At 50.4% G+C, this 68,412-nt stretch overlaps 4 protein-coding genes and 1 pseudogene across 16 annotated transcripts; 3 read left to right on the top strand and 2 right to left on the bottom strand.

Moving 5' to 3' along the window:
- Nucleotides 1–18,147: 18,147 nt before the first annotated feature.
- Nucleotides 18,148–18,242, top strand: LOC131837456 (U6 spliceosomal RNA; annotated as a pseudogene).
- Nucleotides 18,243–18,778: 536 nt separating this feature from the next.
- On the top strand, nt 18,779–21,888 carry SDR39U1 (short chain dehydrogenase/reductase family 39U member 1). 6 transcript variants are annotated; one of them, XM_059181801.1, is made up of 6 exons: nt 18,779–18,903; nt 19,216–19,322; nt 19,420–19,502; nt 19,876–19,997; nt 20,749–20,892; nt 21,144–21,888. In XM_059181801.1, the coding sequence occupies exons 1-6, from the start codon at nt 18,888–18,890 to the stop codon at nt 21,554–21,556; spliced, it is 885 nt and encodes a 294-aa protein (XP_059037784.1). In that variant the 5' UTR covers nt 18,779–18,887; the 3' UTR covers nt 21,557–21,888. The 6 variants fall into 6 exon arrangements, with proteins under 6 accessions (XP_059037784.1, XP_059037780.1, XP_059037783.1 ...); XM_059181797.1 differs by having other exon boundaries at nt 20,659–20,892; XM_059181800.1 differs by having other exon boundaries at nt 18,807–18,893; nt 20,659–20,892.
- Nucleotides 21,889–23,253: 1,365 nt separating this feature from the next.
- KHNYN (KH and NYN domain containing) lies at nt 23,254–39,262 on the bottom strand. Of its 5 annotated transcripts, none has more exons than XM_059181791.1 (8): nt 38,911–39,122; nt 30,733–30,953; nt 28,773–29,908; nt 28,507–28,637; nt 28,325–28,421; nt 25,444–25,551; nt 25,135–25,236; nt 23,254–24,605 (listed from the first exon to the last, which is right to left on the bottom strand). In XM_059181791.1, exons 1-8 carry the CDS (start codon nt 39,017–39,019, stop codon nt 24,356–24,358), a joined length of 2,154 nt encoding a protein of 717 aa, XP_059037774.1. In that variant the 5' UTR covers nt 39,020–39,122; the 3' UTR covers nt 23,254–24,355. The 5 variants fall into 5 exon arrangements, with proteins under 5 accessions (XP_059037774.1, XP_059037775.1, XP_059037776.1 ...); XM_059181792.1 differs by lacking the exon at nt 38,911–39,122 and adding an exon at nt 31,589–31,650; XM_059181793.1 differs by lacking the exon at nt 38,911–39,122 and adding an exon at nt 31,327–31,415.
- Nucleotides 32,285–35,621, top strand: CBLN3 (cerebellin 3 precursor). Of its 2 annotated transcripts, XM_059181803.1 has the most exons (3): nt 32,504–33,039; nt 33,339–33,458; nt 33,803–35,621. In XM_059181803.1, exons 1-3 carry the CDS (start codon nt 32,740–32,742, stop codon nt 33,998–34,000), a joined length of 618 nt encoding a protein of 205 aa, XP_059037786.1. In that variant the 5' UTR covers nt 32,504–32,739; the 3' UTR covers nt 34,001–35,621. The 2 variants fall into 2 exon arrangements, with proteins under 2 accessions (XP_059037787.1, XP_059037786.1); XM_059181804.1 differs by lacking the exon at nt 33,339–33,458 and having other exon boundaries at nt 32,285–33,039.
- Nucleotides 39,263–46,610: 7,348 nt separating the features above from the next.
- NYNRIN (NYN domain and retroviral integrase containing) lies at nt 46,611–67,398 on the bottom strand. Of its 3 annotated transcripts, none has more exons than XM_059181787.1 (8): nt 66,562–67,398; nt 56,136–56,803; nt 54,485–56,014; nt 53,477–53,607; nt 53,289–53,385; nt 51,460–51,561; nt 51,132–51,233; nt 46,611–49,821 (listed from the first exon to the last, which is right to left on the bottom strand). In XM_059181787.1, exons 1-8 carry the CDS (start codon nt 66,757–66,759, stop codon nt 46,974–46,976), a joined length of 5,676 nt encoding a protein of 1,891 aa, XP_059037770.1. In that variant the 5' UTR covers nt 66,760–67,398; the 3' UTR covers nt 46,611–46,973. The 3 variants fall into 3 exon arrangements, with proteins under 3 accessions (XP_059037770.1, XP_059037772.1, XP_059037773.1); XM_059181789.1 differs by having other exon boundaries at nt 56,136–56,320; nt 66,562–67,394; XM_059181790.1 differs by having other exon boundaries at nt 56,136–56,317; nt 66,562–67,394.
- Nucleotides 67,399–68,412: the final 1,014 nt, after the last annotated feature.

The following is a 68,412-nucleotide window of genomic DNA, read 5'->3' as shown; positions in this document are numbered from 1 at the left end:
TCCAATCCTGAGGTAAAAACATCAGCTCTAACTCCACTCTAATGAAGCATGGTCCACCCCTTCCTCAAGCAGCACAGTTCCCATTAAAGTTACAGCTGCTCTAACCTCTGTCTTTATCTTTACTCTCCGGACCGGTCAGGTGATCCATGGTCGAGAGAGCTCTGCTCTTTTCATTTTGGATTTTTTTTTTTTTAAGATTATTTGTTTATTTATTTATTTGACACAGACAGAGAGGGAGGGAGAGAGCAAGCACAAGCAGGGGGAGCGGCAGCCAAGTGAGAAGCAGGCTCCCCTGCTGATCGAGGAGCTCAATGCAGGGCTCGATAGCAAGACCCTGGGATCATGACCTGAGTGGAAGGCAGCCTCTTAACTTACTGAGCCACCCAGGCCCCCCGAGAGCTCTGCTGTGTTAGATTCATCCTCCTTTTAGCCATTCAATCTGGAATAATAAAAGCATGCTTCAGCTTCTCACCACCTCACCCCCCTCACTCGAGAATTCCCCAAACAGGTGCCAAACAGTACTAGCAGGCCAATGAAAAAATAACTGGTATTCATCTGGCAATGTTCGGTCTTCTAAAGCAATTGCAAGAGTCTGCTGTATCATAAAATCAGCAAACATGTTATTGTCCATGACTGTGATTCTGAGGATCTCATGAGCATATGGCTTCCTCCTGTAGACATTGTGTAAGCTTCCACTTGAAGATTATTCCTGTCTTCCTCATATACCGGACCACCTCTCTCTCAGCTACCTACCCACCTCCTCCTTCTTCTCTGGAATTACATACCATAGATCATCTTCCCATGAAGTCCCTGCTCATCAGACAAACCTTCTCAAGTTCTTCATACTCCACTAAGAGTTGTAAATCTCGTGTTTAGTAATCCATGACCCAGCAACAAAATAGGAGGACCATTCTGTCCCCTGACTTGGCCTGGCCTTCCTGCCTGTATCTGTTTACTCTACTGTGGGCCATGGGGGAAACGAACCCAGGAAAAGCCCCTGATGGCTGTTTCACAGCGCAGAGCCAGAACACTGACCATAGTCTGCAGACCGTGGCCCTTCCTCTGAGAGGGAGGAGATGGAATTTCTGGGCTAGTGAAGCCTCTGGTGGCGTAAGACAAGCTGCTATTCATGCTGAACATTTTTCCCTTCAGTCTGACAAAAGGTTGATTTCTGTGGGTGTGTCTCTCTCTCTGCCTCTCTCTTAGACACACTCTCTCTCACATACACATACACACAAACACAGGCATACACATTCCAGCACTTGCAGAGCCCATAGGAGGGTAATCCTTAGCTCATTTCATTTCTTACTCGCTACTCTGGAAAGCAGACTCAGAGAGATCTCAGGGGTCCTTGGTATTCATGGCAAGTCCAGACCAAGAACAGAAGAAGATGGGGCTGATGCTGGAGGTGAGAAGGTATCAACTCCTGAGTAAGGCTCCACTGGGAACAGATGTCTGGACAGAGTCTGACTGGAGAGTGTGGCATCTGGAACTCTGCATGGAGAGAAGAGAAGGGAAGGGAAGGGAAGGGATGGGATGTAGGATGGAGCCCCAGGAGAAAAGCTGGCATTTCCACAGAGGGCAAGCCTCTGGGAACACTGCTTTTTTCACCACAAAGTCTGGGGTCAGAAGAGACTATCATTAAAGGGAGGAAGGGGGTTCTGGGATCCTTAATCGGCTGTATCTCCAGTATTAAGATCTCAGTTGGATGGCTGGTTGGTTGGTTCTTATTTTAATAAGAAACTATGTGAAATGATTATGTGAATCACATTTAGTAAGTAACATGCCAGAGCCTGAGAGAAGTTGCAGAAAACTGCCCAAACAAAATGAAGCAGGGGACATTCACACAATTAGAGGTGGCACAGGGGAAGGGCAGAGGTGCCTGTCATGAGCAAACCCCCCCCGAACCCTGTGCCCAAGCTGAGGGGAGCAGCCAGGACACCCCCCCACCTCAGTCTCAGCGTCCTGTTGTGCCCTGTGGTGATGACCTCACCACCCAGAGGAACCACCACGCTCAGCACCTTTTGCTGTTTCAGGAAGCAGCTGTGGGAGAAACGGTCCCATTTCAATGAATGAGATCCTTGTGACTCTACAGACTCAGAAGAGACTCTTGTCTTTCTGAAGGGCAAACCAGCTGCATTTGCGCCAATATCCAGATGCAAACAGAAATTTCTCATGTCTTGTCTGGCTCAGATTTGAATGTTTTAACTTCTCAAGTGTCAGACGGACCATGAGAGCTGAAAACAGCTTAACTTAACTCGTTCAATTGTAAAAGGAGAGGCTAAGAAGAAAGGAGAAGTCAACTCACTCATCCCCAGGACTCAGAAAAAGAAAGACTATGATATTTGAGGGGAGTTTGAGAATACTCAGACAGGACCTACTCCCCATCAGCCTCCAGGAGAGAAGTGGCTGCTGGGAGCTAGCACTGTCCCTATGTATATCCTCTCTCACACATGGCACAAAGCTCTGGAAGGAACTCCTGCCTCACCTCCATGAGGATATCAATAGAACCCCACCCTCCTTGAATCCATCATCTAAAGGAATCTGATTTAGCAGAACCTCCTCTCTCTTTGCCCAGTCCCCAACTCACTATAAGCAGAGACAAAGCCATAAGAGAAAGAAATGGCTGTCAAGAACTAGGTTGTGGGAGGGGCGCCTGGGTGGCTTAGTAGGTTAAAGCCTCTGCCTTCGGCTCAGGTCATGATCCCAGGGTCCTAGGATTGAGCCCCACATAGGGCTCTCTGCTCAGCGGGAAGCGTGCTTCTCTTACTCTCTCTCTTTGCCTGCCTCTCTGCCTACTTGTGATCTCTGGCTGTCAAATAAATAAGTAAAATCTTAAAAAAAAAAAAAAAAAAGAACTAGATTGTGGGGAGGACTCCCTTAATACCTCAGCAACCTGGCTGGGGTTCCACACTGGAAGCCGGTAAACACATGTCTCAGGCATGCCTAGCCAGTCAGAACACTACATACTTGACCACAATGGTTGGTTCAGAGATGGGCACACAAACCAAATCAGTCCAATGAGAGTCAATTCTAGGATTTCTTTTTTCTAAAGACTTTATTTACTTGAGACAGAGACAGAGATAGCGACAGAAAGCACGAAGAGGGAGGAAAGGGAGTAGCAGGCTCCCTGATCATCAGGAGCAGGGGACCTGACATGGGGCTCCATCCCAGGACCAGGGATCATGATCTGAGCTGAGGGCCGATGGTTAACTGACTGAGCTACCCAGGTGCCCCCAATTCTGAGATATTTGCTGGGATTAGAAGCCAAGAAGCCATCCTTGCCGTAAAAGGTATAAATCTTTCTGAAAATAAAGCCAAACTACAATAGAGAAAAGCCTGGAATAGTCTGGAAAGTAGAAGATTCACTTGCAAGAGCAAAGTTTTGTTCAGATCAAATCAGATCTTGGAAGATTGAGCAAAGAATTTGTTTTGTAAATCAAAGAATAGAAAAGAAACAGGATATGACATAAGAGCAATTGCCCATAACACAGCATTTCCTGGGCTTGGGGGTGGAGCTCAAAGACTTTTGGTGAGGTCAAAACTAGATTATAAATGCTGCCTGGCTTCTCTGAGAAGGAACTCAGCTAGGGAGCAGAAGGAGATACCAGACCCAGAGAGGTAGACGACACATCTGAAATCAGCAAGATTGTGCCCCAGTCCCCAAGCAAAGCCAGGAGACTGCAAGCTTCTCAGAGAAGCTCTAATTATACCACAGAGCCTGTAGTGTTTCTAAAATAATTCCACAAATTCTTTGACACCCCTCCTTTCAAATGTTGGAGCCAAATTCCCCTCCGCTTGGACTTGGTCATTCACTTGTAACAAACAGATCATGGTCAAAGCAGCTGTATGGATCCTCCAAGTCTAGGTGGGTCTTTAAAGGCATTGAGGTTTCAATCTTACTCTCTTTAGATCACTAGCTCCAAGGAAGCCAGCTGCCATGTCATAAGGACACTCAAAGGGCCCTACAGAGACATCCACATGGCAAGAAATTGAGGTTTTCTATCAACAACCAATAACAAATGAAGGCCTCCTGCCAAGGGCCAAGTGAGTGAGCCCCCTTGGGAAAAGATCCTCCATGTCCTCCTGACCATTATCTTGGCCATAACCTCATGAGAGACCCTGAGCCAGAACCACTCAGCTAAGCTGCTCCCAGATTTCTATCCCACAGAAGCTGTATGAGATAATAAATATTATTGCTGTTGTTTCAAACCACTAAGTACGTTTTTTAAGATTTTATTTTTTTATGTCATCTCTCCACCCAACGTGGACTCAAACTTACAAGCCTGACATCAAGAGTCGCACACTCTACCAAATGAGCCCGCCAGGCACCCCTCAAACCACCAACTTCTGAGATAATCTGTTAACAGCAGTACAGAACTAACAGTGCTAGCCTACAGCGAGGTGCCTGGGCAGTAATGACTATGGCAGATAACCAAGAGATGAGCCTAAGGGGAGAGTTACCAAGCCCTGTACATTCCATGCTGTTGGCCAGAAGAGAAGCCGAGTGTTCCTCACTCTCCTAGGGGACATTCTGGAACACTGAGATCAAGGTAAGGACCATGGGTATCCTAGGCAGAAGATATGGCACCCAGGAGCATGGGAGTTCATATCCAAACACCATCCCCAGAGGCCTGGCCTAACCAGTCATGTCTCAGCCAATAGCATGCAACATGCAAAGGCCAAATGAGAAGACATTCTTCCACAGAGGATGACAGTGCCTAGACCAGAGATCTACCCCCAGGTGTCCAGCGGGGAGAAGGGAGAAGACAGAGGAGGTACTCTGAAAGACTGAGAATCTACTCACAGGAAACTGAGTGAACTGAGGACTTTTAAACAAGAAATGAGAAAGTTACTTTGGTTGGGTAAGTTCAAGTTTATTCCACTGCCAAAGAGAAGTGTTCATGAACTAGTTGAGTTCAGTTATAAAAAAAAGTTCTGGGACACCTGAGTGGCTCAGTCGATTAAGTGCCTGACTCCAACTCAGGTCATGATCTCAGGGTCCTGGGATCAAGCCCCATGTCAGCCCCAAGTCTGCGGCAGGCTCTGCACTCAACAGGGAGTTGCCTTCTCCTTCTCCCTCTTCCTCTGCTCCTCCCCCTACTATGTTCATGCTTGCAAGTTCTCTCTCTCTCCCTCAAATAAATAACTAAAATATTTCTTTAAATTACATTTTAAGTAATGTAATGTGCACAAGTAATTTGTGCATATCTGAGGACTATACATTTTCAAACCACTACATATTCTTATTTCAGACATCTAAAAATTAGAAAGGAAGGGCGCCTGGGTGGCTCAGTGGGTTAAGCCGCTGCCTTCGGGCTCAGGTCATGATCTCAGGGTCCTGGGATCGAGTTCCGCATCGGGCTCTCTGCTCAGCAGGGGGCCTGCTTCCCTTCCTCTCTCTCTCTGCCTGCCTCTCTGCCTACTTGTGATCTCTCTCTGTCAAATAAATAAATAAAATCTTTTTTAAAAAAATAAAAATAAATAAAAATTAGAAAGGAAAACAAAACGAATGTCCATGTATCCACCACCTCACCTAAGAAGTCAGTCCTCCCACTACTCCTCCCTGACTACTTCCCCACTCACCCCCACAGGTAAATGCTATCCTAAGGTTTTATTCATTTTCACTTCCATGCATTCCTTTTTTACTTTAACTGCAAATCTGTCTCCTCAATAAAAAGTGCATTATTTTGCCTACATATAATCTTAAAATAAATAGTATCATATTATAATTACTTTCCTGCAACTTCCTTTTCACTTTAACATTATAGTCCTAAGATTTACTCATGGTGAAATCTGTAATTCCAGAGTATCTACTTAATTCAATTTCTTTTTTTTTTTTTAAGATTTTTTAAAAAGGTTTTATTTATTTATTTGACAGAGAGAAAGATCACAAGTAGGCAGAGAGGCAGGCAGAGAGAGAAGGATAAGCAGGCTCCCCATTAAGCAGAGAGCCCGACACGGGACTCAGTCCCAGATCCCTGAGATCATGACCCAAGTCGAAGGCAAAGGTTTAACCCACTGAGCCACCCAGGTGCCCAATTTCTTAGTCTGTTTAAATGTACTATGGATACTGATTATTCCTATTACCTTATTTTGAGCTTTCCAATTTTGTCTAAGCTTTCTTTTTTTATTGTTTCTTGATAACTGTTTTGAATTGATTCAGTTATTGTCTCTACTGACTTGGAAGTGCACATTTTATTTTTAATATGTAATAGTACATTTTTCAAATGTATATGTCACAAAGTTTAATATTATTCATCATTGTTATCCTTCCCCAGCAACTCCACTCCAGCTCCATTATTGGTGACTCATATTTTAGTTCTGCTTCAATTTTTACCCACAAATCAAATATTATTGTATTGCTCTATGTAGCCAATATCTGTTTATATTTACCCATCTATTTACCAACTTTCTGAACATTATTCTCTTGCTTCTCACACCTTCCTTCTGAGGTAATTCTTTCTTCCTAACAAAATTTGTAAGTCTGATGATAGCAAATGCTCTTTTTGCCTTGTCTAAAAGTACCCTTGGTTTACCTTCATTCTTGAATGTCAGTTTGTAAACAATTCTAAGATGGAAATTATTTTCTCTTCACATTTGAAGGTTTTATTATATTATTCCACTGGCTTATATTGTTGTAGTGAAGGTGTCTTTTGCCCATTTAACTGTTATTTCTTTATAGATAAATCTTTTATTTCTGCCCTCTTTTAATACCTCTTCTTTGTCTTTGTTTTTATGGTTTTTCTTTTAAGATTTTATTTATTTATTTGACAGAGAGAGTGGGTGGGGGGGGCAGAGAAGCAGGCTTCCCGAAAGAAGGGAGCCCAATGTGGGGCTCGATCCCAGGACCCTGGAATCATGACCTGAGCTAAAGGCAGATGCTTACAACTGAGCCACCCAGGTACCCCTGTTTTTATAATTTAATTGTGGTATGTCTATGTATGAATTTTTTTTATTCCACTTGAGATTCATTTTGCTTATTGAATCTGAGTATTTATATATTTCATTAATTTGGAAAAATAATCAGCTATTATCTCTATGAATATTTTCTATGTTCCCTCCTCTGTCTCCTCTCTTCTGACACTCCCAATAGAAGAGTTTGAATCAAGGTGGGTAGCTCAGTTGGTTAAGCATCTGCCTTAGGCTCAGATCATGATCTTGAGGTCTCAGGGGAGTCCTGGAGGGCTCCTGGGATTGAGCCTTATTATGTTGGGCTCTCTGCTCACCTGTTGGGCTCTCTGCTCCTTCTCCCTCTCCCTCTGCCTGCCACTCCCCTTGTCTGTGCTCCCTCCTTCTCTCTCAGTCAAATAAATAAATAAAATCTTTTTAAAAATATTGAGGGAGACAAACTATAAGTGACTCTTAATCTCACAAAACAAACTGAGGGTTGCTGGGGGGAGGGGGTTTGGGAGAAGGGGGTGGGATTATGGACATTGGGGAGGGTATGTGCTTTGGTGAGTGCTGTGAAGTGTGTAAACCTGGTGATTCACAGACCTGTACCCCTGGGGATAAAAATATATGTTTATAAAAAATAAAAAATTAATTAAAAAAATAAATAAATAAAAATAAATAACAATTCAAAAAAAAATAAAAATATTTCCCTTTTCTAAAAAAAACGAAGAGGAAGAGTTTGAATCTCTCACTTTATCTTCCTGTCTCCTACCCCCCTTTTTATATTTTCTACCTTTTTGTCTATCTGTGCTTCATTCTGGGTAATGTCTTCAAATCTAGTTGGTTATCTCTTAACCAAATCTTAACTAAATCTATTCCCTGCTGTCTAAACTCACTCACCACATTTTAAAATTTCAATCATTTTATTTTTAATTTTTGGAAATTCAATTTGGTTTTTTATCAATTCTGCTGGAATTTTTTTGATAGTATCTTGTCTTAGGATACCTGGATCATAGGTAAACATCTGCCTTTGGCTCAGGACATGATCCCAGGGTCCTGTGATCAAGCCCCCATCAGGGCAGCAGGGAGCCTCTCCCCCTGCCTGACACTCCACCTACTTGTGCCCTCTCTCTCTAATAAATAAATAAAATCTTTAAAAAATAGTATCTTGTCTCTTTCTTGTGTTTTTAATGTCTTCTCTTGAAAAATTTTAGACTTCATGGTTCAAAATTCTGTATCTCATAATTCTAATATCTGAAATCCTTTTTGGTCTAACTCTACTATGTGTTGTTTCAGCTGACCCCTCCTCAGAGTGGCTTGTTTCCTTGCGTGTTTTATTATTTTGGATTGTGTGCTCATGATTGGCAGGATTATATCAGTTAGGACCCTGTGAAAACTAGGGATGATTTATACTACTTCCTATCTGGAACACCTAACTTAAAGTTTTGGCCTAGGGCTTCCCAGGCCAAGCGGGAAACAATTCATTCAAACTCCATATCTATAGGAACACCAGACAATAAACACAACATCTCAGAGAAGACAATTTTGTTTTTACAACCAATTCTAGCAGACAGCCAAGCCTATACAAACAAATTTCCTTATCACATTCTTTGATACTAAGTGGGCTTTTTTAAACATATTTTAAAAGATTTTATTTATTTATTTGACAGACAGAGACCACAAGTAGGCAGAGAGGCAGGCAGAGGTGGGGGGGGGGGGGATGCAGGCCTCGATCCCAGGACCCTAAATGGGCTTTTTAAATTCACTTTTTCCCTCAGGCCATAGCCCACCAAAAGCTTTATGCAGGAGTCCCAGCATCTGGGTCACCCAAGCATCTGGGTTGCTGAGACTTACAAACAACCAGAAGGTAGCCTCAGTTCAAAGACATGTGTTGTTTTTGTTCTCTAAGGATTTCTCTTATTTTCTAGCTACCTTCAACATGCATTTAAATGGAGATATGTGGGGGCACCTGGGTGGCTCAGTGAGTTAAGCCGCTGCCTTCCGCTCAGGTCATGATCTCAGGGTCCTGGGATCGAGACCCGAATCGGGCTCTCTGCTCAGCGGGGAGTCTGCTTCCCTCTCTCTCTCTCTCTGCCTGCCTCTCTGCCTACTTGTGATCTCTCTCTGTCAAATAAATAAATAAAATTTTAAAAAAAAATAAATGGAGATATGTGAAATTTTATCCTGTATATCCAGGAAAATTGCAATGGGTTTTTTTAGAGATATATGCCACCAGAGTGTCCTGCCCACACTTTTTAAATCATTCAGTTTGCAGTGCATGTGGAACAGTTTGGAGAAGAGACGCATGCAGAAGCTGGGAGACCTACAAGAAGCCTACTGCATAAATTTATACAAAAGAGGATGATAACTTAAAGAAGATTGGTTTTAGCAGAGATAAACAGAAATAGATGGATCTGGGAGATATTTAGTAAGTAAAATCAACAAGGTTTCAGACATCCAAAAAGAAATGTCTAGTGTGAAGTTTTAATGGGGGTTAGGAGGTCAGAAGAGAGATTCCAGCTTCATAGGGTATCAGGAAGTCTGAAAAACTGGTAACTAAATTTGTTACCAAAACTCAGACTACTGAGCCAATGTCTGAGACACCAGTTTTGAAGCAAAGAAAGTTTTATTATCAGAAGAACAGCCATTTCCAAAGCCGCCTCGTCCTGATGAGCCTAGGGACTGCTTACACACCCTTGGGGAAGGAGGTGAGTATGTGAGAGGAGGGTGAGGGGTTTCTTGAAACCCTGAATGAGGGAAATCTGGAGGTATACATTTTTCCAGAGAATGAGGGGTCAATCGGGACCTGATACATCAGGTACATCAGATCATTTCAAGACAAATGTTACTGTCCAATCCTTAGTTTTGTACAGTCAGAGGGTAAACAGGGAGTAGGGGTGGAAAAGGCAAATTTATGACTGATAATGTTACGGAACCTGGACTGGATCCTGATGGGAGAACCAAGTGGCACTCAGAGACTTTGGAGGATTGGAGGTTTATTTAACACTGGTGAGCTCAGAGGAGACTGTTCTCCAAAGGTCTGAGCCCTGATCACGAGTAGGGAGGGTAATTTATATCCTTCTACTTCCACATTCTTGGTACTTTTGGTTCACTCAGGAAACAAAGTAGGAAAGAAGCAGCAGGAAGGGCTTTGAGACAGGGACTAGAACTCCCTTGCTAGGGAGTTGGAATACATTTTTTTCCTTATCATTCCCTCCTTTGATGCCCCTTTATTTTTTTAAGATTTTATTTATTTGACAGACAGAGATCACAAGTAGGCAGAGAGGCAGGCAGGTTGGGGGGGTGGGGAGCAGGCTTGCCGCCAAGCAGAGAACCCAATGTGGGGCTCAATCCCAGGACCCTGGGATCATGACCTGAGCCAAAGGCAGAGGCTTAACCCACTGAGCCACCCAGGTGCCCCTTTGATGCCCCTTTAAACACCAAATTTAGAGGTCATCATTATCATCTACTATGGTCCAATACTGCAAGGCTAGTATCCGGGCAGTGGCTCACCTGGTAACAGTGTTTTCTATGAACTTAGCAATCCATCTTAAGGTTCCTAAGGCTGCCCAATAAGCAGTAACAATAACAAGTTTCTGAGAGACAGTCCAATCAGAAGGGGAGGCAGCATCAATTCCGACTCCTGAAGTGAGGAATATTGCACGGACGATAGGGACTAGGGCAAACAGATGCCCATCAGTCGGTGGGGTCTCACTGAAGGTGGAGCCAGAGGGGTCCATAGGATCTGGTTGGGTTCCTACTGGTGTGATTCACCTGACTGGTGAGCCTTCTTTACTCTAAAGTGGTGGGTCCATTGGGTGACACCTGAGACCTTGAGGGCAGTAGGGGTGCTTAGAACAACAGTGTGGGGCCCTGTCCACTGTGGCTTGAGGGGGTCCTTTTTAAAGCTTCTTGGGAGATGCACCTTAGAGTTTCCCCTGGGGCTTGGAGGTGTTGGGACACTTCAAGTCTCCAATCTGATTGAGGTCTCCTCCAAGCCTGCTTATTATGGGAGATGGCCTGCCATAGAGCCTCTGAGATGATATACCTGCGGGAATCTTTTAAATCCAGTTGACTAAAATAAATAAGATCAATGACCTCCAACAGTCATGCTCCATAGAAGTATAATGCTCAGGTCCAGGCATAAGAGTAGATGGGTTTAAAGTCTGACAGGTTTTCAAGTGTAGCCTGGTATTTAATAAGTTGGCCTCCATCATCCATTGGTAGTGGCCTTTGGTTTTTAAGACTCTGGACCAGGGGCGCCTGGGTGGCTCAGTCAGTTAAGCAGCTGCCTTCAGCTCAGGTCATAATCCCAGGGTCCTGGGATCAAGCCCCACATTGGGCTCCTTGCTCAGCGGAGAAAGCCTGCTTCTCCCTTTCCCTCTGCCTGCTGCTCTGCCTACTTGTGCTCTCTCTCTCTCTCTCGAATAAATAAATAAAATCTTAAAAAAAAAAAAAAAGTGGGGTCAGGGGCACCTGGGTGGCTCAGTGGGTTAAAGCCTCTGCCTTCAGCTCAGGTCATGATCTTAGGGTCCTGGGATCAAGCCCCACATCAGGCTCTCTGCTCAGCAGGGAGCCTGCTTCCCCCTCTCTCTCTGCCTGCCTCTCTGCCTACTTGTAATCTCTCTCTGTGTCAAATAAATAAAATCTTAAAAAAAAAAAAAAAAAAGAAAGGAAGGAAGAAAGAGGGGTCAGGGCACCTGGGTGGCTCAGTAAGTTAAAGCCTCTGCCTTCGGCTCACATCAGGGTCCTGGGATCGAGCCCCACATTGGGCTCTCTGCTCGGCCAGGAGCCTGCTTTCCCCTCTCTCTCTGCCTACATGTGATCTCTGTCTGTTGAATAAACGAATAAAATCTTTTAAAGAAAAAAAGAAAAGAAAAGAAAGTGAGGTCATCCATTATCCAAGTCACATAGAACTGGTCAAGGTGATAAGTTATACAATTTCTGGGGAATCAATCCCTTTTTCCAATTACTTAATCATATGCCATGGGGTCATATTATTATTATCCCCACAAAATAAAAACAAGAAGATTGTCTAAATGAGCCATCGTGCAACTTCTCTGAAGTTTACCTCAAGTTGTCTAGCTTAAGTAAACAAAAAACATTTAAAGACAGTCAAATTTAGAATTTACAGCCACAAAGGTGGGTTATTTAAACATAATTTTTCTCTCTAAAATAACCCTCATTTCCAGAGATAGCCAAATCAGGTCTAATTTATTTGAGAAACAAGTCCAGTTTTAACAAACTTGGCCTAATTATTTACATAAGCTCAGCAAGAACAGTGATTGATCATATAGATCTTTTAGAATCTGCTTTGCTGGAACTTTATAAGGCATCTCTAGGTTGAACTTTTTAGTAGCCTCTCCAGGCTAGAAGTCAAGCCAAGTACTTGCCATCAGACATCCCTGCAATACCTGTAAGATTTTGAAAGATTCCTCTTCCTGAGGTCCCCAAAGTATCCTGAGGTTCCTGCACCTGCCAGGAAGTGACATTCTTTACTCACCTGGTGAGGTTGCTGAGAACTCTGTAAGTAAGCTATCAGGTCAAGAGCTCCAAGGTACTTTATGGCTCCAGTTTTCCTAAGTCAACCTTAGCTCCTTAAAGCTGTCTGGTCATATCTGAGTCTATGCAGGTCTTTCTCAAATAGGACATTCCAGTCAAAGCCTTGGTAAAACAACTAGTGTTTCCAATGGTGTCCTGTTACAAGGAGAACAGGTTCTTTTTCCTTTTTTTTTTTTTTTTTTTTTTTTAAGAGAACAGATTCTTACTGAACTTATTATGCAAATGACCAGGACTGCCATGGAAGAAGTTATACTTACTTACTGAGACCTTTTGAGTTTCAGAGGCTTCAGATAGGGAGAAAAGTTGAATGCTTTAATTTGCTTACAAATGATTATTTTATCATGTTTCTGTAAGTCATAGAAATCTTAAGTTTCATTAATCAGGAAGAGTGAGCATTAAGGAACCAGCAAGGTTTTTCAAACAAGGATCACGAAACTATAATTGTCTTTTTAGTACATTTAGTCCCATGTTACTGACCCTTATTCAGTTTGAATGCAGCTTTTACTCAGTTCTGGAAAATCTTACTCATTTGAGTTCTGATCTTAAAGACACTGAATACCTGTATTGTCCTAAAAGTCCTTTATATGAGCCTCCTTAAAGAAGAAACTCATTTTACAAGAGAATTAGAACAATTATAAATGACAAAAACTCAGAACAGACATGGTTATTGATCTGACAGGAGAGTTCACTATGATACGATTGACAAGGAAACTCAGTTATTCTGTGACACATAACACTTCAATATCCAGAACCAGAACATTACATACCAAACAACCAAGCCTAATTAGTCAACAAGACTGTGTTCTGATTTAAATCTTGGGGAAGTTTGTTAAAACCTTAGAGAGTTTTAAAGCACATCCCTAAATAGGATTAGGGGTGTTAAAGACCTTTTAAAGGCAAGACATAGAAACTAGTTTTTCTAGGCAAGCAGAGAGAAAACAACTATTTGCCTTTTCTTATCAAAACGGACCAACAACTGGAGAATATGTTGTCTTTTTGAACAGACAGAAAGCTGACTTACAATCTTATACCAGTGCCTTTAAAATTCATTCATTTCAATCTTAGTCCATCCTGACCACATCTAAAATTCATTTCCAAAGATTTCCTTTCACAAAACTTCTACAACTTTCCTTTGCATTCACATTTTGTCCCAAGCCATTTCTTTCCAAATAATCATCTCATTTAAAACAAAATTACCTTCTTTTTCCTCCAACAAATTCATTCCCATTCCTTATCTTTCTTACATATCTCCTACTTTTCCACATACAGAGTGGTTTCACTTATTTCCATCAGTTTTAGTTACAGTTTAACAGAATTTTTCACTCTTTAGAAACCTTAATCTCCCATGAAGACTAAGGAGTAACCAATCGTGAACTGTTACACCCGAATTCTTCAGATGGCAAATTTGTGACTCAGTTAAGCACAAAACATGCTAGCAACAGATTTAAATATCCTGTTTCTTTTTTTTTATTTCTTTTCAGTGTTCCAGAACTCATTGTTTATGCACCACACCCAGTGTTCCATGCAATACATGCCCTCCCTAATAAATATCCTTAGTTTCTTTGCAGTAAGAACTCAAAAGCACAGACCTATCTATGTCCAGTAATTAGTGACTTAGCACTTTATCCTATTTGGAAAAGACCTAGATGTCCAATGAATTCAATTTCATTTATCATCCAAGCAAAACTTGAAAGTAAAGACTTTGAAAGCTATCTTAACAATTACCCAAGAAAACTTTGAGACAATTATCCATCAGTGTGGTCATCTTTTTGCTAACAAATTGCCACAGAGATAACACGAGGTTATTTGACCTTCAGTAAACCTTGATAGAGTAAAAGTTTCATGTTTCCTGCTGATAACTAAAAGACATGTCCATCTTAATTAAACCAACTGGGCACCTGGATGGCTCAGTCATTAAGCAGCTGCCTTCGGCTCAGGTCATGATCCCAGGGTCCTGGGATTGAGGCCCACTTCAGGCTCCCTGCTTGATGGGAAGCCTGCTTCTCCCTCTCCTGCTCCCCCTTGCTTGTTTTCCCTCTCTCTGTCAAATAAATAAATAAAATCTTTAAAAAATAAAACCAACAGGGGCGCCTGGGTGGCTCAATTGGTTAAGCCGCTGCCTTCAGCTCAGGTCATGATCTCAGGGTCCTGGGATCGAGTCCCGCATCAGGCTCTCTGCTCAACAGGGGGCCTGCTTCTCTCTCTCTCTCTGCCTGCCTTTCCGTCTACTTGTGATCTCTCTCTGTCAAATAAATAAATAAAATCTTTTAAAAAAATAAAAATAAAATAAAACCAACAAACTTAGTTTAAATACTGAATTATGTTCCACCTGGATCCTCCCCATGGTCAGTTTTCACCTGAGACACATGAGGAAATCTGGAGTGGCCGGTGTTAGGTACAACGGGTGCTCTTCTTGCTCCTTTACAGTGAGGGGAGAAGGAGCCATGGTGCCTACGGCACCAAGGATGGTCCAGAAGCCAGTAATACAGGCTGCACCCAAGGTGGTGCAGAAACAGGAGAAAGGGGATGGGGAGGCAGAAGAGACAAATTGCTGCCAGAAGGCAGAGAAAGGGTTCCTAGTTCAGGAGCTCATCAGCTCCAACAGAGGAGCAGACGCCATGTTCTCCCACCAACAAGGCGGTATACGTAGTCCATGTCAGGCCAGAGAAGACAGGGAATTTCCCGGTAACAAATAAAGTTTCAGCAGCTGCTTGGAAATATTCCTTAAAGTCCCTGTCCTGGGAGTGCCTGGGCGGCTCAGTTGTTAAGAAACTGCCTTTGGCTCAGGTCATGGTCCCAGGGTCCTGGGATCCAGCCCCACATCCAGCTCCCTGCTCGGCGAGGGAGCTGTTTCTTCCTCTCCCACTCCCCCTTCTTGTGTCCCCTCTCTGGCTGTGTCTCTCTGTCAAAAAAATAAAGAAAAATCTTTTTTAAAAAAATCCCTATCCTAAAGGACGCCTGGAATCATGACCTGAGTGGTAAGCAGATGCTTAACCAAGTGAGCCACTCAGATGCCCCCCTCCATGCACCCCCACCCCCCATCCTCACAAAACCTAAGTGTGAGAGATCCTGTTATTTTACATCCTGTTTCTGTCTGGATCAAATTTCCTGTACACTTTCAAAGCTGCTAAATCAGATATCTCCCCACACATGCCACTTAGAAAAAGCAGGAGCACTATCTTCTTCCAGTTCAGCTTTAGGCCCTAGGTCAGAGGAGGACTGTAGTCCTGCACTTCTCCCCTCATCCCCTCAGCTCCCCCTCCCACCGACCCCCATGTTTCTTGACGGGCTCCTCCTTATCCAGAGCCCATCCTCATTGCTGCCACTGATGCCCCCTGGGCAGGGCCTCCCTGATAGGCTTTGCTTCCTTACTGCCTTTGTGCTTTTTTACTTGGGTTACAAATATCCTACTTTGGTCCTTCCTATTAGCACAGAACTGGACCCATGGGGGCAGAGTTTGGGCTATCTGAAGCCAAGAATCAATATATGGGAATTGGTCAGTGTGTCCGGGAGTCCTGACCATAATTTTTTAAATGACCTGGACAGTGGGTAGGTCTTTCAGCACCCTCAGAGAGCCAGTTGACCCTCCTTGTGTTGCTAGCTCTAAAGACAAACAAAGGGTGGGTGTCCCTCTAAAGGAGAGACCAGTCACCCAAAGGAGACTCATTCCAATTCACATAATGTGCTTAATTTTCCAGGAGACATTTTTATCCCATTGTGTCCCAAGAATCCCTTCTTAAAATTTTCCAGCATATAGTCTAAGACCATAGGCTTTGAAGAGCTTCCACCCATGAAGAGCAGGGACTCTCTTGTCCACCCTGTGTGTCCCCTCCCTGTGTCGCTGGCTCTAAAGACAAACAAAGGGTGGGTGTCCCTCTAAAGGAGAGACCAGTCAGACGCCCACCTGTCCGCCCTCCCAGAGGAGACCTGGGTGCCTCTTGGCCATAGGGAATCCATATAAAACCCGGACTGGTGCCCCAAAGAGGCTCGCCTTAGAACTTATGAGGTCACCACGGAAGCAGATTTGGGCCCACTCAGACTCTGTAGGCTTCTGGGGACCCGAAGTGTGCCCATGGATGTAGCCACAGAATCAATCCGCCCAACAAGCCAAGTCAAACTACACATTCACTCACGCATTCATACTGAAGTTATTGCAGTTCCTTCCACCCTGGGAGGCCCTACCTGTGAAACCTCTAAGAGGTCTCTGGGAAGTGACACAATCAAGCCCACCTGTCAGGGTGGAAGGGGAAACTGATCACTTCCCAGTGATCACTTTCCCAGTCAGGGAATCAAATGTTATGGAACCTGGACTGGATCCTGACGGAAGAACCAAGCAGCACTTGGAGACTTTGGAGAACCAGGGGTTTATGTAACACCTGCAGGCTCAAAGGAGACTGGTCTCCAAAGGTCTGAGCCCTAAGTATGAGCAGAGAGGGCAATTTATACCCTTCTACTTCCGCATACTTGGTACTTTTGTGCCTGTGGGAAACAGGGTAGGAAAGAAGAACCTGGAAGGGCTTTGAGACAGGGAATGAAATTCCCTTGTTGGCTTGATCAGCCATCTTAGAGTAGTTTTTCGCTTACAGTAAGAGATGCTAAAACACAATAAAGTCAGAAACAAAACAGAAGGTAGAGGTAAGTTAATAAAGCAACTAATACAACTATGGTTCCGCTTAGGTGTCCAGACTCAAATTCACCAACACAGATAATTGGGAAAAAATGCAGAGGGAAAAGAGGAAGGTCTTAGGACCCAGCTTTGAGAGATACCAACATTTTAATACCAGCATCTTAAGAAGCAAGAAACTGAAAAAGACGGGTGAAAGACCCAGAGAGAGTTGTGGCCCTTCACTGAGACCAAGGGGAGGAAGTGTCCAGCAAGTGTTACAAGAAAAATTATTGAAAACCGGGCATTCGGGGCACCTGGGTGGCTCAGTGGGTTTAAAGCCTCTGCCTTCAGCTGGGGTCATGATCTCAGGGTCCTGGGATCAAGCCCCGTGTCGGGCTCTCTGCTTAGTGGGGAGCCTGCTTCCTCCTCTCTCTCTGCCTGCCTCTCTGCCTACTTGTGATGTCAAATAAATAAATAAAATCTTTAAAAAAAAAAAAAAAGAAAGAAAGAAAGAAAACCGGGCATTCACAAACTGTGGAAAGAACCAAGATGCCCTTCAGTGGACGAATGGATAAGGAAGATGTGGTCCATATGGAGTATTATACCTATGGAGTATAATACCTCCATCAGAAAGGATGAATACCCAACTTTTGTAGCAACATGGACAGGACTGGAGGAGATTATGCTGAGTGAAATAAGTCAAGCAGAGAGAGTCAATTATCATATGGTTTCTCTTATTGCTGGAGCATAACAAATAGCATGGAGAACAAGAGGAGATGGAGAGGAGAAGGGAGTTGAGGGAAATTGGAAGGGGAGGTGAACCATGAGAGACTATGGACTCTGAAAAACAATCTGAGGGTTTTGAAGGGGGAGGGGAGGTTGGGGGAACCAGGTGGTGGGTATTAGAGAGGGCACTGATTGCATAGAGCACTGGGTGTGGTGCAAAAACAATAAATACTGTTATGCTGAAAATAAATTTAAAAAAAGAAAAAAGAAAAGAAAACCGGGCATTCGTTTTGGTGACACAGGAAATTGGTGATATTGCCGTGAGAGTTAATGAATGATACAAGCAAAAGACAGAAATGGTGCTCGCTTTGGCGGCACATATACTAAAATTGGAACAATACAGAGATAAGCACGCAAGGATGATGCGCAAATTCGCAAAGCCATTCCATTTAAAAAGAAAAGAAAAAAAAAAAAAAAAGACTGCCGTGAATCAGGAGTAGAAAATGGACACCATCCCTCCGAGAAGGTTGGTTATGCAGACCAAGACAGAGAGAGGGTATTAGCATTGGAAGAAAAGGACTGGAGATGTTATTTTAAGAAGAGGGGAACTTTAGATTATTCAAAAGAAGACAGGAAGGAACCGGAAGAGAGAGAAGAAAAGAGAAGAGGCCGGGTGGAAAGAAATCCATAGTACTGCGAATTCTCTTGCATTACTACTGATCCACCCGGCTGAATGTTTCCGCTTTCGGCCAAGGGGTTTTGAGGGGTTGGTATTTGTTTTGGATTGTTCCCGCACTAAAGCCTTCCCTCCCCGGCCCGCTTCCCTTCTTTCCCCGCCCACTCGGTCTCCACCTACAGCCCCGGTCAGTCCCCGCCACTCCTAGCAAAGAAATATACTGCCGGCCCTATGAATTCTTCCGGGTCGCCAGGCAGGGCCACGCCCAGTCTCAATCTTGCCCGGCCGCCCATTGGAGCGCGCTTCCCGAAAGACGCATGCGCACAGAGGACGTAGTCGCTTCCAAGATTGGGCACCCCCCCCACACCACCACCACCGCCGCGGCCACCAAATCTTGCGCAAGCGCGTTAAGTCCTGGTCGCTATGCGGGTGCTTGTGGGTGAGGGAAGGCGGAAAGGGAGAGTCGGGGGCGGGCTTATGGGAAGGTTGAAACAAAACAGGAGAGGCGAGAGGCGGTTTCTGAGGGAGGGCACTAAACCGTGCACAGGTGATCGTGCAACAGCCTTGGCCTCCTACCCCAGGAAGCCGATTCTCCCCAGTCTCTGTGACCTGTGTCACCTCTGCATCGCGGGGAGGGGACGAGAAGGAGGGGAGAAGTCTGGAATCAGATGGGATGGCAGCAGAGGAGGGAGCCGCATGTGGGGACGGAAGGCAACCCGGAGAGGATAAATTCCTCGTATTTTCTGGTCAGGTGGCGGGACGGGCTTCATTGGGACAGCGCTAACCCAGCTGCTGAAAGCCAGGGGCCACGAAGTGATGTTAGTCTCCCGAAAGCCGGGCCCCGATCGAATCACGTGGGTATGTCCATCCTCTGGAAGCTGTAGGGGAAGGTCTGTTTTGGAGGCGCAGGGCGAGCCCCCACGCCCACCCCTCAGCACTGTGTTTTCCCTGACAGGATGAACTTGATACGTCGGGGCTGCCCCACTGCGATGCCGCTGTCAACCTGGCGGGAGAAAACATCCTCAACCCTCTCCGAAGGTCAGCCAGGCCCTGAAGCTGATATCCATATGAGCAGAGGGAGGACTGTGTGACCCTGATGAGAACCTGCGAGCTGTGGAGAATGGAGATGTCAGATTGAGAACTAAAATCCAATCCCAAACTCCTCATCCCGCCCCACTTCCCTACACACCCACCTGCCCTTCTGCCCTCTCGGAGATTGACTTTGGTCCTCACTGATAACCAAGGATGCCCAAAATATATGCCTTTTCTCTATCCAGGAGAAATGGGCCATTTCTCTAAAGCACAATGTGGGTTTTTGCTAGAAATGGGTCTGGATGAGCCCCAGGGAAAGAGGAAGGGGTATGTGTGTGTATGTATTTAGTGGCTCATTTCCCTTTTGTTTCTCCTGCAGGTGGAATGAAAGCTTCCAAAAAGAGGTTCTCAACAGCCGCTTGGAGACCACCCAGATACTGGCTAGAGCCATCAACAAGGCCCCACAACCCCCCCAGGCCTGGGTCTTAGTTACTGGCGTAGGTATGTCCCAAATCACACACACACACCCCATATTAGCCAGAGGAAGAGAGGCCGCAGAGTGAGGGGCTAGCTCAAGCCCTTCTAGCTCCACATGCCCCAGAGGACTGGTCTTTTCCAAGCACAGGAACTTCCTAGGCCCTCCATCCATGCATATTTCTCTGACCTTTGTGTACTTTCATTGAGAAATGGGGATCCCTAGAGGAAGAGGGGATAGTGGTACTGCTCCTGATGCTGGAAACAGTCCCCCCTACTCCCAAGTCCCTTGCTTGTCACAGTAAAGTTCTTTAGGAACAGAATTCCTGATTCTTGTATTTCACCACTGGGACCGGACAGAACATGTGTCAGCCACTACTCTGTTTTGCTGTATTACAGCCTTTAATCCTTATAGGAACCCTAAAGGTAGGTGTTATGATTCCAATTTTAAAGATGCCAACAGAGAGCTTATATACCTTGTCTGAAGTCACAGGCTTAATGGCTGAGCTAAGAGTAGATCTCAGGTAGCAGATCCCTAAGTCTTTGCTCTTAACCACTACAATCTAGCAGCCCTTCAGCTTTGCCCTGCAACTAAAGATAAGTTACCCCAGCACAGGAATGGGTCAGCCCATGGAGCAGCTCAAAGGGAAAATATCTATGGCTTTGTCTTCCCATGGGAATATCCCAGGGGCCAAGGAGGGTGAGACCAAGAAGAACATTGCCTGGTCCCGAGGCAGGACTGGGGACTCGGGGCAAACCAGTGCTGTTCCACTGGCAGCTTACTACCAGCCCAGCCTGACTGCAGAGTATGATGAGGACAGCCCAGGAGGGGACTTTGACTTTTTCTCCAACCTGGTAACCAAATGGGAAGCTGCAGCCAGGCTTCCTGGAGAGTCTACACGCCAGGTGGTGGTACGCTCCGGTGAGAACCCGGGCCTGGGCATCAGACAGGTTTGGAATGTCTTCCCTGGGCTGGGCACATGGGGGAGTCAGGGGAGCTGAGCTTCCAGAGAGTGAGAGGAGGCTGCCATTTCTGCCCAGTCTGCAGGTGGGAGGACGGGAGGCCCCAGAGAGAGCTAAGGTAGGTGGCATGGGGAAGGGGAGACTGGAAGGAACAACGGAACTGCCTGGAGACCAAGGAGCCTCCTGTCTTGTCCCTCTTGCCTGCTCTAGGGGTTGTGCTGGGCCGTGAGGGTGGTGCCATCCGTCACATGCTGCTGCCCTTCCGCCTGGGCTTGGGGGGCCCCATCGGCCCAGGCCATCAGTTCTTCCCCTGGATTCACATCAGGGACCTGGCAGGGATCCTGGCCCATGCTGTTGAAGCAAGTCACGTGCAAGGAGTCCTGAATGGGGTGGCTCCAGCCTCCGCCACTACAAATGCTGAGTTTGCCAAGGCCTTCGGTGCTGCCCTAGGCCGCCCAGCCTTCATCCCTCTCCCCAGCATGGTGGTGCAAGCGGTCTTTGGACGAGAGCGTGCCATCATGCTGCTGGAGGGCCAGAAGGTGGTCCCACGGCGGACACTGGCCACAGGCTACCAGTACTCTTTCCCAGAGTTAGGGGCTGCATTGAAGGAAGTCGTAGCTTAAGTGGGGAGGCTCCTGGCAGGGCCTGAAGCCTGTCCCTCTACAGAGGCTTCCTGGTTAGAGACTGAATAGGCCCGGGTACTCCAAGACCAGAAACCTTCTGGTTCTTAGGGATTCCTCTCCCCACCTTCCTTGTTCTCTTGCTCTGCCTTACTTAACTGAGAAACTGTCCACTGTCTCAAGGCAGCTCATCAAGTTGGGTCCTTCACCTCTTCAACTCCTTGTAAAAGAATTTCCAAGTTTGGTTTCCCTACATGTTCCATTACTGTCCCTGGTGTCCTTTATGTTGTGTAGGATCCTCTGTGACTGAGGCAATAAAGATAAATTATCTCACAGGCTTCTGTTTGCTTCTTTGGCCTAGATTCTTCTGGAATTTACATCCAAGAAAATGCCAGATGACTCCTCTATGTGGGATTTTGAACCTTATAATGGGCAGTATCTCCCTTCTTGGTCCCTTCATTGCCAAGAGCTGGTAACAAATCTGGGGTATGAGGCTAACAATAAAGGTGGAGACTAGAAAATGAGAAAAATGATGATCTGTTAACAGTGGGTTCTGTGGTCCCTGCATACTTGTCCACATAGTCCCATTAGGGTGCCATCAGAGGAAGAGACAAGGCCACAGTCTAGAACAGCCTTCAGTCTGTCACTGAACAGCAGTGAATTAATAAAGCAATCACATGCTAGTCTTGGGTCATCAAGCTGCAGTAGGACAAAGCCAACATCCCTGTCTATAAGAAAATGAAGACTTGCCTCTCATCTGACTGGGGCCACTTGGAACCAGCGGTTGCCCTAACACCCAGTTTGGGCCATATTAACCAGTCTCCTTTCTACCCAGAGGACTGTGGGCTGTCTTTGAGTCACTGTCACCCCCTAACAAAGTTTCCAACACACCTGCCCCCAGCTCAGGTCAATAGAGGCTAGTGGTACAAAGCAGTAATGGGGAGGAGGGGTGAAGACACTGGGACCCACAGATTCCAGCCATCACCCAGCTCCCCACACTGGAACAAAGAACTGAGGTGGCAGTAGTCAACTCGCTGTGCCTAAGAAGTCACAGCCTGGAAAGGACCACGTCCCGGGACTTGTCAGAGTCCAGACAGCACAGAATCCAGCCCTACTTCTTTATCTGGTCTTGGGCTCTTTAGGAAGTTGACAGGCTCTGTATTACTCCTGAGGGAATGACCCACCTCAAGCGTAGAAGTAACAGAAAAGCATATTTGGGGGCTGCGCCAAAGGAAGGTCTACTGATCAGTGCTGTCCACAGATGAATGTGTGAACTAGGGGTAGTAGTTTCCCTGCACAAGACCTTAAGCAGATAAAGGACAGGAGGGGCACCTGGGTGGCTCAGTCAGTTAAGCCACTGCCTTTGGCTTAGGTCATGATCCCTCGGTCCTGGGATCGAGCCCCATGTTGGGCTCCCTGCTCAGGGGAAGCCTGCTTCTCCCTCTACCTGCTTGTAGTCTCTCTCTATCAAATAAAATCTGGAGGGAGGGGGTGGAGACAAAGGGCAGGATGTAGGAATCAGGATTGAGAGGCAATGTCCTTGTGTGACAGTGGTTGATCTGGTGGCCAGTCAGGCACCTTCCTTCCGACTTGGGACTCTTCAGTTTTCATTTTCCAGATAATTGGTTCATCATGATATAGCCTCTAAAAACCCTCCCATCCCCTTACACACACACACACACACACACACACACACAAAGCAGAAGTGGGGCTCACTTTATGCCACATATGTGTTCTGTAGAGAAAATGCTGGGGTCGGATCACATTAACATTGTCCTTGGAGAGCATGGCTTCATCTGTTTGGTGAACGCTCAACACTTTGGCAAGTGCATCTAACCGGGGACTTTCTGACACATTCGCTCATCTGTAAACACTTGAACGCAACAGGAGAGCTGCCGTTTATAGGAACCCTGAGAGTATTTTGGTAATGCAAAGTCACCCCTAATTAACTGTTTTGTAAATATGGATTCAGGGTGTTGCCCAAAGGGGTTGCAGCCATTATAGGGCATATGGTACCGAGGACCCAGTGTTACAATCTAGGGCCTGGGCCCTGGGGACAGAGGGTCCTCAGCTCTGGGAAAGTGAGGTTTTGGTTAGGCAGCCTGTGCAGCCACAGACAGACACACCTGAGACTTGATGCGGGTACCTTTCCTCTGAGGAGCTTTCCCCTATGTTCTCATTTCTCTTCCCAGCCAGCATTTTTACCCCTGATTTACAGGCAGAAGTAAAGGCCAAGCAGTTCTTTCAAGGTCACAGACAGACATAGCTGAGACCTGAAACCAAGTCTCCCTCTGCCTTCTCCACCAGCTCCCTGCTCCCACAGTGTGAACCAGACCCCGTAACACTAGTCTCCCAAGGGCCCTGCATTCCCTTCGATGCACTGAGGAGCCCAGCCAGGCCTGGGAAGCAACCGGTCTCTCTGGCATCCAGAGCCACAGCCAGGGGGAGGAAAGACTTTACTTCCTTGCCACCTGCTCTTCGTTCCCCACCCCACCCCCCCAAGCCTCCATCCCCAACTGAGTTTGAAGGAGGAGCCAACAGTCCCCATCTCCAGGACCTGCTCTTCCCAGCAGGCCCCCACTCCCTACAGAAACCCTGTGCTATGGCAAGGTTGAGAACTTAAGGCTGAGCAGAACCTCTTGAGAGCTACCTGAGGTCCTGACTCAAGATGAGATCAAGTCCCACCAACTCAGAGTGAGTCTAGGTCAGGGTCTGAGCAGCACAAGGACCCTCACAGAAACAGCTAAGCTGGGCCAGGCTGAAGCTGACTGGGTAGCAGGAACGCAGTCAGGCAAGTGAGGCTCAAAAGTTGAGACTCAGCAGGGCCTCTGAGAGCTGGTTGATGTCCCGGCAGTACGGCTCCCGCTGCAGGATGAAGTCCACCTTGTGATCCTGGCCCCAAAACACCTCGAGCAGCTGGCGCCGCAGCCGCTCCGTCTCCCGGGTCTTCCGGATGCCACTGCCTCTTTCCTCCTCTTTTCTCCCCTGCTGCTGCTGACCAGGTTCTGCAAAGCCCCTGGAAGGATGTTGAACCTTAGAAGACCCCTGTGCCCTGGGAAGAAGCAGAGAGAGCACAAAGAGCCGATGACCATCCTGGAGGGAAGCAAGAGCTCAGTGGGCCTATTTCTGGCTTTGGAGAGGGAACGGGACCTGAAGTTCCCCAAGCTGACCACTGAGCGGCAGCATCAAGCCACTTCTGAAGGGGAGAAGCCCAGTTTCTTTAGAACCAGGAAGGTGAAGCCTGTGGCTATTATGATCTATCTAGTTCTAGTCTGATACATTGATCACTTACTTAATGGCCCAGCAGAGGGTCTGTGGAATAAAACTGGCTATAAGCAAAAGCAACCACATTCCAAATAATCCACCAAAAATACGGATTAGGAGAGGAGAGGAGGGGAGCTCCCCTCCCAGCCAGGAAGGCCTAAGACAGGATTCCCCGAAACACTTAAAAGGCCAAGCCCGTAGCAACGGACCCAGTAGAGAAGTAAGCTGGCCCAGATGAGGTCACACTGCCCCCAAGTCTACAAGGACCCTGCAGAGTGCCAGGGCTGGGGGCCGCCTAGGACAATCTGGGACATTACCTGACTGGCTTCTTTAGGAACTCATCCAGCGTGGGGCCGTTTCGCCCTAACGGGTCATCAGGAACCATGAAGAGGTTTCCCACAAAAGTGAAAGGCAGCAGGCTGGGTGCAGAAAGAGAATGTATGGTCACAGAGGGGCCCTGATGAACCTCCCAGACAGCTGATACCAGCACCCCCAGAAAACTACTAGCCACCTTCCTTCAAGACCATATCAAGCCCCTTCCCAGAGTCTTCACCAGGTGGCAGAGCAGAACTGGTTTACAGAAAGGTCTAGGTACACGCCCTGTTCTCAGGGGAGGGTTCCCTCACCGCTCCCTGATGATTGCCATCCACTTCTCAGACTCCTCCGCCAGGTCCCGGAACTGGTCATTGGAGACAATGACCCCATCAGTCTCTTCAGCCAGCTTCACCATGAACCTGTCCCAAAAATCACAGCAGCCGTTCTGGGATTCTCCAAGGGCCCCAACCCTAAAGAGTAGTATCAGCTCCCATAACCCACTTCTGGGGAGGAGATCTGATCCCCCACCTCACCTTGACCCAGCCACCAGGTGACTGCCAGATTCAGGTGCCATGGTTGGAGAGGAAAGAAAGAGGAGTCCAGCGTGGTGTCCCAAAGCATCCCCTCCACCCAACACTTTGTGCCTCATTATTGAGAAACAGTGAGATCTGGCTCCAGCTCTGTCTTCTTCCACCCTACCTCACCAGTCAGTCAGAAATCCATCATGTTCTCCTCTGAAAAGCCTTCCACTCTGCCCCTTACTTTCCAGTGCTACCACTACCCTTAGCTATTCAGACACTAAAGCTGAGACACTCCATAGCCTCCTGACAAGGGAGTCCCCTGACCCCAACCATTTACCACATTCCAGTCTCTCCTACCTTCCCCTAAACAAATCTCTCCCCTGCTTGCCTTTATCTACAGAGTAAAGTCACATGCCCAGGCCTGGCAGCTAGGGCCTTCTAGAACCCAGCTCGAACCACCCTTACAGCCTTATCTCTCCTGGTATTCCTAATGAACTTTCAACTCTGCCAAAATCAATGATCAGATAACACCCCGTTCTCCAAATATGACCTGTGCTGTCACCAAGTTTCTCAAACTATTGCCTCCATCTGGAGGTGCTTCCCTAACCTCACTGATGAACAGAATCACCAGGAAACTTTTTTAAAAAGAGATGGCTGAGCCCCCAATTTAGTAATTCTGTTTCCACAAGACTAGGATGGGACTCATGAGGCAGTGGATGGGGTTCCTTTTTAACAGGTCTAGAAACCAAAAGATGCAGCCCAGCCCAGCCCGTCCTCAATCAACAAAAAACTGGCAAATCCCTCCCTTCCCAGAAAACACCCACCAGAAGGGGGCACCCTCTCCTCCAGGTTGCCACTGTTTGTGGTTTGGGGCTGGGGTGGGCTCTGAAGGCAAGATCAGGCCTTCCCTAATCCCAGCATCCCCACCTCCTTCTACCAGTGCCTACTGCTAGGTGCTAAATAAGTAGGCAGTATTTGAAAGACAGTGTGGCATACAGGAGACTAGTAGTCAGGATTCAGTGTAACAGATGTCTGGCTCTGAGTTTCTGTCTGGGAAACAAATGAAGGAGATAACAAAGTACATGGTATCAGAGGATATGCAAAAGCCACTTGCAGGTTAAGGGTATTCTACTATGGTGTTACTTCATCTGTTGCTCAGCACCCACCCATTCAGTGGGCCTGGGCCATGCACCACCGTGTCATTCACTGTAACCAGACAAAATTCCAAATTCGCATCGGGCTGTCTGCCTACTGGGACCTACGTAACTGTACAGACACGTGCCTTTAAAATTCATTACAACTGACTTGCTCTTCAGTTTCAATTCTGTGTCAATGCTGCTGTGGAAAGGTTCCATATCTTGGATAATCTGTGAAATCTAGACATAAAACAGAAGAGCATTGGGAGAAAGTGAACTGCCTTTTTATAGAATACCATTTGCTTGTTAGGGAGAAAACATTAAGTATTTGAAAAGACAAAAGATATAATCACTATAGTTTGGAAACTAGTTTTTTCTCTAAAACTGAAAATCCTAGAGAATAAAGCACTTGTAAAATTTTTTATTCGTTAATTAGCTTTTAAAATCTGCCCGTTTCTGGACCGCCTGGGAGGCTCAGTCGGTTAAGCATCCGACTCTTTATTTCGGCTCAGGTCATGATCTCAGGGTCACGGGATGGAGCCCCGCATTAGGCTCTGTGCTCCATATGGAGTCTTCTTGTCCCTCTCCCTCTGCTCCTCCTCTTCACACCGCCTACTCCTTCTCTCCCTATCTCTAAAATATATAAATAAAATCTTTAAAATCTGCCCATTTTCCCACTGTGTGTGTCCCTTGGGGAGGGAACATGCCCTGCATTTTTCATTTAAACAATCTGGCAGCTTAAGGTCTCACTTTTCCTTTGCCACGTAATAGCCCTGGTTGAGAGAGTTAACCTATGTCTGTGGTTCTGTATGACAGAGATGAGACCCACTGCTACACTTGATTGGGTCCGTGAACAGTTAAGGAATATCACTGTACACTTGCCAAGCACCTTGAATGAGGCAAGCATATCCCTTAGCTCCTTTCGATATTCACAAGGAGGGTGACCAAATGAAGAGGACCCTGAGACAAAGAGGTCTGACCCCTAAGAGACTGGTCCACAGGCAGAGTCAATGAACAGTACAACTTGGAGCTCAAATTCAGATCTTCCGATTCTAAGTCCAGTGCTATTTCTGTCAGATGTGTGTTGTATACTCTTAGCAAAGAGTCTCTTGTATCTCTTCATTTGACTTGTGATTTTGAACATGTACCCTGGCACTTCCCGAATGCTGGGAACTTCTCTACCTGTTTGGAAATGTGGGCTTTCAGAAGGTACCTGTCAGTTACTTATGTTACCAGCTTTCCCAGCTTTCCCTGTATTTTCTAGACAGGAAGGCACTACGTAAATCCAAGGCAGCATTCACTTTGAAGAACGAGAAATGAATAAACGGGCAAATGCAGCTGTCCACCATGTGCCTCATTGTGCCTGCAGGGCAGGTCTACTGACCCGTTTAATGGGTGCACGGAGGAACGACTGGCCATCTTCCCGCTACCCGGCTTAGGAGATAGCACAAGGGGTCAGGGGCTTCTGTCTCTCCCTCAGTTCCCCCACTGTGTTCCTGGAATCTCAAGACAGGGGCCAGGAGAGAATCGAGTACCTATCATCATAGGAGGAGATCCTCTTGCCATCCATGACCCGGGAGGGAGTGAGGGAGAGCAGGCTGAGGGAGTACAGCTTTTGCAGGAAGTGGCCCTCTAGAGAAACACAGGCGCACAACGGGGTTATCCTTGGGATGAAGTGGGGCCTATCCCAGGTTATAAAAGACCAGGCCCAACTCACCTCTGACCCTGGCATCCTTACTGAAGCGCCACTGAGGCACAAAGACAGTTATGTCCCGGTGGCCCCGGTCCCAGAAGTACTGCACAGCAATGGCGATGCCCCGGCTGGAGAAGTAGTGCTGGAGGCCGTGCCTGCGGTGGGAAGGGGTCAGCGCTCCGGGGCCCCAGAGGAGGGGCCGCTCAGCACACATCCCCGGCATCAGGAACACCACTCAGACCATGCCCCCAACCCCGCCCCCAGGATCCTCAGGCCCACCAGGTACTCACACCATGGCCACATTGCTGCCATCAATGACAATGTGACGGAGGTCTGGCTGGCCAGGCACATTGGCAAGGCACAGGGTGAAAGGGTCCTGCAGGGCCTCCTGGAAACGCTGCGTGCCGGTCACCAAGTTGCCCCCACGCGTGCCTCGTTTCCATGGAGACCCACGACCTCGCACCACAACCTGCTGCTTGTCTCCCCGATCTCCTCGGTCGCCCCGGTCTCCCCGGTCTCCACAGTGCCACGGGGGCTCGGGTGCAGGGGGAGGGCTGGGCACCCTTGGAGGCGAGGCTTTCCCGTTGTGGAGCCGCTGGAGGAGGGAGGCTCCCCGGGGCTGAGCTGCCCTCTGACAGGGACCCTGTGCAATAGGAGGCTCACCCTGGACACTGACTGACCTTCCCCTGTCCTGAGGCACCCCCTCCTTGCCCAGGGCCTTCCCTGTCAGGAAAGGCCCTAACTGCCCTACCACTCCCCCTCCTGACTGTGATCTGAAGGCCCCTGCTTTCTCCCAGGCCTCTTTCCCAGGCAGCTCCTTCCACCCCACTTCCATCTCCCTGGGACCACCCTGCTTCTCTCCCTCCTTCTCCATAACCTGTCTCTCTCCCCTTGACTCTTGCCACCCCATAGGTCCAGGGTCCAGGGACTCCCTCCCTTCACTCGAGGGAGCTCTGACTCCCTGGTACTGAGCATCCAGTGGGCCTGGGTTCCCCCTGCCGCAGGGGGGCTGTGGCTGGGGCCCCTGATCCCTGGTTGCATCCTGCACCAAACTCAACAGTTCCTCCTGGACAGCCAGGGGCAACCGCAGCAGGGCCTGTGTGTGGGCATCCCTATAGGGCTGCAGCAGGGCAGAGAAGTCTCCTAGCACTCCGGCACACTGCAAGGCTCCAGGCGATCGCCCCGGCTGGAAGTCCCAGCTCAGCCGCTCCACCAGCTCCTCCACTCTGCTCTGAGCCATGACGAAGGCCTCAGTCAGGCCACTGACCATCAGCGAACCAGGGGGCCCTGGCACAAGGTGGGCTGATGTGCTCCAGACCAGGCAATCAAGGAAAAAGCCCTGGGCTCCCAGGAAGATGCAGTGCAGTTTGGGTGGGTAGTGGACTTCATCCTGCAGCTCAGGACTGCAAAGACCCTTCAGGAACTCCTGGGAGAGGAATTTGGGACGGCAGGTGAGGGGGGGGGTGAGGCGATAGAGAAAAAAGAGACTGCTGGAATTCTACATGGTCCAGTAGCTTCTTCAAGCCCATCGCACTCCATTCTGAGCTCCAAGATACCTGGGCAGAGCAACGGAGCTCCATAGATCCTGACAAAGGTGAGGATTAAAGGGATCAAGAATCTACTTCTTTCCTTTTTCAGCTGATAGTCTATGGCTAATATTTCCATTTAGAACTTGGCTCAACTTAAGATACTGTTATAATTAACAAGGCTGTCTCTCTGAATATTTATGCTTGCATGTGCGATAATATTTCTATTGTAATGACTGTCATTGCTAACTTTTGCTGAGCTCATGCTTTATCTCATTCACAATAAGCCAATGAGGTAGACATTGCTATTATTCACATTTCATAAATAAGGAAACAGGAGACTCTGCACAGGGCTGGTAGCTGGTGGAGCTGTACTGCAACCTCTGACCCAAGGAAGCAATGTGGCCTGGCTTCCCCTCCCCCAGTGAATTCCTTGGTGGGGCCTGCTTGCCTGGATTATCTCCAGTCTCCCAAACACCACAACTGATTCCAACACAATCACCTGTCTCTAAGTCGTGGCAGAACCTGGCTCACCGCGGCTCAAACGAAACCGAAACTCCACAGAAATACTATTTGCAAAGTCCCTCCAAGTTTAGAGTCACTGAGGTTGCCAGTAAGACAACCAAGGAGTGAGTGGAGATCCTCCCCAGCAGGCCCTCCACTCCTCTGCTCAGTGTAGGGGAGGGAGTCGTTATTCCCTGAAGGGGCAGACAGGGGTGTTCACCTTGGCTCTGCTGGCGTTCTCCTTGGGGCCCTCCAGCTGCAGCCAGATGTGAGGGTTCTCAGGACAGTCCTTAGGGAGGACACTCATCCCCACGCTGAAGATGCGCTCCACGTAGGGTTGCTGCTCCCGCACCTTGTCCTCGGCCTCCGCAGACACGGCAAAGCGGTCAGGGGACGGAGATCCAGCCCCCCAGGTAGGCATGGCTGCCTGGCCACCCAGCCCTGGAAGGAGGGAAGGCAGCTCTGAGCCTCCTCGCCCGCTCAACCCAAACTGTGGTCTCCCAGCCTACACTAGCGATCAACAGGTCGCACCTAGTTATCGATCTAGTAAACACCCTAGGTCCATCTAGGAAGGGAATGTCACATTATCCGGAATCGGGTCTTCTCTCCGAAGAAAGTTCATGGGCAAACAAGGCTGCCTGTTGGGGATGGGCATCTGGCCTCTGGAAAAGGCTGGCCACGGCCCTAAGCAGGAAGAGTGGGGGGCTCCAGCTCGGTCTGGAGGCCAGAAGTGGATAGATGACAAAACAGTCTCTCTCCTCAGAGTCTCTACAGTCTCCGGGTCCAAACTAGCCTCTTAAAGACGAATCCTCACCGAGGCTTGAACTGGGATGCCCTCCGGAGTCCCTAGTCTGCCATTTCCAAGGTTTCTAGCCCCTCCCACCTCTCCCCCTCCATCCGCCGTCCGCCGTTCCTCTCGGTCGCGCTACGGCCCCACCCGGGGACCGACGCCAGGCCGGGGACCGCCCACGGCCGCCAGTAGCCACCGCCCCCGGCCGTCCCTCCCCCAGGCCGCGCTCTGCACTGGGGCTCCGACTTGGCTCCCCCCGCCCGGGCGCGAGGGAGAGGGCGCCTACCCGCCTCGGCCGCCCGCTTCGGCCTCAGGCCCGCCGGCGCCTCTCGATGCCTGCCCGCCCCAGCTTCAGCGGAGAAGAGCTGGGGGGGCCACGGAGCCGGGGTAGGGGGGCCGAATCTGGGCGGGCCTTCCCGAAGCCCTCACCCAACTGGGACCTGTCTTCTCCACATCTCGAACAGTTTTTTGAGTCACTTCCTGGCCGGGGGTGGAGTCAGCCAGACCCCACCCCGCTCTGGGCTGGCTCCCGGCCTTAGCGCGCGCCTGCCGCCGGGCTCCTCCCTGGCCCGCCCACGGCCCCGCCTTCGGGCCCGCCCACTCGCCCGTAGGTTTCTACCCCTGCTCGGCATCCCAGCCTCACGGATGGGCTAGTCTCTCCCCTGGGTCTGGGTTCCAGCTCGTTCTGAGCAGCTGTTTTTCGGGCGAGAGGAGCCACTTGTTGAGAGCTGGAAGTGAAGAAGGCCTTAAAAGGGACTCATCCTTTACTTTCGGATGAAGATACGGAAGACTAAGGAGAGAAAGAGACTGGCCCACGGTCACAAGATACTGACACCGTTGACTCAAGCACTTTCCACCAAAACAATTGTAGGGAGAAGACAGGGCTCTGGCTTTCGTCCAACAGCCGGAAGGAGCCGCTGAGTGGGCTGTTGACTAGCGGGGGATTTTGAAGAGGGCAGGAACAAGGAGAAAGAGGGGGCTGTGGGGCTGTCTTGGGCACACATGCACTTACACGCACCTACAGGCACTCACATTCTCACATTCTCACATTACGAACATACGAAGTTCTCTGTAGTCCCAGACGCAGCCTTTAGTGCTCTCCAGAGGGGCTGCCCTGGGTTCTGGCTGTAGCCCTCCTGTCTGGCTGTTTCATCGCCCTTCTCCCTCCTCCAGCCCAACTGCTGCTGTCACTTCATGCCCTGCCAAGGAGGAGGGAACTGCAGTGACAGCGGGAGAGAGAGGCTGGTCAGAGTCGTGGGGCACAGAGAGGTATGGAGAGAGGGATGCTGAGACCAGGGGACAGTAAGACCCAGAGAGAGGGCTAAGGAACAGGGTGAGAGGTAGTGAGAGTCCACAGGAAGAGGGAACTGAAAGGAACACGGAACTGAGAGGGGACAGGAGACAAGGAGGACCTGTGGGTCACAGAGCCAGTCAGCCATGCTGGGAGCCAAGCGACACTGGCCACCAGGTCTCCTATCCAGCCCCCCGCTGCCCTTGGTCCTGATGCTTCTGGTCCTAGGGTGCGGGTGGGCCCAAGAGGGGACAGAGCCTGTCCTCCTGGAGGGTGAGTGCCTGGTGGTCTGTGAGCCTGGCCGAGCTGCTGCAGGGGGCCCTGGGGGAGCAGCCCTAGGAGAAGCACCCCCCGGAAGAGTGGCATTTGCCGCAGTCCGAAGCCACCACCATGAGCCAGCAGGAGAGATCAGCAATGGCACCAGTGGGGCCATCTACTTTGACCAGGTAATCCCCCTACCCTTGTCCAGATGACCTGTAAGGACCTGGAATCAACTGCCCAAACCTACTTTGCTCTTAAGGAAAAACCCCCTACTATGTGACGAGGTGCTCCTCAGCCCCACTGCCCATCTCCCTTCCTTACTTTCCTACCTACATACCTCCTTGTCCTTTCTCACCATTTCCTTTGAATTCATGCCTTCCTCCTGTTCTTGTCTACCTGCCACCCCTTCTTTTCCTAACTAACTACCCCTCCCCACAACCCAGTAGTTTCTCTGATCCCCACTAATAGAGTCTGCTTCCCACAGGTCCTGGTAAATGAGGGTGGTGGCTTTGACCGGGCCTCAGGCTCCTTCGTGGCCCCTGTCCGTGGTGTCTATAGCTTCCGATTCCATGTGGTGAAGGTGTACAACCGCCAAACTGTCCAGGTGACCTGTGTGCTAGGGCCCTTTCGTGGCTCAGGAGGGGAGGGGAGGGAAAGGGAATAAGTGGAGTCCAGCTGTGACTCCTAGGTAGACCCTCCATTGACCTGTGCGTGTCGGGGGAGGGGGGGTAGCAGGAGCAAGGAAGCAAAATAGCAGCCAGCAGAGAGTGTAGAGGAGGTAGGGGCCAACACTGGCCACCTCTCAGCCCTCCCACAAGAGCGCACTGAGCTCCAAGTTCCCAAGATTACTGAGTCCCTTGGGGGCTGGAGAAAAGAAGAAGCCCTTGGGAAAGTGGAGGTCTTGGGACAAGGGCTGGGGAGAAATTCTAACTGGGCTCACCTCCCCAGGTAAGCCTGATGCTGAACACATGGCCTGTCATCTCAGCCTTTGCCAACGACCCTGACGTGACTCGAGAGGCAGCCACCAGCTCTGTGTTACTGCCCCTGGACCCGGGGGACCGGGTGTCCCTACGCCTGCGCCGGGGGAACCTTCTGGGTGGCTGGAAATATTCAAGCTTCTCTGGCTTCCTCATTTTCCCACTCTAGAGGTTCAAGCCTTTCAAGGATCGGACTCTAACCCCTGCCTTCTGCCCTCTGCCCTCTGCCCTCTCTTGCCCCAGAAGCAGCTTCTTTGGGGGTAGGAGAAGGACTCCCTCTGTCTGCCTGTATTCTACTTTCTTGCATGGGTTCCTGTGCCTAACGCCCAAGGTGAAGAGTAAAGAGTAGAGCTGCGGTGTCTGAGGATCTGGCCCCTCGGACCTCTCCTCCCACCCCCAGTCTCCCACTGCAGCGCTTTGTACCCACAGGGTTTGCCAGGTAGGGAGACCTGTGCTGCTTTGCAGACTCTGCTCGTCCTGTTCCTCCACCCCCAGCTCTCCACTCAGTGCTATTAGGGACAGGTGGCCCAGGTGAGCCTGACAGGCCCCCACTGCGGCCCAGATGGACCAGCCTCAGTGTACCCTGCAGGCTTCTTCCTATGAGGTGTGCCAGCATCACGGATCTTGGCCAGCACAATCAGAAGCTGAGCCAGCACCATGTGGGCTAGGGCAGGAGGCTTAGCCACCAGCAGAAGTGTGGGGAGGACCATAGCGTGGCCTGGAACCTATGGCTGGTGGGGCAGGAAGGGCATGTGCCCAGCCTGAAAAGGATATATGTGTTTCATTTACATGGGGGCAGCCAGCAGGCAGTGAACCTGGGTATCCATCTGGGCCAGGTCCCGGATGGACTCTGGCCCTCCCCTCCCCATCCAAAACATGGAGTGTATGTGTTCGCTCTAGCCAAGAGTCGGTGTACTGAACTTCCTTAGACGGCTGGAGGTAGGGGTAGAAAGTCACATGTGAGCAAGTGTAGATCTCCAGGCATGGAATGTGCCAATGACAAGGCCACCTCCTAGAACGGCTCTACCTTTGCCATCTGAACTTCAAGCACTCTACACTCTGACCGTCACCTCCTGGCTGTCTCAGCGACCTTCCTGTAGCTGTTCCAGACGATCCCTCGGCCTCTCTTCTTTCTCCTGATTTGTGCTCTCTTGTCCTCCTTTCTTAAACTTCCTCTTGTCTTGGATGCTATGATTTATCCCTTCAACCACTCTCCTGCGGATATTATGAAATCTCTCTGTCTTACTGTGCTATCCCATTCTCCCAGCATGGATGAACCTATCCATAAAGCAACTAGAGAATGATGGTCAATGAGAAACTGCAGGATCCCTGAAGAGACAAGATGCCATTACGATTTGGATCAGGGGTTACAGGCTACAAGCAGGTATGTGGTTGAGAAGATAAATGTAAGAATGTATATTCAAGTTAAATAAAAAAGGATGTTGGCAATGCTTGACTTAAATAGGAAATACCGATGTGAATTTGCGGTTTTCAAAAGAAATAACTTATTCAAATGTTGTCATGAATGTAGCCTAGAAACAACATCAGGAAAAATCTGATACACATTCTTAACCTTGGATCTTTGCCTCAAATATTATTCACCTTTAAAATAACCACAGGGGAGGGGCACCTGGGTAGCTCAGCTGGTTAATTAAGTGGCTGCCTTCTGCTCAGATCATGATTCCAGGGTCCAGAGATCAAGCCCCACCTTAGGCTCCCTGCTTAGCAGGGAGTCTGCTTCTCCCTCTGCCCATTCACCCACTTGTGCTGGCACTCTCTCTCTCTCTCTCTCTCAAATAAATAAATAAAATCTTTAAAAATTAATTGTTTATTTATTTAATTAATTTAATTAGATAAATAACTCAGGGGACAGGGCACCTGGCTGGCTCAGTCAATGAAACATGTGACCCTTGATCTCAGGGTTGTAGGTTCAAGCCCCACATTAGGTGTAGAGATTACTTAAAAATAAAAAATCTTGGGATGCCTGGGTGGCTCAGTGGGCTAAGCTGCTGCCTTCAGCTCAGGTCATGAACCCAGGGTTTTGGGATCAAGTCCCACATCAGGCTCCTTGCTCGGCAGGGAGCCTGCTTCTCTCTCTGCCTCTGCCTGCCTCTCTGCCTGCTTGTGCACGCGCACGCGCTCTCTCTCTCTCTCTGACAAATAAATAAATAAAATCTTTAAAAAATAAATAAATAAATAAATAAATAATCTTTAGTAAATAAATAGAACTCAGTGTTCCTTGGAGAATAAATAGTTCCATGTCTTAAATAACTCTAGGCCTGGAACATGTTCCAGGAACATGTTGTTAATGACAAAAAGCAAGGATACTTGTTAAACTATATAAGGTAGAGCTGAAAGGCAAAGGAATCCATCTTAAAATGCTCCCGCCTGACATGTTCTGACAATTTGATCATCAAAAGGAAAAAAATAGAGGCACCTGGGTGGCTCAATCAGTTAAGCACCTCCCTTGGGCTCAGGTAGTGACCTCAGGTTCCTGGGATCAGGCTCCTCACTTGGTTGGGAGTCTGCTTCTCCCTCCTCCTAGCCCTCTGCCCCTAGCCCCACTTGTGCTCTCTCTCACTCTCTCTCTCAAACAAATAAATAAAATCTTCTTTAAAAAAAATTTTTTTAAAAAGAATATAAGTAATCAGAACAAGGTGAACTTTTAAAATCCATGACTCTGGAGTGACATTCAAAGAGGAAAAAGTCACTATAAAATGGGCAAAAAGATGATTAATATACCAAGTGGAAAAGAACAAATATAATGGCATATTTGTAGTTAATTCTGATAAGTAGGAGAGTATGAAAATAGTAGGTAATTTATCTCCTCATAAGGTACACTCATTTCTCCTTATTTGTATAAATAGGGAGGGGTGGACACCTGGAGCGCTGAGTAATTCCAGAGAAGGTTGGAACTGTGTCAAGAATGAAGAAGGCTGATTGGCACCATCTGGTCATATATTACAACTAGGACGAAAGGGAGTCCAACAGTGTGTTGCTAGATGATGAATTAGTCAACGTCTAAAAAGATAACTGCCCACAGCTCAAACTTGATCCTTCATTTCTTGGGAAAGGGAGCCTCCATATTGCAATACTAATTATAATGAGACTGTAGTAACAGTAAACCCAAAATAATAACGGCTTACCCAAGAAAGATTATTTCTGTCTCCCATGGAAGAATGCACACATGAAGAGTGTAGGGCCGGACTGCAGTTTTATGATCATCACAGCTGAGTTTCCCTTCTTGCCATTCTACCATCTTTTGCATGCCATCTCATGGCCCAACCTGGCTCCCTGCACTCCAACCATTACATCAGCCTTACAGCCCGCCAGGAAGGAGGAAGGAAGAAAGGGCCACCAGCTCGCTTTACAGAAGCCTTCTGAAAGATGCACCCCACATTCCGGTTGCGTGCCATTAGCTACAGTTTAGTCACACCTGCCACACCAGACCAGAGAGAGAGGCTAGGAAGTAGAGTCTTTATCCCAGGCAGCTATGCTCAGCTAAACATCAGTAGTTTTACAATGAGGAAGAAGAGGAAACTGTATATGTTGTGGGGGGATGGACAACTAGATGTTTTTGAAAGTGCAATGGGCTACAGATATTTGTGAATAATGACAGTGAAGTTGTTGTAGTGCTTTTCCATTGCTGTATAACAAGTTACATTCAGCAGCTTAACACAACACCTACCCATTATCTCACAGTTTTTTGTAGGTCAGAAGTCCAGCAAAGCATGACTGGATTCTCTATTTGGCATTTCATAAGGTTGAAAGCAAGGGCTGCCTTCCTTGCTGAAGGAGAAGAATCCACTTTCAAGCTAATTCAGAGTTCAGTTCCTTATGGCTATAGGACTGAGGTCCACCATCTTTGAGCCAACAACCCTGGGCCAAGTCCTTCATACATTATGAACCTCCATGACCCACCCATATCTCTGATTTCAGTGGAGAAAGTTCTCTGATTTTAAGTGACCATGTGATTAGATTGGGCCCACCCAGGTAATACGGGATAATCTCCCTATTTTAACCTTAATTACATATGAAAAAGTTCATTTTACTATGAAACATAATTCAAGTTTCCAGGAATCAGGACATGGACATTTTTGGAACATCTGCATGGAACATGGACATTTTTGGAATATCCTCATCATTAAACTTAAAGATGTCATCATCTAAAGGAAAGGCATCCAGCTACAACACTAATCACGTGGAAAAAATGTGGGCTTGAGGAACTCTCGCCCTATTCAAGGTAAACACTGGCTCTGATTTTAGTCATTTTAGAAGGAGATCCACTGCCCAGATCCCAACCAAGAATTCATTGATTAGTAATACAAAACTTCATCTGCACTGAGATAGTGTTCTTTTGGGGGTTATGCAAACTGAGAGAATATCCATCTCTTGGGTCTGCAAGCCCATTTTTATAATAAGTGTAAGTATAGGTAATAAATTTCATGGTCCTTGTAAGATGTGTGTGCTTTACCAAAATCATGCTTTTAGAGACGTTAATACATTATATTGGTTATTTTATCGAAATATGAGGATTTAAGTTTACAATCAATGTTTAAGTCATTTGATTTGTAAAATACATAGATTTTGAATTATTGGGTATATAAATCGTGTTTAAATGTTTAGATGATTTTGCTTAAGTAGGTTTACAAGGTAAATAAATTAAACAACAAATAAAGCACAGGTGGCGGTCAGTGCTCCTCTCCAGGTACAAAAAACTCCTTGCACTTTAAGGATCCAAAGACTAGACTCCAGCTGTCCTACCCCCCTATACTCACATCCTGACAGCAGATTGCAGCAGAGCAAATCTCACCACTGAAAGATGAGCTGTAGATCTAAACTCATGGTATCCAGCCACCTCTGGTCCTCAAGCCTCCTTGAGACCTGCAGGTCTCCTCTGGTTTCCTCTGCCAGGTGTTCTCCTCATCCTCCCCCGCATCCAACTGAAGCCTCTGTTCTCTCCTGAAACCTTTCACAGCACCAACTCTGCCCCCACTGTTGGCAACAGACAGCCTCGCTCCCAGAAGCAGCAGAAACACCAGGCAAGAAGCCTTCCGACCACCACATCTAGAAACTCACCATTCTCATCTCTGCTTCCTCCTATCTGGCTCAGTAGAAGACGGGTCCCTCTTCTTGTCAGGGCAGCCATCTCCATCCACCAGTCACGGAGCTCACTTCTTCCAGACATCCTCTTTTCTTTTCCTTGCTTCTCTCTGATAGGTGCAACCTCTCCCTCTCTACTCCTTCCCTTCAGCAGTTGACTAGACTCAAGTATCTTAAATCTGAAAGAGGAAAAGATGGGTGTGGAAATAGTTGTAGGTAAAGAGTTGTCCTTGGCTCTGTATGCCCCCGAGGCCAGTTGGCGTCATCTCCCCTCCTCTTCAGAGTCAAATATTTATGTTCACCAGTTTCTTGCCACTTAAGTCAACTATGGCCTCACTACTCCACCTGAACTGCTCTCAGCTGGTCACTTACAACTTCCGTGTCACTAAAGCCAGTGGACACTTCCTGGTCCTTCTGGTTTTCAGGTTCTCCCTAACATTTGACCCTGTTGGCCACACCCTCCTAGAAATTTCTACACCAGTTTCCCTGACTATATGCCTTCTGGGCTTGCCCTCCACTCTCTGCCTAGGCTCCAAATCCTCTTTCAGGCTCCTCTACCTCTACCATTACATCAGCCTTACAGCCCCCCAGGAAGGAGGAAGGACGAAAGGGCGACCAGCTCGCTTTACAGAAGCCTTCTGAAAAATGCACCCCACATTCCGGTTGCGTGCCATTAGCTACAGTTTAGTCACACCTGCCACACCAGACCAGAGAGAGAGGCTAGGAAGTAGAGTCTTTATCCCAGGCAGCTATGCTCAGCTAAACATCAGTAGTTTTACAATGAGGAAGAAGAGGAAACTGTATATGGGGTGGGGGAACAGCTAGATGTTTTTGAAAGTGTAAATGGGCTGCAGATATTTATGAATAATGACAGTGAAATTATTAACATTAAGCCCATAACTTAAATGTTGGTTTTCCTCAAAGTTCTGCCCTAGGATTTCTTCTGTCCTGACACATATTCTCAAAAGCTCAAATTCCCATCCATGTGCTGACAGCTTCCACATTTGTTCTCTCTATTCCCGATCCCCCTCCTAAATTGCAGACTTACACATTGGATTTCCCACCTTAAAGTCAACCTCCTAAAACGATAGTCTTTCCTCCCTAAATTCATTCTCTCTGTGTGTCTGTTCTCTGTAAATGGAACCTCCCAGTTCCCCTAACCCAGCAGTAGCCATCATCCTCAGTCTTCCCCTCTCTCTCATCCCCCATAGCCAATCACTTACACCCGTGGGTTCCATCCACTGTTCCCCATCCATGCTGGCTCAAACTACCAATCTCCCAGATAGGGTTTCCCAAAACTTTGGGGGGGGGGGCGGTGAGGGAGGGGCAGAGGGAGAGGGAGAGAGAAAATCTTAAAAGCAGGCTCCACACTCAGGATGGATGCAGGACTCGATCCCACAACCCTGAGATCATAACCTGAGCCGAAATCAAGAGTTGGATGCTTAACCGACGGTGCCACGCAGGCTTTCTAACCATCCTTTGGCCTCCAGTTTCACTTCCTCCGCCCATTCTCCACACTGGGGCTGCCATAGTGATCTTAGTAAATGAGCTTCACCGTCTAAAGCCCTGTAGGGGATGGGGGGAGAGTCTCAGAATGAGACATTTCTTGGTGTGGTTTTTGAGATCCTTGGTAGTCCAGCTGCTGCAGACTCTCCTGCTTCATTTTCAGGGTCTGCAAGAACGTGGAGGTTTACAAAGTAGCACCAGGTACTCTAGCTGAGGGAAAGGGGTGCCATCCTCTGTTGGGGGCCTGGAGCTGGTGTATTAAATTAAAACTCTGCAGCTTGGGACGCCTGGGTGGCTCAGTGGGTTAAGCCTCTGCCTTCGGCTCAGGTCATGATCTCACGTTCCTGGGATCGAGCCCCACATCGGGCTCTCTGCTCGGCAGGGAACCTGCTTCCCTTCCTCTCTATTTGCCTGCCTCTCTGCCTGCTTGTGATCTCTGTCTGTCAAACAAATAAATAAAACCTAAAAAAAAAAAAAAAAAAAAACAACAACACCTCTGCAGCTTGTGGGCCTGGAGGCACAAGCCACCCACACGGACATAGTAGGCAGGTCGCTCCCTCCCTGGGTGAGCTCTCACCTCAGGGGAGTGAAAACCCCAGGGCCATTTTCACTGATGGTACAGTTTCAGTACACGCACCAAAGGAAGACACAAGATTCATTACTTACAAATCCCAGAACTGGGAGTGAGGGTGCCTGCAACAAACCAAGGAAAGGGCAGTTGTCTGTCCCTGGTCACAGGTGAATGAGCCAGAGGTAGAGAGCAGGGTGACAAGCACCTATTATTCATAAGGCGGTTGGCCCAGAGGTCACTGAAATGTTCATGGGCTCAACTCTCAGTGGTTATTTTAAAAGGCACCCCTAGGAAAAGCAAAGTGGGAACTTGGGGCGGGGTGGGGGCAGGGGGAGTGTGGCCTCCTGAACTCTGATCCTTGAAAATGGCCCGGCCACGGGGCACCTGGGTGGCTCAGTGGGTTGAGTCTCTGCCTTCGGCTCAGGTCATGGTCTTAGGGTCCTGGGATTGAGCCTGGCATCAGGCTCTCTGCTCAGCAGCGAGCCTGCTTCCCTTCCTCTCTCTCTCTGCCTGCTTCTCTGCCTACTTGTGATCTGTCTGTCAAATAAATAAATAAAATCTTTAAAAAAGAAAGAAAATGGCCTGGCTTCTGGTCACCAGCAGGGCTGACGAACTGTGAAATGGCCAAGCAGCAATTCAAAATCTCACCTCAGAAAAGGAAGGACAGCTTGCAAGTCAACATTTATCAGGGCCAAGAGAATTGTTCTTGGACCCACCTGTTTCGGTTTGTAAAGCATCTTCTTTTTTTTTTTTTCAAAGATTTTATTTATTTATCAGAGAGAGAGAGGGGGAGAGAGCGAGCACAGGCAGACAGAATGGCAGGCAGAGGCAGAGGGAGAAGCAGGCTCCCTGCCGAGCAAGGAGCCTGATGTGGGACTCGATCCCAGGACGCTGGGATCATGACCTGAGCCGAAGGCAGCTGCTTAACCAACTGAGCCACCCAGGCATCCTGGTTTGTAAAGCATCTTAACCTGAACCAGCCTGAAATGGAGAAATCTTAACTGGCACTGGACAACACCATAATGAAAGATGGAGAGCCACAGACTGAAGGCAGGTGGTGGGGAGGAGCCCTAGCAACGAAGCGAGTATGCTTATGTAAGAAGCAGGGAGTAGCAGTTAAGATGGTGGCCCAGGAGCTTCTCACTTAGTAGCTGCGCGTGACCTTCTGTGATTTAACCTCTCTGTGCCTCATTCTTCCTCTATACAATGGGGGAAAAAAACTGGATCTGCTCCATGGGGTTGGAAAACACTTCGAAGATGCCTGGACAAAGCAAAGGCTCTCTGCGTGCAAGCGACTGTTATCATTTGGATCAGTCAGTAAGTTAAAACTGGTGCATGTCCCAAGGATTCTTGGGCAACCTTAAAAAGGCAGGTAGGATATTTTGTTTTATAGGGGCCATTTACCTGTTACAAAGCTTCTTTCATTCAGATGTGTTCACTTTTACCCTGAACACAAGGGCTTAGTGACTGGTTGCTCGGAAAGCGTGGTAGAGCAAAGCTGAGGGGTCCTCATCTCACCAGCTGGTTTGTGTAAGTTGTTTTGGGTTTTTTTTTTTTAGATTTTATTTATTCATTTGACAGACAGAGATCACAAGTAGGCAGAGAAGCAGGCAGAGAGAGAAGGGGAGACAGGCTCCCTGCTGGGCAAAGAGCCCGATGCGGGGCTCGATCCCAGGACCCTGGGATCATGACCTGAGCCAAAGGCAGAGGCTTTAACCCACTGAGTCACCTAGATGCCCCTGGTTTTTGTAAGTTTTAACATGGGAACAGGATACAGTGTGGAACGTTTTTTGTCTTTACAGCTTGTGTTACGTCATGGTACTAGCTGCATATGGGCTGTTTTGTAATTTCTCTGCTAGAGACTTGGGGAAGCCCACCTGCCAGTCCTCCATAGATGAAGGGAAAATGGTAGTGGGTATAAATGAAAGAAACAGTGACTGGTAGTCTACCATGCCCCATGACACTCAACTATAGACAAACATTTTTTATTCACTCCCCCAAAGAGAGGAGGAATCTCAAATCCTAAGTCATTCAACAGTGAAGAAGCAAAATCTCACCATTAGAGGGCTCAGAAGCCAATGTGGGTAAAATCTGATTATTACTTAAAGTTATCCAGAGTAGAAAATGGATTCTGAAGAACCACCTTTCTTTTTTTTTTCAAGATTTTATTTATTTATTTGACAGAGATCACAAGTAGGCAGAGAGGCAGGCAGAGAGAGGGAGAAGCAGGCTCCCTGCTGAGCAGAGAGCCCGATGAGATGCGGGACTCAATCCCAGGACCCTGAGATCATGACCTGAGCAGAAGGTAGAGGCTTAATCCACTGAGCCACCCAGGCGCCCCGCTGAGCCACTTTTCTGATCAGCCCTCCGCTTAGGAGCTCCGAGCCTTTCACTTGCTGACCTGTACTGAGAGTGTGTGCCCTGCTCTTGGCAAAGAGGGTCAGGGAAGACCAGGACCTCTCTGAACGGCCTGTGAGCTGAGACCACAGGCACATGAGCCACAGACCCCTCTGCCACACTCTCTCTTACTGCCCTGCCCTGTGTTTGCTCGTTGAATCATCCTGAATCATCTCCCTCAACTGAGTGTGGATACCAAAGGGGCAGAGACCATATCACTCCCATTACCTGATACCCACACCTAGACGGGGCCTGGCACATAGTAGGTGCACCATAAATAGAGAACGACAAGGTACACACCAACTGGGGAGTTCTCAGGAAGGACATTTCCTTCCTACCACTCCATACCCCTGCCAGTGCTGAACAGAAGCTTGGGCAGGTGCTGGGTGTCCAGGTGGCTCGGTCAGTTAAGCATCCAACTCTTGCTCTTGGCTCAGGTCTTGATCTCAGGGTGCTGGGACCGAGCTCTGCATTAAGCTCTGCGCTCAACATGGAACCTACTTGAGATCCTCTTCTTCTGCTTTTCTCCCCTCTGTCTCTATCTCTGTTTCTGTTTCTGTCTCTCTCTTTCTCTCTCTAAAAATAAATAAAATCCGAAAGAAGGAAAGATGTAAGTTTGGGTAGGTGAAAAGGGCAGCAATGAGCAAAGGCCCAACTTTGGGAAGCTTGGCCACCATTGGGAAGGTCTCTGAGCCTGAAGAGTCCAGGAGCAGGGAGAAAAGAAATGTTAGCTGGCATGCAGTTGGCATAGTCAGCTCTGGCTACTAGAACAAAATGCCATAGTCAGGGGGCTCACACCATAGGCATTGATCTCTCCTGGTTCTGGAGGCTGGACATTGATGATCAAGGTACTGACAGATCCGCTTCCTGGCTCACAGATGGCCATCTCCTCACTTTACCCCACATGTGGAGACAGAGCAACCTCTAGCCTCTTTCTCCGCTTAGAAGGACACGAATCCCACCATGGAGGCTCCACCCTGACGACCTCATCTAAATCTGAATACCTCCGGAGGGCCCTTTTGATACCTTCTAATACCTCCAATATCGAACACCTACTAATAGCATCCTACTAGGGGTTAGGGTTTCAACATACGAATCTGGGGAGACTCAAACAGGCAGTCTATAACAGGTGAATGTTTACGCCATACTCGGCACCCCAGTAGCCTCTTTGCACAGATAATTTCATGTAACCCTCGCACCATCCCATAACTTGGGAATCGCTACCCTGCATCAGACAGATGGGGAACCCAAGGCCTCAGGAAACAGATCATACAGGTAGCGGAAACAGAGTCAAGCTCCAAGCCGAAGTCTATCCTGTCTCCAATCCCACAAAGCGGGGCCAGCTCTGTGGCCATTCTCTCACACCAGCCTTAATCCAGCTCTTCCAAGAGCTGGAAAAGAGGGGCGCCTGGGTGGCTCAGTGGTTTGGGCTGCTGCCTTCGGCTCAGGTCATGATCTCAGGGTCCTGGGATCCAGCCCTGCATCGGGCTCTCTGCTCCGCGGGAGGCCTGCTTCCCTCTCTCTCTCTCTCTCTCTCTGCCTGCCTCTCTGCCTGCTTGTGATCTCTGTCTGTCAAATAAATAAATAAAATCTTTAAAAAAAAAAGAGAGATCTGGAAAAGAGCGTCCCCAAGGAAGCGCCCGGCCCCGGCCCCCTCCCAGCCCTGCCACAGAAACAGCTGTGGGGCCTGCCACCTGTCGCTGCTGGGTACTGGTCTCACCTGTGAAATAAGAGTGTGGGTCAGAGGAGCTCCGGTGGATGATGCCCAGGCCTTCAGCTCCGCATGTCAGCCTGGGACTGCCTCCCACCCTCCCCACTCCCAGAACTGAGTCCGCAGCTAAGAATAGACACCAGCTCCATTTGGATCCATTTATTGACAAATCAAATGAAAAATCATATAAAAGGATATAAGATCATAAATGTGGTTAACAGCAGGGGTGGGGGGAGATGTATGTGGGTCCACCATGGATGAACAGGAGGTTGGCATACCATCAGAGGGAGGAGGCAGAGAAGCGGAAGGGGAGGGAAAAGAGATAAGAAGGTATCTGCTAGCAATCCCACAGCTCACCTTTCATTTCTCAGCTGTCACCCATCCTCTCCTGGACAGAATGGACAGCTGGAAATGATTTAAGAGTAACATCGAAGCAGTTTGTCTATAAGAGCTGGGAGATGGGGACTTGGAGAGGATTCAGGGATTTCCTCCCTTGAACCTGTCGCCACCACTGTTTAAAGCGAACTGAGAGTTGGGAAGCAACTCAGCCACCAACTAGCTGTGTGACTTTGGGAACACGGCTTCCCCCTCTGGGCCTCTTGGTAAAACCAGCAGATTGGACACGACAGTAGGCAATGCCTAGCTCTAGCAGTGCCAAGTGCTTTGGCAATCTGGGCCGGGCCAGGAGACTGGCTCCACTTTGGAGAAATAGAACCACTCAGAGGCCCTGCCAGAGTGACACGGTGCTGGCCTTCACCCGGAACTACTCTGTTGGTGGAACTGGCAGCCACTCAGAGGGGTCAGTGTTAAGCATACACACCTAGGAGAAATTCACTCTCCCTACAAGATATCTCTGCAGAGTGGCTCGGAGGGAGCAGAGGTTTGCTGTACACATAAGGCAGGTGCCGGGGACAGGTGATCCAACCAAAGCAGCCGCACATGGTGCAGGGTCTGGGGGACACACGGCACAGTGGACATGGAAGGAGAGGGCTGTGGGCTTTGGGGTGCGGTTGGGAGGGAGAGCCATGCCAGCACGTCACCATGTGCCAGACTGCTCATTTCAGATGCCCTGCTCACCTTGAAACAGAGGCCTGGGCCCCTAGGTCTAGCTGAAGTAGCTTGTCAGATAGAGATGCCACAAGTAGCTTGTCAGATAGAGATGCCACACTTGGCATCAAGATCCTTGATTTCTGTATGTTGATGCCATTGAAGCAGGGAATAGGGACTTGTCTCCATTGTCTGGAGCCAACTGAGGTAGGCTGACTGTCTCCCCATAACATTCCCGTGACAAGTGGGATGCTCTCTGTGGCTGGCCAAACTCCTACCCTGGCTCCGAACGGCCAGCCCCTCCTTGACAGCTGGGCAGACCTAGCCTAGCCTGAGGAAGGTGGCCATGAGACTGGGAATGGGCTGTGACAACCTCATGGATTTGTGTCAGCTGTGATAACTCGAAGGGCAAAGGGTCCCCAAATGAACAGTTCAGGGGAAGTCCAGAATCACACCAGAAGCAAAACTCTGGGGGACATGTGTATATACCTGCCTGCGTGTGACAGGATGATGGGAATACTCGGGGAAAGACATTGAGCCTGGCCTATCCTTCCCCCAGGGTGAAATCACCAGAGGCCCATATCTCACAGCCTTTGACACATTCTCCCAATACCCCAAACTGGGGATGTTTCCATAGGGACACTTGTCCCCAGTTCAAGGCAATTCAGCAAAGCTTTGTGAATTAACTTCTCCACAAAAGGCACAACCGAGGCCCCCAGGGGGCTGTGAGACCAATCCCCGGGGCTGGGGGAGGCCTAGCAGCAAAAGCCCAGGACCTTGGAGTGGGGGGCTCTCCCACCGCCCCGGTCATTGCTCCAAAACCTTGAAGGACAGGGGTGTGCCACTCTTGGCAAAGGCCTTCATCAGACTGCTAGGATAGATGCAGCCAAGCTTCTCTGGAGTTGGGAAGCCCCAAACCCTGTAGAGGGACAGGCTCAGGCGATCCCCAATATAGAAGGGGCCCACCCATTTGGCACTGCTGCCATTCCTGGGGAGGGACAGCAAAAGGACTTGGTCGCCCACATTCCACTCCTTCTCCTGATTCTCCCGCTTGAAACGCCTGTTCTCTGCCTTTTCACTAGCCTTGTCGGCCACCCGCCAGTGCAGCTCCAGCAGCTCCCCAATGAGCTGCAGCAGAAAGACATCCATCTTGAGGCCTTCGATATTGGCACTGCTCATCTCCCACCACAGGGGCTTGCCGAGCCTCACTTCGTCTCCTGTCAGGATCTGGACAGGCGTGGCCTGGGTGGAGGAGGCCCTGAAGGCCAGGTGCAGCAAGGGCAGGGAGGCTGCCCACTTCTTGCCATGCAGGAAGATGAACTCCTTGAGGGCCCTCTTGAATTCCCAGTAGGCGTCGGAGCTGGTCAGGCAGGGGAACTGGAGGTCCCGGCTCAGGGAGGCTGCCTGGGCTCCCAGCGCCAGCCCACAGCTCACCAGGACGTGCCGAGCAAACTGGGGGCCCTGGGCAGCCTCCAGCCTCACGGGGACGCCCCACCTGGCAAACACATGCTGCAGCAGCACCTGGGCCACCGCCGTGTGTGTGTAGGGCTTCAGCGGGAAGGCCTCCACCCACCTGGTGTTGGGGTCAGCCACGATCAGCACATGCTTGTGGCCCTCCTCGCTGATGGTGATGGGGCCCACCACCTCGATCTGCAAGGTGGACCAGGGGGCAGTGGACCGGAGAGGCCACGGGGACTCAATGACCTTCAAGTCACTGCCGGTGAGGTTTCGTGGGATACAGAACAGGCAGCTCCGGCAGTAGTCCCTCACATGCTCCTGCATCCCAGGCCACCACCCCAGCAACCGCAACTTCTTGTAGGTCTCCTCGGGCCGCTGGTGGCCACCCAAGGGTGGGTCATGCACACAGAAAATCAGGTCCCTCCGGAGTTGCCTTGGGACCACCCAGACCCTGGGCCTCTTATCAGCCTTAAACATGAGCAGGCCGCTCTCCTGGTCGAGGCTGAGGGAGTTAAAGACAGAACTGAAGGGGGAGGAGCCGGGCAGTTTCTGCCCAACCCGCAGTTTGGCAATGACCTCAGCCAAGGTGCTGTCACTCTGCTGCAATGCCAGCAAGTCAGGCCTCTTGCCCATGGTGTGGGGGGACACGACGGGAACCGGCACGTCCTTGGGCAGGTCCCACCACTGCCCGCCCCCCTGTGCGCCCTGTTTGGCCAGGGTGTCCACTGTCACGGCAAACAGGGAGCCCCTGTAGGAGGTTCGGTAGATAAATGGGAGGGAGGAGAGGCCAGAGGTGAGTGAGATGATGTATGAGAGCAGGCTTGGGTGAGGTAGCGGGGCCCCGTCTGAGGAGAGGAAGCCTCGAGCCCTCCACAGGGGCAGGAGCTCCCAGAGGAGGCTGAAAATCCAGTTGCAGTGCGTGAGGAAAACCACTGGGAGGCGGGACTGGCCGAAGCGCTCCAGGCCACAGGCCACGGCTGCCAGGTGGGCATAGGTTGGTGTGTAAGGGGAACAAGAGAAGGAAAGGGAGACCGGGGCGCTGGTGGGAGACAGGACATAGAGACCAAAGCCGGCACACCACTCGTCCTCACGGTAAAAGCAATAGCCCGACATGTGGATGCAGACGAAAGTGGACAGGTCGGAAAAAGGAGGCAGGACCTGGAAAAAGCGAGGCATCGAGGATGCGGGCGTCAGCAGCCGGTTTTCTCCCAGCAGGCCTTGGAGAAGGGTCAATTCCAGGGCCCTCTTGCCTTTGTCCTGTACCAGGAGGGACCATCGGATCAACCATGCTTTGGAAACCCTGCGGCCCTCCTGGGTCTCGGGGCCCACAGTGGTCCGGGAGGCGTAAGAAAGGTCCAGGACCACTGGGGTGTCTCCAATGCAGCGGGAAAAATGTTTGAGGGCCCAGGCCACAGCATAGGGGCTGTCTCCCCCTGACTGGGGGCCCTCACTCTCCTCGTCGGGGAGGAGAGGTTTTGAGGTATAGGCTATGGGGTGCTTCCTCCCTGAGTGCTCCTGATAGACGACGGCCGTCAGGGCCACCTGGCTCACTGTCACCTCCAGACGGAAGGGCAGCTGGGCATTGGGGGCCGTCAGACAGAGGGCAGACACCAGGGCTCGCTTCAGAGCCAGGAAGGCCTTCTCGTGCTCCCAGTCCCACTGCCAGTCCGGCTTCTGCTTGAGGAGGCTGTGCAGGGGGCCCACGAGAGCTTCATAGTCGGGGATGACATCACGGTGGGAGTCCATGAACCCCACGAAGAAGGACAGGGCAGTGAAGTTGCTAGGGATGGTCAGCTGAGCCAGCTGGGCCAGGACCTGCTGGCAGGGTGCCTTCCCGTCCCAGGGGATGCCCAGGTAAGGAGAAGCTGGCGCAGGCAGGAGATCAACGTCTAGGGCCCCGTCTGGGGGGTCGTGGAGGCTGAGGCACCGGAGGATTTCCTCAGAAAGGGAAGAGCACTCAGCCATGAACACTGAGGCCAGGGAGGAGTCTGGGGCATCTTCTTCAGGCAGCTCCTGCGCCCCCTGCCCCTCCCTCTGCTCCTCATCCTGCCCCTCCTTCTCCTCCTGGACGTCCTCTATATTCGGCAGACTCTCGGGAGGCACAAGGTCGACACCGTCACTAGGCTCAGAGGTGCTGGCTGAGCTGGGAGGAAGGGTCTTCCACACCTTCAGGAAGTTGCCCACATCAGTGTCCAGCCTACACCAGAAGAGCAGAGTGGAGGCGCTAAAGGGCCTCGTGGAGGACAGAGGGGCCCCGCAGCAGAAAACCACATCTGCAGAGCCTTGCCTCATGGCCAAGTGTCCCTGTGGCCGGGCCAAGTGCCAGCCAGGGACACAGCAGAGCCTCTGTCAGGACCCCGCCCACCAGCACCCCCTCCACCTCCAGGCTGGGCTGGGCCTCCATTTCAGAGATGCAGCTGCCCCCTGAAGCCTCATCCAACCAAATCCTCATTAACCAAGCAACATTTTCAACCAGATCTAAGCTGATGACTTGGTAAGAGTGAGGCGACTGGCACTTCCAACTGGCCCCAAGAACGAGCAAGCCAGGGGAAGATCAAGAGAGGGAACAGGGCCCGAAGAGGGATCGGGAGGGAACAGCAGACAAACGCAGGGAGATGAAACTGAGCGAGCTGGCCCTGGGAACAATCACTGTCCATAAGGTCCTGACCAGAGTTCCCCACGGGACCCCAGCAACTGGGAGGTGGGCAGTAAGGTAGCTCAAAGGGAGCGGATACCAGGGCATCTGAGTTACTGCAAACCTGGCCCAGGATGATGGTCATATGTGTCTAACCCCATCTGTGAGAATCAAAGACAATACACAGAAGGAAAAATCCATCAGAATGGACTCTAGCACAGCTGGCCTCATTCACCAGGAAACAAGAACGAGGCTGTCCACAGCAGCACCGGTGCGATAGCATAACATGGAAAATGTCAAATGAGCCTCAAAGAAAGATTCGCTACATCTGCTAGGTACTTGTGGAATGGAATGCCACACAGCCATTAAAATGAACCACGTGGGGGCGCCTGGGTGGCTCAGTGGGTTAAGCCTCTGCCTTCGGCTCAGGTCATGATCCCAGGGTGCTGGGATCGAGCCCCGCATCGGGCTCTCTGCCTGCCTCTCTGCCTATTTGTGATTTCTCTGTCCAATAAATAAGTAAAAATCTTAAAAAAAATAAAAATAAAAATAAAAATAAAAAATAAAATGAACCACGTGAATTCACGTGGCATGGATCTGGGGGAAAAAAACAGTAAGACTTTGAGTACAAATGCCAGCTGTGGCAGGGTGCGTGCAGTATGAAAGCATGTAGGCAAAACTGGAAAACTGAAAACCACCTACGGTTGGTTTATGGAGGCATCAATGCAGGAGAAGTGTGAAGACCTGAAAAATCTAACTACTCTGCTCATCGTTAAGCACTAGACAAACGTTGGCTAGCACTGAGGCGTTTCTGGTCGGTCCCGGGGTGGGGGAGGCAGGGGCTGGGAAGCAGCAGAGGCCCAGCCCATTACCTGTTTGGCTTCTTCAGAAACTCGTCCAGGGTGGGACCATCACGGCCCAGGGGGTCATCTGGCACCATGAAGAGATTCCCCGCAAAGGTGAAGGGTAGCAGGCTGGACCCGGGAAAGAAGAGACGTGGTCATAGGGGAGGCCTTGACCCACCCATGGCCCCATTGCCCTCCCGGGTGTCCGTACAGGGGTTGAGACCCCCATCTCCTCTTGCAGGCAGGTGCTGGTGGGCAGAGGTCCAAGGCCCCTCTCCCGGGCCCAACACCCACTGCCAGGGGCTGCCTGACATCCCCAAGCAAGGAATAGCTCCAGCCCCGGGGATCACCTCACCGATCTTTGACCATCAGTTTCTTGGAATTATTCATCAGGATGTGTAGCTGCTCGTTGGTAACGATGATGCCGTCTGTCTCCTCTGCGAGCTTCACCATGAACCTGCAGGGAGAGGGGCTGCTGCTCACCACCAAGAAACCCTCCCTTGCCAGGCCTTTGGGGAAAATGAACTCGCAGTGCACGCGGAGGTGTGCTGACCAAAGAGGCTGCCCCAGTGGTCGGGGAGCCAGGGCTCGGGAGCCCATGCCCTTGTCTATGCAGCCATCCGGGGTCACCACTAGCCCCTGAGAGGGGGAGGTTGGATGCACACCCCCAACCGTACAGGGGTCTGTACATACAAGCACTGACCCCTACTGAAGAGACACACATTCACAGACACATGCACAGACACGCACACGGGAACCCGCACACTCGCCCGCATTCACACATGCGTTTTTTACCGCTACTGTTTCCACATAGACAAAATGGACAAAAAATACCTACCTTGTATGACTGTGAGGATTAAACTAAGTGAGATGGGACACTGAAGTGCCTGCCTCAGTGCCTCCCACACAGCATGCACACAAATATTCCATTATTCCTCTTCACCAGTGCACAACATTCCCATACGTGCCAAGACAGATATACATACGTCTCTTTGTACGTATACACGCTACATATATACACCTGTATGTATGTATGTATATACATATAACCATATATAAAAACACATACCTGAATAAACAAATCCACTTTTCCAAGGATCACCTCTCCTTGAAAGAGGGCTGTGACCAGGAAAGAAAGCAAAGGCCACCTACTTCTCGGCATTCCCCGGAAGCGGCCATTCTGGTGGCCGCAAGCATGCTATTCCACAAGTGCCCAGCAGAGGGGCCTCTGCAGAAAAGCCACCTTCCCTCAAAGCCAGCCCCGAAATTGGAGGCACTTCAAGACCTTATCAAAGGGCCTAGCCCTTGAAGGAGGGATGCCTGGGCTATCATGCCCAGCCCTTCCCAGCCTGGGTAGAGGCCAGGTCTTGGGAAAAGTGGGCAGAAGCCGAACTTCTCAGTGCCCAGCACAGGAGGTGCCTAAGGGCAGCCAAGACCTGCGTGTGCCCGGCATCGGCTCCAGCCTAGGACCAGTGACCAGGGCAGGACAGTCCCTACCCCCACAGAGGCAGCATCACAACCCTCACCCGCACCACCCCCTACCCCTACCCCCGCCCGGGGCATACTGTCCTTCAGCCACGCTGGGGACTAGGTGTTTAGGACTGACAAGTAGAGAGGTCCTAGGGCTTTATCAAGGAGACAGGGCCAGTCAAACTCCATTTTCAGAGCCCAGCCAGGGCTCCAAGCACATACAGTCACACACATGCCTCCTCCAGGTGCCAGGGCTGGAGGAAGGAAAAGACTGAGGCAGTTCCTTGAGACATGAACTTTAGCCCAAACTGGAGCCCTGAATTAGTCACTTGGGGAAGCAGCTCACTAGAAACACCAGAAGTCCCCTGGGCTAGTCTACCCAAAGTGGTGGGTCTCAGCTGGTAGGTCACAGAAGAAAGCCTGTTGACTAAGGGAATGCAGCTGCAGAGTCCCAAAATCGGACTCACCCTTGGCCTTGGGTAGGGCCAATCTTGGAGCCCTCTCCTCATGGCATCCCTCCCTCTGCCTCCAGAGGGCCCCATGTCCCAGGCCATCCTCTCCAAGGTGCCCCTCATGCCCCTCAGAAATGCCAGCCTCCATCTCCCCAGAGCAGAGGAGGCAGGACCCCGCCTGACACAACTGCCCAGCCCCCCTCCGCCACCACTCAAGCCCGCCCCCTGAGCCCTACAGAAGGTAGGCCTGGGACTGGCACACCTGTAGTCGTAGGTGGTGATCTTCTTGCCATTCTCAAGCTGGGAGGGGGTGATTGAAAGCATCTTGAGGGAGTGCAGCTTCGTCAGGAAGTGGCTCTCTGGAGGCGAAAGGCAGAAGACAGATATGCTCAGAGGACAGGCCACCAGGCAGAGGCCACAGTCGGGACAGAGAGGCAGCGGGCAGCTCACCTCTCACCCTCCGGTTCTTCTTCAGCTGCCAGGTAGGTACGAACACAGTGACCTCTCGGTGGCCCCGGTTCCAGAAATACTGCACCGCCATGGCAATGCCACGGCAGGAGAAGAAGTGCTGAAGGCCATGCCTGGAGGGGCGGGGGAGCGGGCAGGAGATGAACAAGTTCCTCCTGAGGAACATGGCCCTGCCCCTCAGCCCTCCCTCAGAGCCAGGCAATGCCACGCACCCACATCTGCGCCGACAATGCCCTTGTCCCTTTCATCCATCATCGAACATTCTGGAAAGACCCACTCTGTAAGTGTGTGTTTGCATGCTTGGGTGGGGGGTATGTTGCACACCTGCATATGTGTGAGTACGTGCACGCGCGTGTGCATGCACATGAATAGGGCCCTCCAGGGCAAAAGGAAAAAGAAGGCAACCTCTACACCCAAAGAACTCAATTCAGGGCTAGAAGCAAAAGAGCAGCCATTGCCACTACGTGTCTGCTGGGAGCATGTTCAGCACAGTAACTCCCATCTTCTGTGGGGAAAGACCACAGGTCTCCCACACACCTGGGCGAACACATGTACAGCAGTAAACTCTGGGCAAGCAGGATGGTCTCTAAGGGTTGGTTAGCGGAGGCAGGAAAGGCCACATAAAGGACACCTGGGCTGGGCCGCCAGGCTCCGGCTCAACACTGACCGCTGGCCTGGGGTTGACAAACACCGTACCACGTGCGACAGGCCACAGTGGGAGCACAGGCCTTGGCAGGGGACAGATGGGAAGCCAAGGCCAGCCTGGCCCCTTACTGGGCTCTGGAATCTGGGGCAAGATTCATCACCTCTTTGGGCCTGGTTCTGCTTCCATCAAAGCGGAAGAAGAGAAATCTCCCTTCTCGGGGCTGTCTTAACCTTTCCGTGCACACTGCCGTTTCCCCATTTGAACCCTGTGGCCCCACCCGCAGAGGTCAAGAGGGGATGCCACACTCTGTCCCCCTGGGCCACCCCACACCCATGGGTACTCACACCATGGCCACACTGCTCCCATCGATGACCACTCGCCGCAGACCCTGGTTCCCGGGTTCCCCCGACAGGTTCAGCTCAAAAGGGGTGTTCAGGGCCTCGTGGTACCTCTGGAAGCTGGTCACCGTGCTGTTTGCCTGTGGATGGCGAGGCGGCTGCCTCGGGGCTCCCTCCCGCGCCCCCAGGAACCCCTCTGTCTGAGCTTGGTGCTTACGACTGGGAGCCGAGGTGCTGCCGGACTGGGGGCCCTGCCTTTCGGCCTCCGCCTTGCCCTTTGGGAAGGAGGCGTCACCCCTTGACGAAGACTGGCCCTCGCTCGCGAGTTTGGCCGCACCCAAGACCGGTCCCGAATCTGCGAGTGTCTTCTGAGCCGCAGTTTTGGGAGCTCTGGGGGCTTTGGGGCCAGCAGACCCTGTTTTGGCTAGAGGCCCAGTTTGGGCTTTGGGAGCTTTGGGCCCTGCAGGTGACGATTTTGCCGAAGGCGTTTTCTGAGCTGCGGGAGCTTTTGGATTTGCAGGTGCCCCTGGAGTTGCTGATGCCGGCGGAGCCACGGCTGTCTTCTGAGCCGAGGGCACCCCTGGAGCTGCTGGCTTCGTGGGGGCCGAAGGCACTTCGAGAGCTGCAGGTTCCGCAGGGACTGCCAGCGTCGTCTGGGCTGTAGGCACTTTGGGGACAGCAGGCAGCCCTTGATCTGCAGGTGGGGTTTGAGCTGTGGCCACTGCTGCAGCCATGGGCACTTCAAGAGTTTCAGGCACTGTTTGAGCATCAGGTACTGATGGCGCGGTCAGCCCCCCTTGAGCCACGGGCCCCCCCTGAGCTGTAGACACTCCTTGCCCTGGCAGCAGCGCCGGAAAGGGCCCCTCTTCTGGCCCCTTACTGTCCCACTGCCCGCTTCCTTGATCCCCTGGCTCGCTTCCAGTTTGCAGTGGCGGTACAGAGGTCAAGGGTGGTCCTATCTGGGGAAGTCCGGGGCTAGTCTTGTCCTTTACACCTGAGCCCCCTGAGACTACCAATAAACTCATGACTTTCGGGGGGGTCTCCGGCCTCGGGCAGTTCTGTAGGGCTGCCTCTCCTCCTGGTCCCGCCTCTGGTCTGCACTCGGGGCTTTCCATGCTGGACAAAGGAACCAGCTCCTTCTGCTTCCACTCGAGATTCAAGGGCAAAGGATTCTGCCCTGGTAGCTTGAACTGAATGGGGCCTAGGGGCCTCTGCCAGAAGGGGAAACTGAAGCATGCCTGGGACAGGAGCCAGGCCAGGTGGAGGGAGTGCAGCTCATTGATCCTCCAGAAGGTGGCGGCGATAGCCCCGGGCCACAAGGGCCCAAAGGCAGGCCCAGGGGTCCAGGCCTTCCAGGGCGGGCACAAGCCCAGGGCTGACACTGGGGGCTGGAAGGGGACTTTGTCTTCCGCTCTCTGGCCTGGCTTCTGCTGGGACAGGGCCTGTGCATGGGGTGCAGAGTCCTGGCTGCTGGTGGCTCGCGCTGGCCCTTCCTCTCGACCGCTGTCTGCGCCACCATGGCTGTTGGAATTGACCCTAGAAAAAGCCCACGTTTATTGGAAGGGTGGTTAAACCACAAAAGTCCCCCACAACTTCCTTGGGGTGGGGGAGCAGGGAGAGGATCAGAGAAGCAGAGAGCTTCTTCAGCAGAACTTACCGTACCAGCTGGTTTGCTGTTTCCTGTTGTGTGTTCTGGCCCGGCGCACCCAAGACCAGGGCCCTGGTGGCTCCCAGGCTGGTTAACCTCTTGGAATGTTCTTGATTCCTGTTCTGGAGGGTCCCCACCTCCAGGAAGGGCCCAGGACCGTCTCCCACAGACACCATGGCCGGGCCTTCCTTCTGCTGGTGAGGAGGGCAGATCAGGACCTCGGGGTCAGAGCGTGACTCGGAAGTGCCGATGCGGCTGAGCCACTCGATGATGTCCTCCTTGCCTGCAGCGTCCCGCACCAGGCTCAGCAGCAGCTCTTGGACCGCTGGGGGCAGCTGCAGCAGATCCCCTGCATACTGGTCACCGCGGATCCAGACCAGGGCCCCGAAGGCCCTGGTCACCTCGGCCTCCCAGATCCCCCGAGGGGTAAGCAGAGCGGCAGGGCCCCAGCGCAGCCGCCCCACCAGCTCCTCCAGCCAGTTCTGGGTCATGATGAAAGACTCAGTCAGCCCCCCCACCATCAGGGAGCCAGGGGGGCCAGGCACCAGGTAGGCCAGAGTGCTCCAGCAGAGACAGTCGAGAAAGAGGCCCTGGGCCCCAAGGAAGGCGCAGTGCAGGGCCTGTGGGTAGCGAACCTCCTTCCACAGCTCCGGGCTGCACAGGCCCTTCAGATATTCCTGAAGCCACAATGGGGAGAGGAAGCACAAAGGAAGTCATCCTTTTATGGGCTTGCACTCACTGGCTTGCACTCCCCACCCCAAGGCCTGCCCCTCCCCAGGGACTTGTCCTACCATAATCCAATGCTGCCCCCATGGCCAGCCCCTCTCTCCTGGTCCTGCCCCCTCACACACTCATTTCTTCCCAGGGAACTCTCCCAAGAGATGAGGGAGGCACCCAGGGGAAGGGGAAAACACCTAGACTTGGAGTCAGGGCCCTTGCTCTAGTTCCAACTCGGCTGCACCAGGTGAGGCAGGTTAACTGTGGAACTTTACCTGTTTCCTGAGACCTCTGTCCCTTTGCCTGTAAGATGGCAGGTTAAGTGAGATACCCCAGTCCTAACCTGCAATTCTAGAAACAGGAGCCAGCTAGAAGGGGAATTGTACACTACTGAGTATCCTCCCCGTGCCAGGAACCTATGCGACCTGGGGCAAGTGATCTACCCTCCCTGTGCCTGCGATTCCTCATCTGTAAAATGGGGATAACAGTCCTCCCTCATGAGGCTAATATGGAGCTTCAATGCATTAATACAAAGAAGTGCTTAGCCTAAAGTCTGGCTCAGCCTATTCCCATTCTGCATGCTCAGAAGGGACACCTCGCTTGCCCGATGACACACAGCTACAGGCTGACGGGCCAGGAACACAATCCACCTCTGTCTGACTCTGAAACCAGGGCTCTTTCTACCTCCTCAGACTACACAGTGACCGCAGGGTAATCCTGTGGGATTCTGGCTTAATCCCCCTACAGAAGGTCTCTAGCACAACCCATACCTATAACCATGGTAACTCTGTTGCCCAGAGGGAAGAGAGGAGGAGGTAAGTCATAAGTCACTGGGCCAGCATCCAGGGGAGCCCCACAGATATGCATGATGGCTGAACCAGAACGAAGGCCTCTGGCTCTCTGGGCAGACCATCTCCTCATGTTTACAGGCCTCACACACTCAGGCTTCAGCAGCCGCTGGGAGGGGACAGGTTGGAGCTCTCCCCTGCGCGGCTAAGCTATACCAGCATGGCCCCATGAGTTCCATGGGAGCATGGACACTCCCACTTCATCAGCCAACCCATGTCGATAACACTCGCCCTCATGTCCCTCCTGTTCCTCCACATCCCCACATCCCTGATTGTCATCCCTCTTCCTATTTTCCCCTAACAGTTCCATTAGGGTGCAAAGGCTGCATTTTAGATCTCCAGCAGCTGTTCTAAAGACCACTCCAGCCCCCCGCTCAGAACTGTGCTTACCTCTTCTACCTGCGCTGGGCCACAGGCCTCCAACCCCTTCCCCAAAGGGCCTAAAATACACCTAGGCACTTAGGCCCAGGTCTAACCTCTTCGAGATCAGTCCAAAACCAGCTCAAAACCTGATAGACATCCGAAGCCAACCCCTCCCACCCAGAACCTTAGCAGGTCCCACTGCCCAGCAGGGTGAATCTGACCAGGAGCGGGATAACTGTCACAGACCTTAACCAATCCCCACCCCAGCACCCTACATTCCAATTACTTGAAAAACAATATGTAAAAATGAAGAAACATGCTAGAGAAGAAGACTGTGGGTGGTTTCTTCTCTTTGTGCAAAGAGCTTAAAATAGTTATTGTTCCATTAACTGTTCAATATTTTTTAAAAGACAGATTAAAAACTAAGACCATTTTCCAAATAATAAATGTGAACTAATATTCATTGAATACTTACTGTGTATCAGGCTTATATACACATGATCTCATGAGATTTCCTCTCTCAGCCCTAGAAGGAAATGGCTACCATCCCCATTTTAGATGAGCAAGGAAGGGCACAAGTCCAAGGTTACACAGATAGTGGGCTGGGATACTCAGGCACCCTGACTCCAAAGTCTGGGGCCTTAGCCATGGGGCTGTCTATACCATTCAGCAAAAAAAGGTAAAGAAACAACAGAGTTGTAAGCTTGAGCCCCACGTTGGGTATACAGATTACTTAAAAATAAAATAAAATAAATAATAAGTAAAATGTAAAAGTAAAAACAAATAAATAAAAAGGTAGACTGAGGCAAAGTTGTTTGAGGAGTAGTTAGAGCTGGGGAGATCAACCAGCCCCTCACATGAAGGCTGGGCAAGTACCTTCACATACCGTGAGGTTTGCTCTCTAGACAAACTAGCAGGCGGGAAACAAGGTCCTGGGATTAGAGGTTCATCACCATACTTGAGGGTGTGGAGACCATACAAAAAAACATGAAGGAAGGGAAGAGGGCCAAATGATGAAGTCTGCAATGAAAGCTGAACGCAGAGCAACTCATTCTTCCCATTCAGCAACTCAGCAGCCAGACCGTGACCCTCCAGGACAGAACAGAGAAATACATTCTGGAAATCTGGCCAGCCAGAGAGCAAAGACCTAAAGATCACCAAACAGGCTCCCTGATAGACAGCACCCTCAGGTCTCTGCACAAACAAGTTCAAAACCAACCAGAGTCAGCCTCGTGCAAGGATTACCATGACACATGGGAAAAACTTCTAATGTGAAATAAACACACAGGGGCGCCTGGGTGGCCCAGTCCCTTAAGCATCTGACTCTTGATCTTAGCTCAGGTCTTGATCTCAGGGTCAAAAAAAAAAAAAAAAGTAAAGATGGAAGGAAAAAAAAAAAGAAAACATACAGAAAGGGGCAGGGAACAATTTGAAGGAAGAGAAACAAGGCAGAGAGAAGAAAACTCCAAAACATTTACTATCATTGCTCTCTCAGGGGGATAATATACAACACTGGCACATTAAACAAGAATAGGATACTATTTTTTTTCCAAGATTTATTTTTTTGAGGAAGAGTGTGTGTGCAAGTGGGGAGGGCTGGCAGAGGGAGAGGGAGAATCTTCAGGCAGACCCTGGTTAGTGTGGAGCCCGAGGCAGGGCTTGATCCCAAGACCCTGAAACCACAACCTGAGCCATAACCAAGAGTCAGCCGCTTAACTTATTGAACCACCCAGACACCCCTTTGAAAAGAGAATTCAGAGAAACATAAGTGACTTTTTTTTAAGATTTTATTTTTAAGTAATCTCTATACCCAAGATGGGGCTCAAACCTACAACCTGAGATCAAGAGTCACATGCTCCACCAACTGAGCCACTCAGGCACCCCCATAAATGACTTTAAGATATTAAAAAATATGATGGCAGTGGAGCACCTGACTCTTGATTTCAGCTCAGATCATGATCTCGGGGTCATGGGACTGAGCTCCAGGTCAGGCTCCATACCCAGTGAGGAGTCTGCTTGAGATTCTCTCCCTCTCACTCTGCTCCTACCCTCTCCCAAATAAATATATAAGATCTTTTAGAAAATTAAAAAATAAAAAGGTTGAAAGATAAACTTCATGAAAACTCCAGAAAACAGAGCAAAAAGTCAGAATTGGAGAACAGGAGAAAAAATAAGAATAAGTACACCAGGCCAGAAAGCTCAATGTCTGAAGAGGAGTTCCAGAGAGGTTAAGAAACACAGGGGAGAATCATCAACGAAATAGTTTCTGAAAATTTTCTAGATCTGAAGAACATGAGTGTCCAGACAGACAAGCCCACAGAGCACCTGTGCCACAGAGCACATCTGAAGATGGATGAGACAGACCCAAACAACGGGTTCCTACTGAGAAACCTCAAAACAGTGGGAAAACTACAAACTTCCAGAGGGAAGACATTTCACACACAAAGGACCTAGGTCCTGGAAGAGCTTCAGATGTCCCAAGAGCAAGAAGTCAATGGTGTAAGGTCTCTGCCTGGCTGGCTCAGTGGGTTCAAGCCTCTGCCTTCAGCTCAGGTCATGATCTCAGGCTCTCTCCTCAGCAGGGAGCCTGCTTCCTCCTCTCTCTCTGCCTACTCTCTCTGCCTACTTGTGATCTCTGTCTGTTAAATAAATTAAAAAACAAAACAAAACAAAAAAACACCTTTGGGTTGCGGGAGGGGGTTTCTCGGGAAGCTACTAAGGAATATCTTCCAGCTAATCAACAAAGGAAACCAAGAAAGGACATGGGAAGAAAGCAAAGAATCTCCAGGATGATGACAAAGACAGATCTCTGAATGGATCCACCCATTCAACAAATCATCACTGAGCACCTACTAGATGCCAGCCACTGTTCTAAGAGCACAGGCATCCGCAGGCAAGGGGGACAGCTAGTTTGGTCTAGAGGGTCAGACTCCAGAGACAAGCTCGTTGAGAGCAGTCACCAGCATACCCTTCAGCACTGTACCATCTTTCTCACTTGATGACACCACCGATGGATGTGCTCCACCAACCCAAGAAAGAAAAAGACATTCAGTCCAGGAAACAAGGCATTTAACAAAGAAAACAGGCAAATGATGCCAAGGACAGCAAACTGAAGTCTCAGATGCCAGCTGTGCAGTCCTGGCTAGACAGAAAGATGTCCTCAGGGTGAACAACACCCTGAGCACATAGATTGACCTTCTAGAAAACTGTAGTGAGAGGCTACTGAAATTGTAAGAATTGGCTACAGGTACAAAGGAAAACCAGCCTTAGTGAAGCACAAGTCAGAAAGAAAACATAAGCAGAATACAGGGCAATGCCCAGATGTGAGTGACACAGGTTTGACAGAAAACTGAAATATATAACTCTATTGGGAAAAAAGGATGACGATGTAAGGGACTAAAAAAACTAATAGTACACTATCTGTTATTTAATTGAATTTAAATTTTAGGGACACCTGCGTGGCTCAGTTGATTAAGCAACTGCCTTTGGCTCAGGTCATGATCCTGGAGTCATAGGATCGAGTCCCACATCAGGCTCCCTGCTCGGCAAGGAGTCTGCTTCTCCCACTGACCTCTCTCCTCTCATGCTCTCTCTCTCTCTCTCTCAAATAAATAAATAAAATCTTAAAAAAAAAATTGAATTTAAATTTTAAAAAGAGAAAAATACATGAAAAAAATAAAACCAATTAATCAAAAGATAATATACATATATACATATATATACACACACATATATATGTGTATATATATACATATACTTTTTTTTTTAGGAATGTGGAGATGAGGAAATGCCACAGGGAGTACTGTCTAGGAGGAAGAGCACAGAAGAGGCAGTTGGGAGGAACACAGCAGGGAATCATGGTGTCCTACTGTCTGCTTTTTGAAAAGTATTGGACTTTTTAATTGTGCATTACCTTTATAGAAGAAAAATTAAGTTTAAAAAAAGAGAGAGAGGTGCGCCTGGGTGGCTCAGTGGGTTAAAGCCTCTGCCTTCAGCTCAGGTCATGATCCCAGGGTCCTGGGATCGAGCCCCACATCGGGCTCTCTGCTGGGCAGGGAGCCTGCTTCCTCCTCTCTCTCTGCCTGCCTCTCTGCCTACTTGTGATCTCCGTCTGTCAAATAAATAAATAAAATCTTTTAAAAAAAATAAAATAAATAAATAAAAATAAAATAAAATTAAATTAAAAAAGAGAGAGAGATTAGTTGCCCAAAACACAATTAGGTAAGAGACTGACAATCAGCCCCTGGGGGCGGTGGGGTGGGGGGTGGCGCGATGATAGCCCTGATTTGTAGCATTTGACAATTTCTATGGCATAACTACTCCCACAATGGCTGATTTCAAACTACCAGTGGGGCGCCACTGGTTTGCAAACTTCCTGAAACAGTAGGCATTAGTAGCACCCAGCTCCAGCAAATCCCTGACCACCAACTTCCATGTGACTTGCTTACGAAGTGGATCAAGGGACCTATCAGCTTCCATCTGACAAGCCAAGCCCAAAGTCAGCAAACCACGCCCTGCCCCACAGCTCTCTGAACCCAGTCTCTGGTTCCCCCTCCCCTCCCTCCATCATCTCCAGAAAGGAGGCATCTCCAGAAAGGAGGAAAGTGAAATGTCCCCTCTCCTCTCTGTGCTCAATGCTTCCTTGCCATTGTCAAAGACAGTGCGCTGAGCAGGGCTTGTCCCTGGGAAATTCTGATCACTATTTAAAACTCTCCTTTCAGGGACACCTGGGTGCCTCAGACAGTGAAGTGTCTGCCTTTGGCTCAGGTCATGATCCCAGGGTCCTGGGACCCAGTCCGGCATTGGACTCCCCGCTTGGTGGGAAGCCTGCTTCGCCCCCTGCCTGCCGCTTCCCCTGCTTGTGCGTGCTCTCTCACTCTCTCTAACAAATAAATAAAATCTAATTAAATAAATAAATAAAACCCTCCTTTCCACTTGCTGATCTCACCTCAGAGAGGCCAGGCCCCCCCCAGTGTTTGTTTCTTGCCACCTGGGAAGGTGATTTCTGGCAAATGACTTCATTATTTCTTAAATCCCACCACAAGAGAACAATTTAAAGGCACTCGAGTTCTACGGACATTTTCCTGGAAAGCCAGTGAGTAGAATTCAGAAGCATACCCAGGCCCTCCTCCAGATGAGCCGGTCTCCTTCACCCCTCCTCCCCTCCCCATCCAGCCCCCGCCATGCTCACCCCTCTCCCATCCGTCAGCCTCTGGTCTCACTAGTCCTCTCTGCCCGTTGGCCTGAGTATCACAGCACGTTATCAAAGTGCAGGCTTCGGTGTCCCCACAGCTGGGATTAGAGTCAGCCCCAGCACCTCCACATGGAAGCCACAAGACATCATCAGACTTGAGAAATTGTCACGGATCAGATTGCTCAACCCTGGGGAGCATTTCATCTTACTTTAATTTCAGCTTTTCATTTTACAAACAAGGAGACTGAGAATCAGAGACAAAAGCAGTCATTCAAAGTTGTACAGTAATAACTGACATCTGTGGTGGCTGGGTCGGTAGGTTCAGCGCCCGGCTCTTGGTTTTAGCTCAGGCCACCAGCTCAGGGTCCTAGGATGGAGGCACCTCCCCCACCCCCATGGAGTCTGCTTGAGGATTCTCTTCCTCTTCCTCTGCCCCTCCCCTCAAAATAAATAAACCTTTAGGGGCGCCTGGATGGCTCAGTGGGTTAAGCCGCTGCCTTCGGCTCGGGTCGTGATCTCAGGGTCCTGGGATCGAGTCCCGCATCGGGCTCTCTGCTCAGCAGGGAGCCTGCTTCCTCCTCTCTCTCTCTGCCTGCCTCTCTGCCTACTTGTAATCTCTCTCTGTCAAATAAATAAAATCTTTTAAATAAATAAATAAATAAATATTTAAAAAAGAGTAACAATAACTGACATCTATATCACATAGCTCTCCACATTCGCGAACATTCTTTTTTTTCTTTTAAAGATTTTATTTATTTCTTTGACAGAGATCACAAGTAGGCAGAGAGGCAGGCAGAGAGAGAGAGAGAGAGAAGCAGGCTCCCTGCTGAGCAGAGAGCCCAATTCGGGACTCAATCCCAAGATGCTGGGATCATGACCTGAGCTGAAGGCAGAGGCTTAACCCACTGAGCCACCCAGGTGTCCCCACATTTGCGAACATTCTTAAGCCTGCATTATTTCAGCAGACTCACAACCCCTCCATGATATGGGTGTTATATTATTATTTTATAGATGAAGAAATAGGCTCCAGAGAGAGTCAATTATTTGACCCAGGTCACCCAGTTAGAGGCTAGAAAACCCTGATCTCGAATTCTCTCTGCCACATCCCTCAGTCCCAGACACAGCTTGGTGACAACAGGGTGAGCCCAGATCTCCTGAGTCCTGGGACAAAGCCTTATCCTCCCACCCTCCCTGCTCTCCTGCTCCAAACCTCCAACCGTGTCTTCTCTCTGCTCATTTTGTGCAATAAGAGAGGAACTAACCTAGAAGACCCTCATGTTATATTTCCATCTTGAACAGGGCCTTTCCCCGAGGGAAGACAGAGGGGAAGGAGGGGACAGGTAGGGGAATCAAGAAAGCCACTGGTTTCTTGGGCCTGGGGTGTGAGGGAGGGAGTGGCCCACGGAACCCTGAGACAGTAGTAGGAGCAGGCAGGTCTGGAGAAGTTGATCCAGGATTTAAAGCAAGGGGCAGGAGTGCTAGGCATCTCTAAAAATACAAATCAAAAGGGTGAGTTGTTCTATTTCAAATTAATAAAAAGATTAAGAATTGGGGCGCCTAAGTAGCACAGTTGGTTAAGCATCTGCTTTTGGCTCAGGTCATTTTCCCCCCGAGTCCTGGGATCGAGCCCTGAGAGCCTCTAGCCCCAAGTGGGGCTTCCTGCTCTGCGGGAGCCTGCTTCTCCCTCTCCCTGCCATTCCGCCTGTTTGTACTCTCTCTCTCTGTCAAACAAATAAATACAATCTTTAAAACAAAAAATAAAATAAAATAATAAAGATTAAGAACCCAAAACAACCCCAAAGGCTCCTCTTATTAGCCCACCCTATTCTAGCTACGGAAAAGTCTGAATCTCAGGGGCTCCAGCCCATCCATTCTCTGGGCAGGCACCCCTCCCCTCCCCCTACACCTCTGTCAGAACTGGAAAAACCGCTGACCAAGCAGCTCAGTGGAGGGGCTGAGGGAGGAACTTTCCAGCCTGCCTGCCTGCCACTGGCCAGTGTATTCTGGGCTCCACCACCCATGGCCTTGACCAATTAGGATACTGGCATGGACCCAGCTGGAGAAGGGGTGTGTGTTGGGGGGATGGGGGGTGAGAAGTGCAAAGGAAGTGGGTGACCTGGGACCCAGGAAAGCTGCAGCATTCCTTCCAGGAAAAGATAAGGGAATCTAGAGGAAGAGGGAGACCTTGGCCATGACTGGGAGTCAGAGGGAACCCGAGAGGCCCAAGTGGAGAAGTTTGTGAGAGAAGCCAGAGAGAATGCAAGAGAGGTGCACTGTGATCTAGCCTGTCCAGCACCCAGCCCCACACTGCAACCCCTTTCATCTGAAAGCCCATAGCCCTCCTCCAAGATTCCCACCCATCCCCAAGGACCGCTGTCTTCCAGAGCATCTGCGTGCGCACACACACACACACACACACACACACCCAGCCCCTGCAAGAGGCTGCCTAGGGCATCAAGAGTGTGGGGCAGGGAACCCAAAGCCCTGGGTTCTAATTCCAGCACTTGCCACCCTCCCCCATCCCCACCTGACACTGTGATGTCAAGCAAGACCCTTACCCTCTCCAATCCCCAATACCACATCTGTAAAATCCCAGCATTGCTCTAGAAGGGTCTCTAAGGGCACCTCCTGTCCAGCACTCTGAGAGGCTCCAAGGGGGTAGCTCAGGATTTACGGAGACTTAAAAGGAGACAGAAGGACCTGCGCCTTCCAGCTTCTTGGTAGAGAACAAAGAGATACTGCCGAGGCCATAGAAATGCTAAACCTGGGCGCCAGGGTGGCTCAGTGGGTTAAAGCCTATGCCTTCGGGTCAGGTCAGGATGCCACGGTCCTGAGATGGAGCCCCACATCAGGATCTCTGCTCGGTGGGGTGCCTGTTCCCCACCCCACCCACCCCCCGCCTGCCCCTCTGCCTACCTGTGATCTCTCTGTCAAATAAATAAATAAAATCTTTTAAAAAAGAAGGAAAGAAAGAAATGCTGGACCTTAAGTTGTTCCCCAGATGAGGGAGCAGGCTATGGATGCTGGGGTCCTGGCCATGTAAGGCTCATGGGGGAACACACACCATGGAGGTTCTCTCAGCGCACTTGAGAGACAGAAGTAACATGCAGGAGAGAGCCGAGAAGAAAAAGGGAACCAGAGGGAAGGAACCAAGGCTGCAGATCTGGAAAGACAGGAGACTGGCCCACTACCTGACCGCCATAGTGCCTAATCCAGGTCGAGGGACCTCTGGGGACCCCCGCCTCTCCTGGGCAGGGGAGCGCGAGAGGAGTCTGGCTGGAAGGGGCGGGTGGGGTAGGGACGAGCTGTTTACCTTGGCTTTGCTCATGTTCTCCTTGGGCCCCTCGAGCTGCAGCCAGAAGTAGGGGGTGTCTGGGCGGCTCTGGAAGGCGTTCAGCTTGACCCTGAAGATGCGCTGCACTTGCAGCCGCTGCCGCTGCACCCGGGGCTTCGATTTGGTCTGCACCATGAACCATTCCTGCGCCGGAGGGTCGCCCCCGGACAGGAGCATGGCTGCTCCGCCCGTCCCTGGAAAGAGGGCGCCGACAGTGTCACCGGGCTCCCAGCGCGGGAGGCACCCCAGCCGAGTGCCCGAGGAGCCCAGGCCACGCCCCCTCCTGCGAGGGGCGCGCCCCCCCCCCCCGCCGGGGCAGCGGTCCACCCGGCTCTCGTACCCTCCCGCCACCGCCCGGGCGCCGGTCCGCCCGAGCTGCGTCTCTTTTGGCGGCGGCTCCCGCGACAACCTCTTCCTGCCAGGGGCTGCAGCTGGGGGTGGGACCGCTGGGGCTCCCGCCGCCCTTCCCTCCGCCCCCAGCCTTTCCCCTTCACCACTGCGTCAGCCCCCGCAAGATGAACCCTCTCTCCGCCCCCCGGGTGGTTAGAAGGGGCGCGGAAGGCCGGGGGAGGGGGCGACGAGGTGGGGGGAAGGGACGGGAGGGTCCTCGAAACCTCCGCCTTCCACCCAAGTTTTAGGCCGCGAGCCAGAATCAGGGGTCAAAGTTAATTTCCTTCCACGTTCCCCTTTCCTGGGTGGAAGGAAGAGGAAGGGGAAGGAGGGGCGTTCGGTGCGGGAGAGGGGGCTTGGTTTCTGGGACTTTCTCCCAGCTCCTCCCACCGCGCCCCTCCCAGCCCTCCCTGGAGTAGCTAACCGGTGCCACTCCTCCCCCTGCACCACTACCCCGCCCACCCCCACCCCCTCAAGGAAAGGGTTAAGGGAGAGCAGGGTGGGGAGCGGGGGAGCCTGGGGCCTGAGGAAACTCCGGGCTGGAAACCTAGCAGGAAGCTGAGAGAAAAGGCCCCGCCTCCCCACCCCACCCCCAAGTCTGGGGACTGCCAGCCGGGGCTGGCAGACAGCCCAGACCCTCCTGAAGCCCCCAGGGCTGGAGGGGCGGGAGAGCCGCCCGAGTTTTCAGACTCGCGTTGTTTATGAAAGCCCCTTTTAGCGAGTTTCAGTAATGCCGGGAGGGGAGGCTCCAGGATGGGAGTGAGGGTCTGGCCTGGAACGCTGCCTTTGAGGGTTCCCTCAACCCTTGACCCACAGCCAACCGTTTGGCATCCGCGGTCAGGGAGCAGCTCTGGGCTGGGGGAGGCCAGCCTCCAACACCCCGCGCCAGAGGCATCACCGGCACAAAGAACACCTTATGCAGCCCTGCAGCCTGAACAACCTAGCTCTGTGGAAGGGCACAGTCTGGGTCCTGGGCTTCGGTGACCTTTATTTTACAAACCCCAAATGAGACCAGTATTCCAACAGGCACAAGTGTACCTATGGGGAAGGGCAGTGGACTTTAATTTTAGGCCGGCCCTGGAACATCTGGCCAGCCTGGGCCATGACATGACTGTGTGCATGAAGATGAGGGGCGGAGAGCACCCCACTGCAAGGAAAGGGCCCAGCTGGGGAGAGGAGGGGGCTCATACCACTCCTAGTCTGGACTGGACACAGCCCATCCTGTCCCAGCCCATCCCCACTCCTGCTGCTTCTCCCTAGACTGGAATCCAGAAAAGGAGGAGGTGATGTGCTGCCTCTGGCTCCACAGCCTTCTGTTCAGGCCCCATCTGATGTCCCCGTCCTGCCCTTTTAGAGCACCTGGAAGCAGACCCCCAGGGGGGATGTCAGGTCCTCTCCGCTCTCTTCCTACCTCTGTCTGCTCTCCCTTGATCAGAAGAG

The sequence above is a fragment of the Mustela lutreola genome, chromosome 7 (genome assembly GCF_030435805.1).
Source record: "Mustela lutreola isolate mMusLut2 chromosome 7, mMusLut2.pri, whole genome shotgun sequence".
NCBI classification, from domain to species: Eukaryota; Metazoa; Chordata; class Mammalia; order Carnivora; family Mustelidae; genus Mustela; species Mustela lutreola.
This window is presented reverse-complemented; position numbering and strand designations above follow the sequence as displayed.

Excerpts from the sequence above, each read along its gene's own strand:
- KHNYN (XM_059181791.1), bottom strand. The coding sequence starts at position 39,019 with ATGTCTGGAAGAAGTGAGCTCCGTGACTGGTGGATGGAGATGGCTGCC. Across the intron at positions 25,552-28,324 it reads ATCTCCTCCTATGATGATAG|GTTCATGGTGAAGCTGGCTG; the intron begins GTACTCGATTCT and ends TTTTTGGGACAG. Across the intron at positions 24,606-25,134 it reads TTCCTAAAGAAGCCAGTCAG|GGCACAGGGGTCTTCTAAGG; the intron begins GTAATGTCCCAG and ends GCTTCTTCCCAG.
- SDR39U1 (XM_059181796.1), top strand. The coding sequence starts at position 18,942 with ATGGGAAGGTTGAAACAAAACAGGAGAGGCGAGAGGCGGTTTCTGAGG. Across the intron at positions 19,012-19,215 it reads GGGCACTAAACCGTGCACAG|GTGGCGGGACGGGCTTCATT; the intron begins GTGATCGTGCAA and ends TTTTCTGGTCAG. Across the intron at positions 20,893-21,143 it reads CCAGGTGGTGGTACGCTCCG|GGGTTGTGCTGGGCCGTGAG; the intron begins GTGAGAACCCGG and ends TGCCTGCTCTAG.
- CBLN3 (XM_059181803.1), top strand. The coding sequence starts at position 32,740 with ATGCTGGGAGCCAAGCGACACTGGCCACCAGGTCTCCTATCCAGCCCC. Across the intron at positions 33,040-33,338 it reads GGGCCATCTACTTTGACCAG|GTCCTGGTAAATGAGGGTGG; the intron begins GTAATCCCCCTA and ends TGCTTCCCACAG. Across the intron at positions 33,459-33,802 it reads ACAACCGCCAAACTGTCCAG|GTAAGCCTGATGCTGAACAC; the intron begins GTGACCTGTGTG and ends TCACCTCCCCAG.
- NYNRIN (XM_059181787.1), bottom strand. The coding sequence starts at position 66,759 with ATGCTCCTGTCCGGGGGCGACCCTCCGGCGCAGGAATGGTTCATGGTG. Across the intron at positions 56,015-56,135 it reads ACAGCAAACCAGCTGGTACG|GGTCAATTCCAACAGCCATG; the intron begins GTAAGTTCTGCT and ends GGCTTTTTCTAG. Across the intron at positions 51,234-51,459 it reads AAACTGATGGTCAAAGATCG|CCTGCTACCCTTCACCTTTG; the intron begins GTGAGGTGATCC and ends TCCCGGGTCCAG.